Below are 71697 nucleotides of genomic sequence, written 5' to 3'. Positions count from 1 at the left end.
ATTTTTGATTGGCATTAACCCTAGATCGTTGCCCCTGAGAAATTAATCAATACTTTCTACTCGAGCTCCATCGCAAACTATTTACATTACAATTACAACCCAATAAAAAAAGAAGGGTTCTAGTAGAATAGAAAAACGACGTCGAGCCAAGAGCACCTTCATTCCTATATAAAATGGTGGATGTAAGAATAAGAATCGACAACGGATCGTGTCCTTCAAGTCGCACGTTGCTTTCTACCACATCGTTTTAAACGAAGTTTTACCATAACATTCCTCTAATTTCGAACCGGTATGGAATTGATTCAATTATGGAATCATGAATAGTCATTAGTTCAGTCGGTACAGAGACATAGTTATTTCTCTTTTTTCTTAGCTACAGCTACATAGATAATCAATATTTTTATGAATAAATATTAGCAAGACCCCGGCTTTTTTGTATGAATGGAACATTTTGATATAAATCTCTATCTCAAAAAATGTCTAACAGAAATATCCAGAAATCTAAATAGAGAAATAACATAACTAACAGAAATCACACGAATAAAGAAATTCTAAATAAATAAATTCTATTTGACTCTGCCTCTTCAAGTGACTCAATAAGATAGACTTACTAATTCCAACTTCCCAAAACTTCCCAAAGATTCAATCCATAAAGAATCATTACAAATCTTTATACTTGAAAAAGTTTCTTACTTCTATATCATGATTTGAGCCAAGTTTAACAGTAAAGACTCCATTTGATTATCATAATAAAGATCATTTTTTCTTTTCGAATGGAATTCTCAATGATGTAAAGCAAATAATCTAAATAGATAGAACAATGAAAATAAATATAATTGTTAAATATTTAAATTTTCATTTTTTAAGTAAGTATGAAAACCCTTTTTCACAAAAATAGAAAGACTTTTTGTCACTGAAATAGGATAATAATACATACCTGATAACAATACATACCTATAGGCTAAGCACTTCCTCTTTTATATGTATTTTCATATTTGAACCTGAGGTTAAGTAATCTTTCTACATCTCATCTTATCTTTATCAAAAGGGTTTAGTTACTTTTGCTTGTCATTTGAACTCGATTTAGTTCAGTTTGTGAAAAATCAGATATGATTCCGAAAAGAATCATTCAAAATAAAAAAAAGAAAGAGGAATACTATTCTATCCAATATTAGACCGTGAAACAGAACCTTGTTGAACAAAAAAGAGGTATTCGGGTACAGGGGATATGCTCTGGGACGGAAGGATTCGAACCTCCGAATAGCGGGACCAAAACCCGTTGCCTTACCGCTTGGCTACGCCCCATTTCTATTTTTATTGGACACTAATACTAATAAAGAATAATATTGGTATTAAGTGTTCGTCAATTCAGTCCAACCATCTATAGAAAACCTTTCTTCTTTATAGAATTTATTATAGATATTATAGATTCGTTGCTAGGATTTTGATATGTGTATATCTAGAATTCAACTTAATTTATTGATCATTACATATAATTCAATTAAGATATTGTATGAAAGTATGATTTCTTCTAGCCTCCTTTGAGAATTGGAGGATTTTTGATTGAGTGGAAAAAGAAGGATTTTTTTGTCTACCTTACTTTCTTCATTTTTCCTTATATCAATAACTCAATCAAAATGCAATTATCTCGACGAAAAAAATGTCTGTTATGCTTAATATCTTTAGTTTGATCTGTCTTAATTCTGCCCTTTATCCGAGTAGTCTTTTCTTCGCCAAATTGCCCGAAGCCTATGCTTTTTTGAATCCAATCGTAGATGTTATGCCAGTAATACCCCTGTTCTTTTTTCTTTTAGCCTTTGTTTGGCAAGCTGCTGTAAGTTTTCGATAAGATCTTTAATAGTATCTTATAGAATTCATGTAGAATTCATGATTTATTCGAGAAAAATGATAACATTTGATAAGATCAAATAAGTCTGACAGTATGAACCTTCAATTCAAACATTGAAATGATCGAATAGCCGTGAGAAATCCGGCTCGCTCCATTTCCCGATTTTAATCCTTTTCCCTTTCCGGCAAAATACCTTACTAGCTTAGGGTCGCTTACAACATCTAATTGGGGGTATGAAAATGATTTCTGGTAATCAAAGACTCTTTTGAAAAATTTCAACTTCACAACTTCATTTGAATTTCTGAACATTCTTTTCTATTTTAGAATTCATTTCTTGGTGTCAAAATAAGATATGTGATATAAAAATGGAGGATCTATTATCTTTTCTTTTCTCTCGTTTTTCTTTTTCAAAAAATGATCTTGGAGGTTGTGTAATGCTTACTCTCAAACTTTTCGTTTACACAGTAGTAATATTCTTTGTTTCTCTCTTCATCTTTGGATTCCTATCCAATGATCCAGGACGTAATCCTGGACGTGAAGAATAAATTGTTTTTCTTGCTTTATTTTACAATTTTCTTCATATTTTTATTTTCTTTTAGCTATTCCACACACTTAACTAGAAAAAAAATAGAAAGTCATCAACGGAAAGAGAGGGATTCAAACCCTCGGTACGAATAACTCGTACAACGGATTAGCAATCCGCCGCTTTCGTCCACTCAGCCATCTCTCCCAATTGAAAAAGATAATTACTATGTTACATTACACATCAAGTAAAGATTAAATTAAGTATTTCTTTCACATTCTTTATCGTTATTATAGAATTAGCAATTCCATTTAGATGCTCGAAAGATCAAAATAGAAAGATAAAAAAAGAAGACCTTCTTGCTTTTATTTTATTCGAAGTGCCTTTTTGGCCTGGCCCGGTCAATACCCAGCCGGGCCTTTTTTTGTTACAAAAAATTCCCTTCATTTTTTTATTTATAGGCAACATACTCTAAATAGCCAATTTAGTACCCGTGTAACAATTTCCGTTCTGGGGTTTACATATACTTATCATTTTTGTTATAATGGAAATTGAGAAGGATTTTGATTCAAAAGAATAAATCAAGAAAAGGATAAATCAAGTATGTATCAATTTGTATTTTCTTATGTCGTTTGGCAAACCAAATTTTAGATTCAAATCCAAGAATCATTGACGAATTCTCAGTCAACTAATATCCCGTTTGTCATAAATTTTGGTTTTTTTGAGTGAAAATATACATTTGATTTTTCAACAGAAAAGTGAGGGGAAGGTTTTTGGCATTGTGTGTTTTGAGATACTATACAATCAATCGAAGGGACAATCAAAAGGGGAAAAGGGTTTTTTTCTAATTTTGATAAGTTTAGTTAGAAAAAGGATTCAAAAGGGGATGCAAGTACAATAAACTAAAATTGAGTAATCCAACAAAAAAGGTAAAAATTTCTCCTATTGTGTATCGTTTTGGCGGCATGGCCGAGTGGTAAGGCGGGGGACTGCAAATCCTTTTTCCTCAGTTCAAATCCGGGTGCCGCCTCATCAGCAAACGAATCGGAATCTCTTATTCTGTCCTGCTGATATAACTCAACCTAATTTTACCCAGCCAGAACAGAATAAGGGGACTGTTAATACTTGGTTGATTCTAAACATCCGTTCTGGGGATTTTGTAAAAGATTGGAAATCGGAAATCTTTGAATCCAAAATGAAAAGAAAGATTTGATTTTAATGTTTGATTTTAATGGTCGAAGCAAGACTTCCCGATTCCTTTCTACTACTAATGTAATGTCTACTTATTGGGTCTTGATTGGAGATAATTTAACTACTGGTTGGGGGAAGTTCTTTCTATTTCTATACTGTGTAATCTACATATATAGGCTCGCGAGAATCTCTGAGTGTTCAGGCATTCAATCACTATTAGATTGAGATGGATAATTTATAGAAAAAAACATGAAAAAAATGATTCTTTTTTTTTAACCTCTCGTCAAAAGTATAATATACTATCTCCCAACTCCTTCAGAGAGACAATCGGGAAAGGGTACGGATTAGATCAAATAGGAAAAAGTTTGTAATAGATAGCAATTGATTTATTTTTACTTTGAAGGGCAAGAAAAAAAGGAATGTGCCCTCTTATTTTATTACTAGATGTTCCGTTAGTAACATTCCTTTGTAGTTTTGATTTTTTATTTTACTTGTGTTTAGTCTTTCCCGATTATAAATCATATAGAAATTTTTGAAATGGATTTTTTGATTGGTTCATCAATAGTGTTCGCCCGGAATCCCTTTTTGACTCTGGACCATTTATTCTACTATTATTAGTGAGCAATAATGGAATAATTCTATCATAGAGATAAGGGACATAATTCACATGGATATAGTAAGTCTCGCTTGGGCTGCTTTAATGGTAGTCTTTACATTTTCCCTTTCACTCGTAGTATGGGGAATAAGTGGACTTTAGAAGCACTCCTAATTTAGTTGAGGAATGAAATGGTATCAATTGTTTTATAGATCGTTCTGCAACGCATTTTTGATTTGAATTGAAATCATTTTCAAATCAAAATATCTTCGTTTCCAAATTCCATTGGATTATAGTGGATCAATGTATTCTATAACAGTAAAACAAAACAATTATTTCAGATTCATCGGAATAAATAGATGTATCAAAGAAATAGAATTGGGTCCTACGTAAATTCCATATATGGATTAATAACTACATATATTGAAGATAGAAGCTAATATAGTATACCAACTTTATTAGAAACAATTTTATACACTACTATAACACTAATAGAGAGTATGATAAGTAAGAAATCAATTTCTTACTTACCATACTCTCGGATCTCATAGAATACCGCCGATTATAGCCCGTTGATTTCATTTAAGGCGCAAAACAAAAATAGAATACTTTTCATTTGATTTCTTCAACTATTGATAAGAATTCAGAAGTCAAGTTTCATTTAAAGTAATTAATCATTTTGACTGGCTGTTTTTACGTAAATTATAAGTAGAAAAGCAGTAGGAATTAAAATGAACAGTGCAGTAGCAATAAATGCAAGAATATTTACTTCCATAATCTCATCGTTTTTTTTTTCAAAATAACTCGGGATTTAATCCCATAGAGATTTATATCTTTCACCTGTCAATTCAATGAATGCATTACCTATCGATGATCTTGAATCAGATCAATATCATGAATAACAATATCTGAGCTATTAAATTAATTCGTCGTCGAGAATTGAATAGTATAACATACGAACATCTTTTATCCATGCTGAATCCAAAATGGGATTCCCGGACCAATCAAAAACCCCTTTACTTTATTTATCCTTCTTTTCTTTATTTTCTATAACCTACCTTCCTTAGGTCTTCCTTATAGAACCATCAAACGAACTCTAACCACCCGCCCCAACTACAAAAACCCAACAAACAATACAAGCGAAGTGGAAAAAGAGAGGAATTAGGTTCTAAATTTTAATGATCTAAATTTCTTTGGAAGACAAATAAGTATGAGAAAGATGAGTCGCGGGAGAAAAGATGGAATATTCTATCAACTTCACTATTTTAGTTATTTTTTAGTTTAGGGTTTGTTCTTTCTTCGACAGAATCCTGAAAAAAAGAAGGGAAACCCCTTCGGAATTCAATTATGCTCTCTGTCCCTTCTCCCTTCTTTCACAGAAAATCGAGAGGAGAAATTGATGTACTTATTGGATCCGTCGGGACTGACGGGGCTCGAACCCGCAACGTCCGCCTTGACAGGGCGGTGCTCTTGCCTATTGAACTACAATCCCAGGGAAATAAGAAGAGATCTAGCAGAAATTTTGGATTCTTTTTTATTCTCTCGTATCAGGTATTTTTTCGTATCAGGTATTTTTTAAGAACAAGAGGGTTCTACCATCTGATAGTAGATTGACAAATTGTTGGGCCGAGCTGGATTTGAACCAGCGTAGACATATTGTCAACGAATTTACAGTCCGTCCCCATTAACCACTCGGGCATCGACCCAACGCCTAATTCATTTTAGACGTTCCATAATCAACTTCCTTTCGTCTCCCAGGCAGATTTGACAAATACATATCACTTTATATAAAATACAAAGTCCCACTGAGTAGACTATTAGAAGGACTTGACAAAGATGGATCACTTGATAGAAAATCCCACTCCTATAGTCTTGAGTATTGGTATACCCCTAGAGGGACTTGAACCCTCGTTTTCTCCGTGAAAGAGAGAGGTCGTAACCACCGGACCATAGGGGCCTTTGGCCACCTTACCTTAATATAACTCAGACCTTTTGGAGATGTGAATCAAACCGAAAAACTCGTTAACTATTCTGGAGGTTAATGGTAATCAAATCAAACTTTACCATTCAATTACAACCTTGAAACTTGATTTCATTGGTCTTTCTCGTCTTTATATCTCTCATTCACAAAGGGTTCTACGTTGGATCCAAGATCCTTTACTATCCAGTGGATTCAAGGTGCTTTACCAAAATAGTATTTGACCACTTAAATTATATTGCGCCCTAAGTCATACTGTCAATTGACGACAGGACAGGAGGGCAATAAAAGAATAGAGAAGACGGAAATATAGATTAGGTATATCCGCGCGTGTTAATGTTAAGTTAATAAATACAACATTCATACTGGTATTCAATATTATATTCAAGTAAATTAGAATTTCAATACCGTTATACATTATATTATACATTATAATATAAGAAACTGAATCAGTTTTGATATTTGATATTCTAAAAAAATCCCAAAGCAGAATATGTTCCAAGCTGATCTCTGCAAAAACCAATCACAAAAACATGGTTTTCACTCATTTACATATTGCTAAACTGTTTAACATAATAATGTTTATTGTTGTAATGACCTATGCATATGTAAGAGATGAAAGTTGATGCTAACTTTTATTAGTCTACAAAATATTTACTTATCATATAAATAATGTCAGTCAGATGCCACTATAACTTTTTACTGTATATGTATACACACAAAAGTCCTTTTATCCCTGATTCTCAATATAAACAAATCTTGTAATATGCTACATACACTTGCAATTTTCTACAATATAAAGTTGTTACATACTAACATTAGAATTTTATGTAGATATTCTTTAGAAATCCTTTGGCATAGATGTGAAAAATATGACTGCTAATCTTGACATATCAGACAAAAGATCATTTACTCAAATTAAGGCTGATGTGTTCACTCATTTTACTCAAAGATTTGTTAGCATGAGACTCCTCGTGCATCTTCTCTAAGTTTGAAATTCGGTGTTACTCTATGAAAACTGTCTAGGTTCCTTAGAATCTACTAACGTAGGTTCCTTAATATCTCCTAAAGCATGTCCTTAGAATGCCAAAGAATGTTATTGTATTTTTGGTTGCTCAGCTTCTGCCACAGGACATTGGAATATCGGTCTTGGTACAACAGATATCTCAAAAGATCAATGGCCAATGGGACCTTGTTGATAAGGGCCAGGGGCAGAGCATTCACTAAAGATGGACCTAGAAACATAGTTAACTTTTCTAATGCTGATTACCATCACACACGGTCAATATATCTTTCATGTGATGTTCGTTTACAATATGGTAATCAACATGCAAACACTTAAACCAACCTAACAGAATTCATTTACAGCAAGTTGAAGATGAATGACATCTATGCTTCTTCAACTTGCAGAATACAGATTACTGCTACTAACATGTATTATGCATTATTGTAGTACTAATCCTCTGTAATCCAACTAATGTCTGTTAAGTAAAGTTTTGTAACTTGTTTCCAATTCCTCTGTCCATCTCTTAACAAATAGAAACCTAAATAACACAAACACAGCATCAAATTCACAAGTTTCTCTTCCTCTTCCCAGTTTCACATTCAGAACAATACACTAAACTTCAATAATGTAAAAAAGACTGCAATACTATATCTGATAACCAGTAATAACAATATATAGTTAACAAACTAGAAACCCTAGACAAGCATATAGCATACCCCTAGGTTAAGTTATCTTACACAGTCTCCTAAATCTAGGAAGGGTACAAAGACACAATGGATCACAAAATATAACACAATACCGAGCAAAATATAGCACAATGCTGAGTGATATACTAATATAACACAATGTCAAGAAAAAAGACACAATGACGAAAATAAACAAAAGACACAATGATATGAACAAAAATTCTAAAATCCACAAGCTAGAAATCGGAAAAGGAAAACCTAAAATCTAATATCGTAGAGTTCAACGAGACAGTTCTAAACTTCCAATGCCGCTAGTTTGACTTTAATCGGAGTCCTTTTAATACCCTTCCTACAACTTCCTAGATTAAGAAGACTATGTATTTGAACCCAAACCCTCGGTTAATAACAAATAAATCCTGATAATAAACCCTAACTATTAATTAACAAACCATAAATCTGTATGTAATTCATAACAATAACAATTCAGGTTAAAAAATTGGATCCATGAATAGCAACATACTTGAGGACGCAGAGATCGGAAATGGATCGAGGCAGCTTAAGTTTCCCATACTCAGCAGCTGGCATTGTGTAATAAATACAAAACAGTCCGGTGGCAAAAAGAGAAAAGACACCAAAAGCCACCGCGAATTCGGATCTAGTAAGCGGAAACCTCATCCGCTCGAATTCAACGCCAACGGGCTTCTTACTAGTAGGCGATTCCTCTTCCGCCATCTCCAAATCCCTCACCGATCGTTCGTGAATCCTCATCACACAAAATTGATAAAATAAACAGAGCCAATTAAAGTCGTTCAATGTTCATTGTGAGATGATGAAGATGATGGATTAGTTGGTGCCATCAATAGGATTGGATAGGGTGTTGTGCTGTGTTATGTTACATTGATTGATTTGATGAACCCTAGATTCTGGAAATGAGTGGTGAATTGGAATTGGAATTGGAATTGGATAAGGAATGAGTCAACAACTACCTGAACCCTAGGAAGGATAGGATTGTGGATTGTAATGAAGCAGTCGTCAATGGAAGGAAGCCTACTACTCAAAATGTTCAAATCTACGATACGACCCAATATTATTATTATTAATATAATATTTTTCTCCGGATCTGAGATTTTGTACGCTGCTGCAATCGTATATTTTCATGTGTCACGTGTATGTACGTTGTTACAAAAGCACCCACAGTGCTTGTATTGCGGCTGTGATTTGTGTGATGTGGAGCGTGGGAAGACAACGGGTGGAGGGAGTGTAGTTATACGTGGAAACTAGAAGTTCAGGCCCGTCTTAACGTTTATAAAGGCGTGAAGCGAATTAATAAGTTTTGACGGAGTTATAATTGTTTTTGTTTTTTAAACTTTTTAGAATGACCCGATTCAAAATTTTGAATTATATTTGACATTATAAAAAATCTAACCACAAATAATCTAAGATTCTAACTATCAGGCGTCATTAGCTTGTGTCTCTCTAACTATCGGGTGCCATTAGCTTGTGTCCTTATTTTTTATTTATTTTTTGTACCATGTTACAATGATGAATCACTAATGATCTGGGTCTCACACTAAACTTGTGGTTTATCAACAAGTTTTTAATAAAAAAAACTCATTTTAAAAGATATAGTACATATCATATAAAATTGTAAGCCTGGAAATAATGGAGGCTCAAAACCACTATCTTATTTGGTTGGCCCATGGGCCGGACTTGTAAAAGTCCTTGGCTGCAAACTTACAAACGGACGTTATATCTTCACACCCATCTCACATCAATATATATATATATATACATATTATATATATAGTCTTAATATTTTTTAATGAATTTTGTGAAGGTTCTAGGTCGGTTGGCGGGCAGTCCTAGATCGGTTGCCAACTTTCGACGCTTTGACAAAAAGGAATATCCAGGTTCGATCGCTTCTTTGCCCAATTTGTGGCGAAACAGAAAAGTCAGTTGAACATGTGTTTGTGTCGTGCGGACTTGCACAGTGTATGTGGAGTTTGGTGTCGCAATGGTGTAAAATACCAGCCTTCTTCCTTTTTATCTTTCGAGATATTTTAGAACTTCATAAGTTTTTGAAGTTCCAAAAGGAAAAGGCAAGAGTTTTCCATGCGATGTGTTTGATTGCGACTTGGATTTTGTGGAAAAGGAGGAATGCGTTAGTTTACAAGGGAAGCCCAATTCATCTTGTAAGTTTGATGGAAGAGATAAAGGTGTTAGGATTTATTTGGATAAAAAATATGGGGAAAAGAAAGAGGTCTTACTTGGGAGGATTGGTGTCGGTTTATTGTATAACGGGTTGCGATTTCATTACTTGTGTCTTTCTTGTTCTTTTGGCGGCGTGCTTTCTGTATTTAGGTGTTTGTGGTTGTAACGGTGTTTCTAGTGTCTTGCTAGTTTGATTAATAAAATTTTTTGTTAGTCGTTAAAAAAAATATGTTTAAAAATTGAGAAACTAAAAGTTGAAGGACCAAAATGCAACCAGGCTCCATATACCCATAGGCGATAGATAAGATAGATAACAGTTGCAGCAAACGGATAGTGCGAGCAAAGCTTCAAGTTCAACAATGGCGATGAGCTTATCGTGCGCCTCATCCTCCATCACCTCCATATTCACTCACAACAAATCTGCTCTTACAACAACATCACCAATCACCTTCAATTTTACCTCTCATTCACCTGCGATTTCAACTTCGTTCCTCCGGTTCAGACCGTTATCATCCACAATTGTTCCTAAACTTTTGTTAACTGAAGCTCCAGAATCAGAAGCCGTAGCCGAAGCCGAAGCCGAACCCGAAGCTGAAGCTGAAGCCGTTGAGTTTGAGCAGGTGCAACCTGCCGAACAAACCCTAGCCACAACTGAATCCAAAGGAGAAGAAGTATTCGCCGTTGTTATGGTGAGCTGAGTTTCACCAATTTCGGTTTAATTATCCTTAATTGTTGTTATATTCTATGTGCATTTTATGTAAGTTTGATTGTGTATGTTATTGTAAATTAATTAATTTGGAATAATGAAAACCAGTAATACATATAGGTATGTACTCTGTAGGTATAGAATGGGAATAATTACGAAGCTACATAATCAAATCATGTATCCTAGTTATTGTAGGTATTTACTATCCTAATTAGGTAATATATTCTCTCTAATAATTGGCACTGATAATCCTGGTTTAAAAAAGCGTGTGATGATGTGTCATTCACAATGCAAGAGCGAATGTATGTGAGGCGTTTGTTACTAAAAACTACTAAAAGATTATATATAGATAATGTGTGAACTTTATACTTCATAATGTTTGAACTTGCTAACTTTTAAACACCAGTTACTTGAAGCTTTGGGATCAACTATCTAATTTGTTCAAATATTGGTCAACTGCATAAGATTGCAGCTTTGCATCAGACCACATCATGTGATGCGCGCATCATGGAATTGCATTGCGCGGTGCAATTTTGTTCCGCATTGTGTAATGCGTGCATTATAAACCAAGCTGGCAATTGGATCGATTTTGATAGAAAGTTTTCTTATTATCATGCAATTATCTAATTTTGATGATTCAATATTGATTGATCATTTGATTGATTGTTGTTTTGTTTTTTATTACTGTTCAGGTTGGTGGCAGACAGTATATTGTTTTTCCTGGGCGATATCTGTATACTCAGAGGCTCAAGGGGGCCAATGTTAATGATAAAGTAAGCAATTAAGCTTGTGTTTGTATGATTTGTTTGTCCTTATTTGCAGTTTTTTAGTGTGGTTTTAATTATTGGCTTGTAATTAAAAGATTGAATGTTATTATGTGCTTGACAAATTAGAGCTCCTCGGATGTGTATTCAATTGTTATTTAATTTAAAATCAAGGTAACCAGCATATGATTTGTTTATCTTTTTATGTAATTTATCACACTAAAATTGACCAACATTTGACTTTATGTCTTCTTGCCTTTTAACTTTTGACACATGTTTGGTATATGTAGATTATTCTGAACAAGGTGTTACTAGTTGGCACAAAAACCAGCACATATATTGGGAAGCCAGTGGTGCCTAATGCAGCTGTACATGCAGTAGTGGAAGAACAGGTACTTACATTTTTTTATGTTGCATTTCTCCCTATAACGGGCCAAATGGGTTAAAGAAATAAACTTGGACGGTTCAAACATGTCGCAAGTCTCTCAAGGTGTACTTTTAGCTTTTATGATGTCCTAAATTGCTTTATTGAAAGATCAAGTTAATTTTGTAATTAATATTTGGAAGTTCATGAAGTCACAAAATAGTGCTTTTGATCGACCTGTTTTAAATCATACCAGAATAACCAGTTTGGGCCTTTACCCGACCCGCCCATTATGTAACCTTTAAGAGTTATGGGCCTGATTCTGATTACTGCTTTTTATCTTGCACTGTGTAGGGGCTGGACCCCAAGGTGGTGGTCTTCAAGTACAAGAAGAAGAAGAATTACAGAAGGAATATTGGTCACAGACAGGTACTCTATGTTTGTATTTGAATTTTTGGGTATAAATAGCTCCTTTAAAATTCAGATTCATATGATTTATCTAAAATCTCGATGATTCAGTGTTATTTTTACAAATAAGAACATAATTTGTAAATCCATCCTAATGAAAATCAAAAAAGAAAATTAATGTTTCGACCCCATAACTCAAAATGAAAATGCTACTCTTTCTGCATAATGGAAGTGAAGTCTAATTTGTATTTTATTGTTTATGCTCTAAACCATGTAGCCAAACACTCGAATTCGGATCTTGGGTATCACAGGTTATCAAGATTATCCTGCTTCTACTCTCCCTTGATATGTTGTATACTTTCTATGAAGTTTCGTTTAGGAACTTGTGTTCTTTTGCGGTTTGTTTTACAAATCTTTTGTACTTGAGAAATACTTCAATTATTATTAGTCTAGCCTGTAATTTCCCCCCCTAAATGAAGATTTCCAGCATGATCAGGGTGTTTATATACATGCCGAATATTGCAGACTGTTTCTCGTTTTATGGTTCCTTTATACTCAAAAGCAGTAACAATGAATTATTCTATTCACATAGTAGTTACACCTTATATATACATTGCTTGCATGTTCAAGCCGACAACCTATGAATTGCAACGACCAAAAGCACCCAGCAGGCAGCAACAGCACATGACCCAGGCGAGTCAGATTAAAGCCTAGAAGATGAATACCAAATGCATATAGCGGATCACAAAAATGGGTAAAATCATAAAAAAAAAGTGCAAGAAATCTGGACCGTTGGTTGTAGATTTGACCTAATGGTTGAGTTTCCCGACAAATAATGTGACTTTTCCGACCAAAAGTGTTTTTCCAACGACCTACAACTAATGGTGTTGGTATTCTATTAGTCGCTCACCGTTGAAAACAAATATGATAAGAGGTGGGATCATTACCGGTAACGACCAAAATGTGATAGTTACGATTAATATAAAATGTGAAAAGCTACAAACGTATGCAAACATTTAAAAAGCTGACGTCTAAACACACTTCGACATTAAACTAACTCCTTTATTCATCGGATTGTGGAAAAATCGAGATAAAATCAATGATAAAGATAACTTCGTGTTAAACTTCTTCTCCTTTTTATACCCCCACCTCTATATTCTACCTTCTCTCTGCAACTCATCAAATCTTGTCGGAATCCAGCCCGAAGCTTGCCGAAAGCTCGCGCCTGAACACCTTGATGGTGGCTAGGCGATTTAGCTGCGTTTAGCCTCGCTGAGTGCCTTTTGCACTTTTGATAACTATGCGTCATGCATTCTTATATCTTCTTGGGATTTTGTAACAAACATTTTGCAACTTCGTTGCATGTTTAATCCTATACATGTCAACTATTCATCTAAACTGGTGGATCGCTTCCTTGAGTAGCGAAAATCAACAAAAAAACTACATCAGAAATAATGACAATTCATTCGTGATTACCATGTGGCATGAATTAGACATTTCTCTCCACATCGTGTAAGTGTCTCGTTATTTGAATTTGGAAGAACATGCTTATGTTTTGAGTAATCATAATTAAAACAAAACGTTTAATTTAACGAAATAAATCATCTTATATCATACGACACATGCCACATGGGTATATGACATCATCCAAGGGTTTGAACTTTTAATAAGTAAAGTAAAATTATAAATATTATTATCAGTTTTATTTTATCTATCACCAATTCTTCTCAGTGACTCTAGATTGTTCCTCTGATAATCAGTAATAGTAATAATTAGCACCACAGGTACTAATCATAAACCTACAGTAATCAATCAATCAATCTTCCAACAAACATGGAGAAATCACCGTCTCGAGAAGGCTCGCCGGAGCTTCAACGCGTCGGCGAACTCGAAATCGTCAAAACTAAACCTCCGGTAGGTTTCCTCTGCGGATCCATTCCCGTTACTGATAAACCGTTCACTGCCTTTGGTTCTGCTCTTCTTCCCTCAGCTTCAACGTAAGAATTATTATTATTATTATTATTATTGTTATTATTATTATTATTAACTTATAGTAAATATATTTATAACTTCTAGCCCTAATTTTCGAGCATAATTGTTGTCAATTGTTTTTAGGGAAGGAGCGCCGAGGTATCGAGTGATTCCGACTGAGACAAATTTAAAAACGCTGCCGTTTCGGCCGAATATACCGGAGAGAGTTCTGCCTATGGTTGCTGCTCATACCAGGACCGGTGGAGGTAGGGTTTATATAATGTTATTGGTTTATATGTGGTTAAACCTTTAGAGGATACTGGAAACTTTGTTTTAGGGATATTAGGTTTGTTTATATGTAGTAGCTAATTGGATCCATTAGTAGTTGTATTCGGTATTATGTTTAACATATTGTTGGACTCCTCGTGGTAGACTCACCTAGGGAAATGAATGCATCATCATCATCATCATCATCGTACTCAGTATATCCCACCAATAGCAATGCCATGGTAGGGTCTGAGGAGGGTAAGATGTAGACAGCCTTACCTCTATCCCATAGGGATAGAGAGGCTGCTTCCGGTGAGACCCCCGGCTCGATAGGTAAATGAATGCATATGTTTTAGGAATATTAGGTATATTTATATAGAGTTTCTTAAAATTCAAGAGGTTATTTGTTAGGCCGGCTGTTAGTTGAATCATAGGAGAGGGGATGGGTGCAGGGCAACCGGCTCTAAGACCAGCCTGTTCATGATTTCTTGTTTACTAATTTACAAAATTCATTGTTATGTACTTGTAATGATCATCAGTTAATAAGGAATATCTAGTTTCCACCTCTGGATGTAGGTCAGTTTAGATCAAACTACGTTAACATCTCATGTTTGTTTATTTGTTTTTCGTGTGTGTCCTTTTCGAACAGTTTTCATATCGGCTAATTGAGTTTGGGATGATATGCTTGAAAATTTGTAACGGGACCTTTCTTGGGTTGGTGAAAAGAGTATTCAGAATTGGAATGAGATCATTATGGTAACAACATTATACTTGACATTTTCAGTGACCAACATTGTCCTAAATAAATAAAATTGGTAGGGGAACCTTTCTTTGTTTTATGAAAGGAAAAGAGAGTATGCAAATTGTGGGAGATGATGAAAACCTTGTGGGAATTGCAGATATAATCCTTTCATAGATTATAGAAGTAAAGATAAGTGAATACCGGTGGAGAGAAAATAAGTTAATACTTAGTAGGAACTCACTGGATGACAACTTACATGAGAATAACTGAATAACAATACTTCAGTTTAACAAACCTTGCACAAGTGAGAGTGATGACACAATTAGGGCAAGACTCCCATTTTTACAAGTTCAAAGATGATTGGATTTCGTTAATGAATTCAAAACCTTTTGTTTCATGAATTGAACTTATAGAAGTTGTGTCATTAGTTGTATGATTTGGCAGCATAGTGATAGTTCTTCCATTTGAATGTTCATCGGGGAAGGGTTAATGTGGCCATATTTTGAATTAGGCTTATCAAAATGCATGTGATCAATGATATCTACGAAGATCTGAATTAGTATTATATAAGGATGCAGAGAAGCAATGCGTGCATGTTAAGCTTCATAAATTATTGGCATATAAGGGCATAAGGCTTTGTTTGTGCTTCTATGCATATGGTTGCTTAAAATAGCCACTATTTCAACTACTGTTTTACCTTGAGAGATCCGAAAATGTATTGGATTGTTTGTTTTGGCTGAATAATTGCTTTTATTTAACGTTTCTGGTTGCTAATAGAACCATCTGTCGATTGGGCTTAGTATTTTGGCTTCTGATCTTCTTTTGAAAACCCGATCACTCTTATTACCAGTGGTCATGGTTAAACGTATGTTATCCGGGTTGTAGTATACTGATAAACTAAGCTTCATTTGTATGCTTAAGAATCCAAACAAACCGTGCGTTCCAGTCAATTGGGCCAACCTAGGCTACATTTGTGAACTTTTCACAGACTGTACTGTTTTTTATAGATGGTCAGACAATGATAAACAATATTTTATGAATGTTTATTTTGGTAGATTTACCTTATGGAAATGGGGCAATTGCATCAAACCTTAGAAAGAAAGGAGAAGCCCTTGCTGTATCTGGTTTAACAGAGCATGAAGATGAAATCGATGTTATTGCTCCAACCGACATTCTAAAACAAATATTCAAGATTCCATATTCCAGGGCTCGCCTCTCGATTGCAGTACATCGTATTGGACAGTCTCTCATACTAAATACAGGGTATATGCCATCTGCATATATTTGACTTGGTTTTGACTTTTTGCTTCTATATCTCTGCCAAATAGAGGTGTCAGTTTCAATTTACATACTTATGAATGTAAAATTTGAGCATCTTTAACGGGTAAAATTAAGAAGTTAAAAAGGGAAATGCGTACGCCTGTAAACAAACTGAGCACGAATAGGGGTTTTTTGTTCGTTTGTTAACAAAATGAATGTGTTCCTGTTTGTTTATGTTCGTTTATGGTTCACGAACGTAAATGTACGAAAACATAACTGAGAGAAAATTAATCAAAACTAAACGTGAACATCTATTTTTTGAGCCTAAAAATATACTAAAACTAGACTAAATTGCAATGAGTGATATTTTAATTTTATAAAACTAAAAAAAAATTTAATCGACCTAAAAATTTTAAATTTCAAATAAATATATACACGAACATAAACAACGTAAACGGACGAACTTTATTGAATATAAATGAACAAAAGTTTACGACCGAGGCATGTGTTCTTGTATGTTTGTTTAAATAAATAAATGAACAAACAAGTTTGTTCGTGTGTGTTAATATAAATAAATAAATAAACTTCTTGTCGAACGGTTCACGAACAGTTAGTCGAACGCCCTGTTTGTTTACAGGCCTAGCAAACATCCCAAGGTATATAATTAATGCAGTTCTACACCATTTTATCCAAAGGTTATATTATCATCGAACTGATAAATATTTGCAATATTTCTCGGCATGCTGCTTGTTTATAAAATTAAAACTTTTATGTACACTGCAGGCCTGATGTGGAAGAGGGTGAAAAACTGGTTAGACGACATAAACAGCAGTCACAATGTGCAGATAAATCCTTATTTTGGAATTTTGCTATGCATTCTGTTAGAATGGAGGCGTGTGATCTTCCTTCGGGTCAAACCTCCAAGTCAAAAGAGCGGGTCAACACTTCTTTTCTGACCGGAAATAATGAGATTAATGAAGGGGAAAGATTTAAATACCCACAATCAAAAGCGAAACATGATAGTATCTTTTTGGGAGTGAAGAATAACCAAAGTAACAAAGACCGTGATGCTGTTAAAAAGGTCTCAAAAGTCAAAGAGACACCTAGACCCTCAATGCAAGAGTCGGATATGTACAGAAGAATGAACCGAGATGGATTCTTAAGGGTTTTGTTTTGGAAATTTAATAATTTGCACATGTTTTTGGGGAGTGATTTGCTCATATTCAGTAATGACAAACATGTCGCAGTGAGTTTGCACCTGTGGGATGTTTCAAGACAGGTTAGTTTACAACTTTGCATGACTTCATGCTTATTCTCTTACAGGTGGAAGTCCTGACCCATTTCCTTATGAACGAGCTGAATTGGATGTTTTTTTTGTTTATCTCAAATGGGTCAATAGAACTGGATTAAAAGTTTAACTAGAAGGGAACATAGTCAAATTGATTGAAGGCGATTTTTAATGTTTAGTATACATCTTTCCAAATTGATATATTCAAAGGATTTTGATTTTTTGTAATAGTTGTTAATTATATTTATTACCAGTTTATTTTTAGGGTTTAGTTGTCTTTAGTCATGGTAGGGTCTGTCCACGAGCCGAACCAGGTTGTGCTCAAGCAAGAGTTCGAACGTAAACGAGTCTGCTCAGCTCGGCTTGTCTATTTTACTTTGACGAGCTGAAAAGTGTCAGCTCGTGGCTATTTTTACACATATTGATATATAGAAGAAAATAAAAATAAATTTTTAACACACACAATACAAAATTTATATAAACTAGAGCCATACTGAAAAGTGTCAGCTCGGCTTGTCTATTGATATTGTATGTATTATTTTTTTAAATATTGAGAGCCATATTATACGTATAACTTTTGTTATTTTTTAATGTTTATATGTTAATTTGGGGTTTAATTTAAACTAGCCACACGTTTACAAATGAGCTTTTTTTTAGCGATTTGCGAGCTTTTTGAACAACCCTAAGCCATGGACTCATTGTAGAATCGTCTAGGGTTTCTAGTTTCTTTCCTATATATTGAGGTTCTTCTATTCAATCGGTATTGAATGAAGAAGATTGATCGACGGCCGACAATCTTAATAATCTGTTTTAAATTAACACAGTATTCAGTTAATTTAATTCCAGTTTTTTATTACAATAACAAAGAGCACACATTAATAATCTGCAATTGTTTTTTAGAAAAGAACAAAAGGTGTTACTTTGTCTACACAACCCAGTGTGAGCTATGTTGACGGGTCATTTACTTAAAAATGACCAAGCGCGTTACACTACCCGCCACACACCCACTTGCCTCTGTTTATTCAGTTTCTTTTTGCTTACCTGCTTACTTTATTCTATTCATTGTCTGCCAGGTTGGCCCGTTAACTTGGCTTGATGCATGGTTGGATAATGTTATGGCAAGTGTACCCGAACTAGCCATCTGTTACCATGAAAACGGTGTTGTTCAGGGATACGAGCTGCTGAAAACAGATGATATATTTGTATCTAAAGGTGTATCAGAAGATGGCACACCTGCTTTTCATCCTCATATTGTCAGGCAAAACGGGCATTCTGTTCTGCGGTTTCTTCAAGAAAATTGCAAGCAAGACCCTGGAGCTTATTGGGTACTTTGTTTTTCTAGGTTTTTTTGTTGTGGTTGTTTTGTTTAGTGATGTACTGATTGTTTTTTGGGTGTGTACAGCTTTATAAAAATGCGGGCGAGGATAATATTCAGCTGTTTGATCTTTCTGTTATTCCAAAGAGTCATGCCACTAACAGCTGCGATGATGAGACTACTTTTATACCTTCTTTGATTGATAGAGGGAGAAGTGATTCTTTGCTTTCGCTTGGAACCCTACTCTATCGTGTTGCTCACAGGCTTTCACTTTCAGTGGTGGGGTTTATATTCCTCTCTCTCTCTCACACACACACATGGACATAGTAGTTAGAGGTGTTCGAACGGGTAGGTCTGGCGTGTTGGGTAAGGGGTCGACACGAGCTCAGGTTGGATTGGGGTGTAAACCTTTTCTTGTACTTTCTCAACTATAAAAGCCACTCTCAAGTTTCACTATTTTTTTCATGTTCACTTGAATGGAACAATTATGAAACTTAATTGTTTATTGTTTTTTTAATGATTTTTTGTTCTTCACATTATCTCCTACTTTAGGTAAAACTAGAAATTAATCACTAAATAGTTACCAAGTTTCGTATTTGTTCCATTTAGGTAACTTAATAAAATTTTCTTACATTTATGAACTTTTTTTACAACAGTTGAACATTATTGAAACATGAGTGGTTTTTGTGGTTAGAAAAAAATGTGAGTGACTTCAGTGGAACACTGAAGAATCCTGGTTACTATTAGGTGAAATATTCTTTTTGATTCATATGAGTAAAATGATTCAGGAAGTTGTGTGCATTATATATACGCTTTGGGCGACTTACGAGCCATTTGAGATAAAACATAAGTCATAACCAAAATCATTGAGTTTATTTACAGAAAGGGTTAAACTCTTAATACATGTTTTATTCTGCAGTCTCATCACAACAGGGCAAGGTGTGCAAGGTTGTTAAAGAAATGTCTTGATTTCCTTGATCAGCCAGATCAACTGGTATTTATTTCTTTAATCTTTTGAGGTGGTTAAAGGTATAATTAGTGGCTAATTATATATTAATGCATTATGTATGGCCAATAGGTTGTACGCGCATTTGCTCACGAACAATTTGCAAGGCTACTTCTAGATTATGATGAAGATCTAGATTTCACATCCGAAGTGCTCCCTCTCGGCTCTGAAAATATTATGGTCGATGCTGAAGACGAGTCAGACGAATGCTTAAACGGGATCTCTAGTTTAACAATCCATGAAAGTTTCAGCCCTAACGATGACAATACAGATACACCCGCTCGCGAATCCAGAAAACTTTTGGTGTCAAATGAAGCTGAGTCAGTGGATGTTATAGTGCAGCCAACGTGTAACTCGATAGTGGAAGCTAATGCTGACCTCATCTCTTCCAAATTAGCTGCAATACACCACGTGTCCCAAGCTATCAAGTCTCTAAGGTGGAGACGACAGCTACAAGGCTCTGAAAGCTGTCTCGGTGAGTCTGACAATCATGCAACCGGGTTGCCAATCGAGCTCTCGGTTTGTGCGTGTGGTGATACTGATTGCATTGAAGTTTGTGACATTAGAAAGTGGCTTCCAACTTCAAAATTAGATGACAAGCTATGGAAACTCGTGTTATTACTTGGAGAATCTTACCTAGCCCTTGGAGAAGCCTACATAGTTGACGGTCAGTCACACCAAGCGTTAAAAGTCGTTCGTTTAGCATGTTTAGTATATGGATCCATGCCACAGCATCTAGAAGATTCTAGATTCATCTCTTCAATGAGCCGTTCAAGTTGGTCGTCGTTTCAAATAGATATCAACGATACAAAATCGATACTTTCTCATTATCTATTTTGGGCTAAAGCATGGACCCTAGTCGGAGACGTGTATGTGGAATTCCATTTAGAGAATCCGAACGCGAAACCACCTACTCGTGAGTTAAAGATGTCACGTCAGGTTGAGAAAGAGCTTCAAAGGCTCAAGAAGAAACTCGGGAAAGTCAACCCGAGCTGCTCTTCTTGCTCATTGGTCAACTGCAGCTGCCAGAGCGACCGCGTCAGTAGTGGAAGTAGTGCGAGTAGTAGCACTACCCGAAACGCACGTTTTACTCGCGGCAAAAAGGCGACTGAAAAACCCGTTTCAAAAACATCTCAAAATATTATAGATGAAAACAAAGAGGCAAATTCTTGTAAAGAAAGTGAATCTGATTCAAACGGTGGGATTTTCCGATACATTGACGGTTACGAGCATACCCACACCGATCATAACCTAGCGAGTGCTCTAATTTGTTACAAAGAAGCCATAAAATGTTTAGATGATAATAATCTAACTACTTCTTCTGAGTTACAGTCTCTTGTTAAGAAGAAAGGATGGGTGTGCAATGAGTTGGGCCGAAGGAGACTTGAAAGGAAAGAAATTAGCAAAGCCGAAGAAGCGTTTTCCGAAGCTATAATTTCATTCAAAAAGGTTTCCGATCATAATAATATTATCTTAATAAACTTAAATTTAGGCCATGGAAGACGGTCAGCAGCCGAGGAGATTGTCTCGCAAATGGAACCGTATAGAAACCATCCGGTTTTCAAAACCACGTTTAACCAAAAGCTCGATGCTGCAAAGTCTAAATATTGTGAGGCACTTAAGTTTTATAGAGCTGCGAAAAAGCAAGTGGATGCCGGTGATGTAATAAGTGATCTTAGCAATGACGTGCATACACAATTTGCTCATACGTATTTGAGGCTCGGTATGCTTCTCACTAGAGAGAATACAACTGCTAAAGTATATAAATCTAAAGTTGAATTTGGGAAATGTGAGATCTCAGCAAGTGATGCGATTAGTGAGGCATTGTGTATGTATGAATTGCTAGGGGATTTGAGGAAACAAGAGGCTGCATATGCTTACTTTCAGCTTGCTTGTTACCAGAGGGATTGTGGTGTGAGGTTATTGGAGATAAAGAAAAGTGATTCGAAAGGTGAAAATAATATGTTCATAGATATAAAGAAAAGTAATCTGAAAGGTGAAAATAATATATTTCAAAAGGTTAAACAGTTTTCATCAATGGCTGAAAGGAATTGGCTCAAGTCTCTGCAGTTTTATGGGCCTAAAACACATTCTACTATGTATTTGACCATTTTGATCGAGAGGGCGGATTTGTCTTGTCGATTGTCGAAGTCATCTGATGCGTATGCGGTATGTACACACTTCTGTTTGAAATATTATTATTATTATTATTATTATTATTATTATTATTTTGTGGTTCAATGGAAATCCTTTCATTAAGGTGGCAAGATTAGCGGGTCGGGTGATTTGGGTAAGAGTCAGAATTATATACTATGTGTCAAAACAACATAACATTGTCTGTTATTAATAAATAGTTAATGAGTTAGTTATGTTTACTAGGCAATATCTTTACAATAGTAAGTAATAATGACAAATGTTTGTTTAAACAATATAGGAGATTGTGTGCAATACCGTTGAGGCTGTGATTTTTCATGGTTGAGAGAGTTGGAGACTGATAAAAAAAAGAAGAGAAAAGGATATAATTTTTTTTAATATCATAATATATAATATGAACTTTTTTTAATTTCTGATATACTTTGTTCTTTATGTAGGATGATAAATAAAAGTAGGAAAATAATGGAAATACTTTTTCATTATTTAATTATTTGTTTTTTCTAAATTTCCTTTGTTGTAGTGTTGTACTTGGATCTTGTTTGGTTGTACATAAAAAAATTATCATTCTTTTATTTATTTATTTATTTATTAATATTATTATTATTATTATTATTATTATTATTATTCTGTTTTTGGGTGCTTAAGTATTAACAATTAGAGAATGTTATCTAGAATTGGAAAAAAGGTAGTAAAATATACTCTGTGTTACCGTGTTAGACCAGTTGCAAACCGACACGTTCATATATAAATGAGTTTAAAGTGCCAATAGTAGCTTATTGGAATGCTTTTGATGAGTTTCATGTGGCTCAATCATTCACTTCTGAGTTCTGATAGTTATTTTGTTAATTGCAGATGCTTGAATCTGCTCTGAATAGTTTGCTTGAAGGACGCCACGTGCCAGCAGATAAAATTACATTACAGAAAGACGATAGCACGGTGTACGAACGGTTTTGGAGCCGGCTGCAAACAGCATTAAAGAGTATGCTATCGGTTGCTCTTCCTGCAGCCACAAACAAATCTGTTACTCCTTCTCAGCAGACTGCAGATGTGAAGAAACTTAAAGAAATGTACATGTTATCTTTGAAGGCTACAGATTTCAGTCAGGTGCATGCCATCTATAAGTTGTGGGTATCATAGGATAACTCATTCTGTGTTACATATGTCACTTTGATTACTTTTATGCTGTTATCTAGATTTTAAATATTAACTAGATTTGCGCAAAGTTTCTAACTACTTATGAACGGTTAGTCACGATTACAATATATGTGTTATCTTGATGATGATCTATCTAGTTTTTTCTTTATATTATCAGGTACTTTAGGACATTGTGAATGAGCCGAGCCGAGCTCAACTTGGCTCGTTTGACTTAGGAGAGCTCGAGCTCGGCCCGTGAGTAGTTTTTCAAGTTCGAGCTCAACTAGTGTTTGGCTCCTTTATTATTAAGTTTATATACATTTTCAGTATTTGTATATGTATTTTAAATATAGTATTTATATTTGACATGATATATAAATATTTGTTTTCTTTAATCATTATTTTACATACAGCATGATTGATTGATTGATTGATTGAAAATTATCATATAAAAATTGTAAAAAAACAGTAAGTTTGTTTAGGTTTGCTAGCCGGCTTAAGCTCGATAAATGAAGCTCAGGCTCGTTCATCAAACACGCTTATTTTAAGGCTTGCGCTTGTTTAAGTTCAGCTCGATTCGAGTTTTTTGCGTGATGATCTTAGATAGTTCACGAGTGTCATGCGCTAAAAAATATTTTGCTGATTTACCAGGTGTTTGGCCACTTGGCATATTTCTTTAAAAGTGTTAGAAGCTCACTTGTGTCTTGTGTATAGATTTGATGGTATTTATTATTTTAACTTAGAAATTGTTGATCAGGTGTTAGTCAACTTAGTAAAAAAATAAAAAGGAGATGTAAAGCTGATTGTGAGTTGGTTAGGTTCGGCGTTTTCATTTAGGTTGGACATGGTTAGTATATTCAGCTTGTGAATTGTTAGTTTATGTAAAAGCCGACCATGGTCGAGTAGGTCGCCTTAAGAAGTTTATACCATGAAGTGATTTAAAAGGTGGATCTTATCTAGTTTTCTTTTAAAAAATTAATTGTGTGAATAATTTCGGGTTTAGAGATACCCTGCATATATTGATGACCCTTTATGATTTTGTTTTTAAATTATAAAAGTTAGGTTATGTTGGTTTATGTAACTTAAAGAATAAGTTTGTTTTCTTTTTCAGTAATCATGAAGCATCTTTAACATAACTTATTTATCATTATTGAATGTATTTTGAGTGTTTAAAGGCGTGCCTGCTTGATGACTTGATGTTGACTTGAAACATGAAACTTGATTTGCTTGTTTTGGTCTAGATTTTAGATACATGATATTATTATGTTGAGAACTATCAGAATTACATAAACACATATGCACACAACGTTTCAATAGAAAAAACATAAATTGAAATACAAAATGGTTTATTCCCGTTCCCCAGTTGATTTTATCTTCTCTTTCAAAGGATTTTTGTATTTAAAACCAATAATATATACACATATACATGTGATTTAGTCAAAAGATTACCAAAAGAACATACATATTATAGGTTGATTTTACACAACTGAAATCTTTGTTCATTTCAGTTAATTCATTTATTCAATACTAAAAATGGTTGTTAATTCATTTAGATAGTATATTAGTTATATTTATTAATTTTATATTTTGTGCATATATGGTTTCATATTTCATATATGATGAATAGTGGATTTTGAAAGTGGTTACTTGACTAATCTTCAACACCGCAAACTAAGTGATGTTTTTCATAGTGCACGTTTATTATATAACGCCTTCCAACTTAACTAAACGATTATAAATTAGGATAGTGGATAGTAGACCTAACAATTTTTAACTTAGCCATATAATTCAAAATAAGTTTTGTCCCATTTATACATTTAAACCAAATTCACATAAAATATAACGCTTCTTCACAATTTTATTTTTGTAAGTTGCCTGTATAGTGTTTTGCTAGTCGGTTAAGTTGTCCGTATAGTGTTTTGCTAGTTGGTTAGTTTAATAAGATTACCGATGTTCAAAAAGAAAAATATTAAAAAGGATGATTTAACTTACTGTACAAATTTATATACTTATAAAATTGGGAGATGCTGGCTTTTAAAGTTGTGCACCATGCTTTAATTGTTGTAACATTTTGCAAGCTTTTCTTTTTTTACTTTTTGCCCATATACTTTTCATAGTTTACAAATATATCACAAATAATTTTTTAGTTTTAGCCGTCAACATTTTTTCACTTTCAACTTTGGTCTCCTATATTTCTCATCTTTTACAAGCTTTTTTTGTTAATGTTTACGTCAAAATTTAGCGATTAACCCGATGTAACGCATGTGTGTGGTTTAATGTGTTTATGTATTTTCCCCGATTAACGGCCCGTCGCAACGCGTAGTTGTTAATTGACTTTTTTTATTTTTATTGTTATAATTTACGTTTCAGTCTAATTTTTTTTGTTAACACGACGCAACGAGCGTGTGTGGTTTAACGTTTTTACGTCTAATTTTTGTTCAGTTTCTTAATGGTTAACGTTAATTACTAATTGTGGGAGAAAGGATAGCGAATGAAGGCGATGGTGGTAGTAACTTCATGCTTTCGAGTGAAGCGGATATGTAAATACACGATTTACACCCTGACGCAGCGCGAAGGGTGTTAATACTAGTTCACATATAATTTAGAAACCAAGTATTAGTTTATGTGTAGACTAAAATTGGTTTTTAACCACATGTAACTTCATATGTGAACAATTGACCCAATTTAGTAACCAGTCACCAAATTTCAACGAAAGTATATATATGTTAGCGTCAGAAGAAAAAAAACTTATTTTTATAATTTACTCTTTTACATTTAGTTATTATAAATGATAAAGATATTTTAGTTTCAAAATGCATGTTTTTTTCTTTAAGTTTTTGAATAAAAATTATATTTTATGAGCTCATTTTCTACTCGTTCTGGATCCTCCAATTTTTTAGAATTCTTAGAGACGGCCCTATTACATGCGTGCGTGTATGCATATCTACGTATTTATTATGAGCCATTTTGCTCATGGTATGCTTTAATGGTTTTACAAACAATACAGTTACAACTTATATATACACTGGTAAATAAAATTATTTATAATACTTTTTAGATATTTGGAGTTTCTCATTTGAACCTATGGTAATGATTATGATTGGGCATAAAAAATTGGGTGTCACATGGTATATAGTATGATTCTCACTTCACTAGCGATTTTGTAATTATTAATAACAATGATACCAATATCACATGCGCAATCCTAAATTCACATCAAATTCAAGGCAAACTATAATAAAAGGGTGCAATGTGGCCACTATAATTTACAAATTTAATTATGTTGTTTACTTTATCTATTTTAAGTACTAAAATATTACTCTTTCTCTACTTGTGGAGACTAATTAATTCGGATATTAATAAGATGAAAACGACAAAATAATCCACTTTCGTTTCTTTTATTTATTTATTTAATTTGTAAATAATAAGCTAGATATATTGAAAAATACAAGTGGAAATAGAGTAGCAAAGCATGTTGATTAAATAGTGTTATGGGTCCATCTTTTAATTCAAATATTTAATTTTGAAATTCGACTTGTGGCTTATTTAGCGTCTTGTTTTTCGTTTGTATTTTATTATTATCATTAAATTTTTTATTTATTATCATTTAAAATAATCATTTTTATATAATATGGATTAAATTTATTCTTCAAGTGAAGTAATCATTGGCAAACAAAATGTTTTTATAAGAGACTTTCCTAACCTAACTTTTCAATGGAGTATAATGCAACACGCCTCTTGTTATTAGTAAATAGTTATTATAATTATTAACGTTTTTTTTTCTTTTTTTTTGTTCGTACACAATAATGTCTGCTCACGTCGTTGTGGCATCACTCAATGAAGAGATATGTCTTCATTGTCGGCTATTGTCAAGTGTTGTTAATGGGATTGTTGTTTCACTATCACAGGGGGTGAATTTATGATACCACATGACCTGATTTTAACACATAATTCACACATTTTGAGTTTAGTCTAAATGAGTTGTGGTAAGCTTTTACTTAAACCCGCGAAGTCGCGAACATGTTCATCTAAATAGGCCGTGTTAATAACATGACGTGTTTGTGAGTTGACATGTTTAACCTGATTATTTTTTTTTTTAGTTTTTTAAAATGTGTTTTACATAATAACTTAAACTATTTGAGTATTTTATATAAAAGAAAGTTAAAATAAATTGACACATTTATAAACATAATTGTTTAAAAGAATAACAATATTATGTAAAACTAGAATTTTAAAATCTCAATATGTAAAAAATATTAAATAGCTTTCTTTTCCTGTTAATCAAACAAATCATGCTCGTATCAACCCATGAATTCACATGTCGTGTTCAAGTTCATATTGATAACATGATTTTCGGATTCGACCCGGGAACCTTAGGTGGGTTGTTTCACTATTTAGACAATAAAAAAATAAAAAATGCAAGGAGTTTGACCAAACCATTCGTGCTAGCAAACCAGATTGCAAACTACTCTTCATCTTTTCCAATGCCAAATGTCAAGACATGAAAGGTTTTCTTTTATAATTTCTTTTTCTTTTTTCTTTCAACTAATTAGTTTTCACACTAATATTGTTTTTCTCTAATAACTTTTAAAATTAAGTTTTTAAAATAATCTAAAAAAATAGCATCGTTCAGTTTTTTCTTGTGAACATACAGGTATAAATTTTATTAAAAACAAAGTTTGAAAAAAATATATAATATAACATATAATTAATATTAATCACTATGATTTATATTATCCAATACTTGTCAACTTTCTATTGATTCATAAAATTTTTTAAAATATTTTTAAATTAAATATATAGTTTATTTTTAAATAAAGAAATTAATTTTTATATTTCTATCACTTTTAATAAAAAAAACAATTATAAATTATCTTTATTTAATAAAAAAATAGTTAAGATTGGGTTGCTAATGAGTGTGAAAAGTTCGGTTGGGTTGGGTTGAAGAAAAAAATATTAGTTTTATAATAAAGATTGATATTGTTGATTTGTGAATGGGGATAGTCTTAGCAGCCCAAGCTAGGGCCTAGTATGGCCATTATCGATATTTTTGTAAGCAATATTATATTATATTTTATTATATTATATTATATATAAAGTTTCAAAGTTGTCCACTATGCATATTCAAAAGTAAATTTTCGATTTTCATGACTCCAAAAACAAAATTATAACAAAGTAGTAATTTTCTTCATAGAGTAATTACCTCATGCACATAAGAAGATAGTTTCCATAAAACATAAACAACATCATCATATATGCATTCCTAACATTGTTACACAAATTCACATACACAAACACAAACACTTCATTACCTCATGTTTGAATCCAACTTCTAATTGGTTAGCAGGGCATTCATAGGTCCCATTATTATTCCCCAACACAATAACTCATCGTAAAAAGTAACCCGAACGCACTGATCTCGGAAGATTAACAACCGAGTCAGCGACATCACACGTTCTAAAGCACGACGTATACAACCCGGAAATCGACCGCATTTTCGACCCCTTGATCATTCCCATTTCCTCATCCTTTGAGCACTTAACAAAAGCTGCAAAGAAAGGGTCTTCATGGAAAGTACTCCTATCACTAGTAACATACTTCTTGACCACCGGTGCATTGTCTTTACCAAATGATTTACGAAATGAGTTTCCTGAAGGCGGTAATGGGAGATGAGAGTGTGGTGAGGCTAATTTGTAAGTGTTGTTTTTCTTTGGGATGCCTGGAAATTGTTCCCAAGAGAAGGGTATGCCGTAATATCTAAGCGGGGTTGCCGGAGTCGACGAATCGTCTAGGTAGAAGGAAATTGATGAAATGGATGAGGATGAAGATGAAGAGAATGATGGGCTCCGGCGATATGGTCTTCGGAGAGTTGTGGAAGTCATGTTGTGGTTTTGTTTTGTTTTGTGTTTGTGTGAACCGACAGAGAAGAGGAACAAACTAGCTTATGTTTAATGTTAGTACTATACTTGTGTAGTTGTGTATATATACAATTATTGTGCACACATGTGTGTTTTTTATTTGTATGTGGGTGACTTGGGTGGCTTGAATAAAAATGAGAAAAAGCTACTACATTATGAAACTAAGGGTTTTAGTAAATTAAAATTTAAAACCATAGGTATATGTGATCCTTGGGTCACAAAACATGGGATAGGTAAAGAATTTGCGGACTTGTTATTGGCGGAATTTGCTGGGATATTAGGGTATTGCTGATAAAATTTTTTCAACTTTGTTAAATTGAACTGAAGTGCTTGTACTGAGAGATTAACAACAATCTATTTATTCACGGGCGTTGGAGAAGAGGTTCTTAGTGACAGATTACCATTGGCGACTTTCATGACGAATTTTTTGGAAAGGAGGTATTTTATATAAATAAAAGAAAAACAGTCCTAGCAAGTAGCTAGAACAAAAAACATAATATTACAAATACAATAGAGGCTTCTTAGGCACTCGATTTTAGAAATATTACATTTACCGATTTATGATTTCTGCTACTAGCCTACTATACCACAAGAACGAAAAATGTAAAATGCTGATCACAATATCACTGACGGGTTACGGTTGGCTTATTTGGACGCTCACCCTCGGTATCATATTTAAATCTTAACCATGTCAACGAACGCATTGGAAATCAATCGACAGTTACCCTGCTTTCGCTAGTAAATATAACCGATAATAATTTTTTTTTCACGTTTAAGATATATAATTTGTTGGTTAATTGTTGGTAACATACGAATATTTATTTATATTTATGGCTTTTGTGCGGCAACAGTTTGTTGGTGATATTTTTGTAGCAATGGTACGTAAGAAGGTATTAAAGATGTGATACGTAATTTCATTAATTTTGAAGGAGAGGGTAGTTGTACGTGTATGTTTAATTACAAGTAGTTTTGAACTTACTATTATAGTATTATTATATAGGTTACATGCACCTTGTAATGACATAGTTCATCAATCATACATCATCTGCCTTGCACCACCACGCCACTACCAAACTAAGTCTACACCCATGTTCGTAATGTTGATAATATTTAATAAGTGTCATCAAGTTATTTGGTATAATCGTTATTTACTTATTGACCAAATGGAAAATGCGGATATAAAATGATATAATTAAGAGGTGTGTGATATGCACTTGTTAATGATTGTTCTTAATTAGTTCATTCATCAACGAATCTAGAGGTTTAAGAGCGCATTGCCTCCCCTTGACAAGGGATCTAAAAGGGGTTGTGACTCCCTTCATGCGGTTAGTGGCCAACACCCTAGGTAGGGTCTCGCTATTAAGGACACTTTATTAGAAATGACAATTAGAAAATCATGACGGGATTAATCATATAAACAAGTATACGCTATCAGGTAATTGGTTTAGGTAAACGTGTATTCACCAAATTCCATACACGTCCCATGCCCGCGAAAAATTTCAAAAGTAGTATCATACCAATTACCATGCCCTATACCTGTTTCGAATGTTTCAGATATACCCATCAAGTTCGTGTTTCATTGTCACCTCAGTAACCAACATAAGGTTTCGATTTTTCAACCCCTATGAAGATAAAGCATCTAGTCTAACTTCAAAAACAAATTTGATACTCAAGTTTTTAGATAAAAGGAAAATATCCTTTTTTTTATTTTTTATTCTATTTTATTTTATTTTGTAATACGTTTTCTGTCTTATTCCATTCAGATCGTGCGTAACCTCAAACCCCCCGGGAGTATCCATGATTCAAAATGTTGTCACACGCTGCATTGCGGTCAGACTAACCATGATCGATCAATACCAGTTTACTCAATACGCAGCTGAAGGTACAACTAGAAAATTTCCGTTATAATTACTTATAAAAGTTGTCTTAAAACATAAAAGAAATAAATTAGTCCTGAATCCACAATTTATAACAAGGATCTTAAGGTCACAACATAGATATAAAGTCTTTCATGTAAGCCCTTAATAACTTCATAACTTTATCCAAATCACTCTAGTCCATTACTTCTGACGGTTACCTGAGAACATGCTTAAAATTATATTCAATCAGCTTTCACAGGTAAATTTGGTTAATAGCAGTGTTGTTGAGACCGCACTGGCCGGTGGAACCAGTCTGGTTCACATAGTTCGCTCGGCTCCCAGTGAACCGGTCGGTCCTAACCGGTCGGACCGATTGAACCGGTTTTCTATAAAAAATTATATTTTTTTGAAAAATCATTTTTCAAGCCCGACACGTCATTTTTTTTTACCAAACTTGTTCTGCCGGTCCGACCGATTCGACCGGTAGGCCGTCCCGTTATGAAAACATATTGGTTAATAGACACTTTGTTCTTAGCATTTCTTGATTTATCATAATTAATTTATACTTGATTTTGATAAGGATAGGTCTACTGCGTTTGACCCATTTACCAAACTTTACCTACCAAATTCATTATTTTACGTATGCCTACAACTTAATTGACTGCTACATTGGTCAATGGTCACACATAAATATAATAGGTACTGTACTATATGTGTAAGTTTGGCTCAATATATATAGCATAGTCTCATACAAATTATGAATCAAGTAGCGTAATTAAAATAACATTTTTCATAGCATGTCTCATTTATGAAAATACAAACATAAATTCACATATAGATCTATAATAGACGTCAAATGAAGCGGGCCTATAAAATATATTGACAATCAAGACAGTGACGTTCTAAACTTTTCCTAACATTTTTAAATTATTACCAAAAGTCAAGTGTTTACCCAAATAATGTTATAACGATGAACATAATTGAAAACTTAACTTACCAACACCAATTGATGGATGATTGATGCTTGAAACAACTTCTATAGTCTTAAATAACTCTTAATCTCTTTCTTGAAGAACACACACGAAGAACTTTGAATATCAAGACATACATTTTCTCGTGCATGACACACCAAAAAGAGTCCATCAAACCCAATCACAACAAACCGCGCCAAAATCCACTAATAACGTCATGCCTCGTCCTAGGAGTGTTCGTGTCTCACCCTAGGCGCCGTCGAGCCTCTTTCAAAATTTTATAAATTATGTTTTCGAGGTGTTACACCAAGTCACATGAAATCCAAAATTCACATTTACGAAATATAAATATGTAATCGATTAATTTATAATTCTCAAGTACTTAACACCTTATTAATCATGGTTCTAAAATCTTGCATATGCGTCGATTAATCGTTGTTTGGTCAAAATCAATCAAAATTGAAAAACATAAAAATAAATTTCCGTATATATTTATATTTAAGAAAATACATATAAATTTCATTATGATTAATCCCTAATAATCCTGATTAATCGTTAGTTTCTACCACATCGTCCGACTAGCGCCTAATGAGTTCAACAACAATGCTATTAATAATTCCCAACGATAAAAAGAATGTATGATTTTTTTGTTGTTATTAATACTACTGAAAATGTTATATCATGGTTAGTTCGGTATTATATCTTGGTGTGACACTATGGTGGGGTTGAAGTTGGTTTACTTACCACCTTTAAGGCTTCATGGTCTCAAATTGTGCACTACAAATTGTCAAGATTCTAAACGTTTTAAAATTTGATAGACAAGTTACGTCAAGCATTACGAAACGCCAATAATATCTTGTAGCTATACATATTAATATTATATATACTCGAATCTGCTAATATTTAATAACGGTATTTAATGCAGTAGGTAAGGATATATTATATTTAATAAAATATTACATATTTGGAAAAACGTTACATAAGTATAAAGAAAAGGTTTAAAACAAATAAATAATAAGTCGAAATCCAAGTGTCTTGTGAAACAAACTGGATTATAGGGATAGGTCATTAAAATTCCTAGGATATATAATCCGTGAGTATAAACATATAAGTTTGTCTAGTTGTTCAAGGTCAAGATCATAGAGATAAATGCATTTCAGGATGTCCAATGGTCCAAGACTCCAAGGTTCTAAACATAGAGATCAAGACAGCTAGGTTTTCCATATGGTACTAAAAGAACGAGTATCACTAGTGATTTATCATTGACAAATGAGATCGTTCAATAATTATAGACAGTTTCCAATAAAAAGTAAAAATTAAAAATAAAATTACTATTGGTACTCCTAGGTCAGTAACACGATAAAATCCAAATTTGATCATTGTTGGGAATTGTTTACGGACGAATTATCCATCATTAAATGTTTGTGATTCTAAGGATAATTTATCAAATAACATTTTCGTCCAGGCTTTTTAGTTGTTAACAGACTTATCCATTGATAATCCGCCAGCAATACAAAATTTAAGATTTCATATAAGATTCTCGCCCAGATAATTCAGTCGTTTGTTGGTATTTGGTAAGCACGGATGAGATTGACATGTCCGTTCGTGAATACACATAAGCATATATGTCGGTAAATGTCTAGTAAGTTATCGAAAAACGTCTAAGTTGCTACACTCAAGTAACTGTTAATATTTCGTCGTTAGATGCATTAATTACCCACACCATGCTTACTAAGCTTCTATTTGCCCTTCAACTTTCACTTTCTTTCAAAACTAACCCGTTAACTTTTTTAATAACTTGTTTCATGATTAACTTCCAAGTTCCAATATAAAACCTTTATTTTACCGTGAACATGTAATATAACACAAAAGAAGGAGACCAACAATGTGCCTTTGTTTTTTGTTTTTAATTTTTATATTGAATGAATCTTCTATGAATCTTCTTATCAAGTATCATTTACTTCATGATCATCCGAAGACACCACATTTATGGAAGGTGACTAGAAATAATCAAGTGAAGGGTGAAAATAATAGTTTTGTTTGAAGTGGAAGGTGTCGGTGTGGCCTTCTCAAGGGACAAGATCGGTATGGACTATAATTATTATTAAAAACAATATTAATATTGATATGGTAAACGTAACTATCGAATCATGTACGTTTATTTTTCAACGACAATCTAGACGGTGCTTAATCACCTCCACAATATCTACGTAGGGCTACGATTGAATAATATTTTTATTAATTAAATCACAATTTGTGTCAAATCAACGTCTTTTAAAAAAACATCAAATGTTTGTTGAATAATGAAAGAAACTTTATTGTAGTGCACTAGTGCTATAACTTTTCTGAATTATGTATTTGTACAAGAATAATGTATGATTTAATGTTGACTTATTATGATCATATCACTTTTAAATAATGAGCTTAATATAATGTATTGCTAAGCATGTTTGTATTTATTGGTAACGACGTTTAACAATAGTACAAGGAGTAGTTATGTATTCCATTATTGACGTAGGTGTAACTAGATTTTTGTGTTTGTATTTCAGAAAAACAAACTATTCGTATTAGTTGACTTTAATTAGTAATAAGCTACCAGCATTTTATAGTAGTAGGGTTCATTGATAACGTGTTGGAGTGTTTATTTATTGACCCCGAAACGATCCATAAAATTTTGTCAAACACGATAACTTTAGACTAACATGCACTTCAAATCTTGTAGCACAAGAACAACACGTTTAATCTATTTATTTAAACGAGTCAAACAGATAGTAATTGAGTATTTGAGTTGGTGGATTGTTAAAAATGAGTTGAATGAGCTATCGAGTCGACTTATTTTATTAAATATGTAAACCCTAACACGATTCATTTAATTATACATTTAAACTTGAACAAGACTTGTTAAAACCTGTTTTTGGGGTTGGTTTTTATGACACCACATTTGTCCCGAGTAAGCACGGGATGGCTGGTTGATGGTTCGATGGGTTGATGTCGGTTTCACTACTTTTTCAAACCTTATTATTCCTAGCCCAACCTATTTAGCACGATCTGGACGTTTTAGTCGGTTTCACTCTTTTTTAGATCTACTTAGCTATTGGTAAAATAGTAGGGTTGAAAAACATCGAGTGTTTTAAGTTTTAGGTATCAAAGGGTTTATAGATAAAAAATGAAAAAAACTTATAAATGGTTAATCAAAATGAACCGAACCTCCTATATGTAATTGGTTTGAGAACTCCTTTATTAAAACAGGTTTCAAATCAAACCGATCTTTTTCCTCTTATAAACCGGTTAATGCAAAAACGATTTTAACTTTTTTTGACCAAGGCCGAACTGGTTTAGGCCCAGATCAAAACCGGTTTGTACATCTCTCCCTACTCACTAGGCTATACTTTTTTATTTAATAGAAGATCTACTGGGTGGGCTATTGTTCCCGTTGCTGGGCTGTATGTTGGGCCTGCTGATTTTAAGACAAGTTAGATTTTAGATTTTTTTTTATTTATATAAATATAATTTTACTGTTTATTTTATTAATTCCGTGTCTTGTGAACTTTGACTTTTGTCTCTTGCTGGGCTGTATGTTGGGCCTGATCCCAATTTCTAAATTTGTAAACCTTGTTATTTGTTAGCTTAGAATTTAGATATTATTAAACGAAGTTCGTGAACTTTGTTTAATTTATTTGTTAACGTCTTTATGTTAATTATTTGTCATAACCAAGTTAAATGTGCATCGTTCTTCAACTGTCACGCACAAATTTACTTTTTTGTTAACTATACGGAGGATAAATTTAGTTATTAACTTATTATCATGTAAAGTTTTCCTTTCATTTATTCGCATCCTTAATTTTCTTATTGTTATTTTGGTATTATCCTACTAGTAGATACTTTCTTTTTGTTCGATAAGGTTCTCTTTGAAGATCTAATATGAGATAGAATACTCTATCTCTCTCTCCTTGAACGGCAAATCTCACTAAGAAAATTTAGCGAGAAACTAGCAAAAACCCAAGGAAAACAACCACCAAAACCAAAAGGCAAACGAAAAAAAACTCCTAAAACCCAAAGGGAAACACCGTAAAAAACACCAAAAGACAAATTGAGAAACATAAATGCCAACAGGAAAATCTCATGTTTTCATGCCTTTGCTATTCATTTCCAAGTCACGACCTAACCTAATCGTAGCATCAACCTCCTTTGTGTTGCTACACGCCGTAGGACAACCCTTAAGAACATATTGAGAATCATCAAGCCCTTCCTCCCATAACCACCATCCCTAGAATGGAAAAAATGTCGGTTCTCGCCATAATTACCAACGTTTAGATCAAGAATAATTGGAGAAGGCTTAAAAGAAGAATCGACAACTTCCAGCCAACAAAGGGGATTGTTAGACGCCAAGCCCAATATCTCATCGAGACCAAAGGGGTTGTTAGTTCTTGGAATCATATCTATAATTCTTTTTGGAATCATATATGGATTTGTCACGGTTGTTGCCAACAGAGTTCTCATGTTTTTAAAGGTTATTAGGAAGCCTGTTATTAAATGTTTGTAAATTTTATATTAGTGTTAGCTTATTATTTAAGACTTAAACAAAATAACATACATAATCTTAGGGCGTGCAAGAAACCTACAAAAACAATCCGGAACCGAAAAATCCAAACAAAAAAAACCGAACCGAAACAAAAACCGACGGTTTGGTTTTATGTTTTTATAAAAACCGAACTAACTGTTCGGTTTTGGTTTTGCATATAATAAAAACCGAACCAAATGAATTCCTGAATTTTTGTTTTTTTATATTTTATATTAAGTAATTTATTAGAATTTAATAAACATGTAACTCAGATAATTTTGTTAAAATTTTTATTGTCTATTATTAAACAATTAACAAAATTATTTATACTAAAATTAATTATTTTTTGAAAAAAAAAGTTGACCTAAAATTTTCAAGATCAAATGACAAAAACCGAAACTAAACCGAAACCAAAATGAAAACTGAAAAAACCGAAACCGAACGGTTTCAAGTACTCAAAAAACCGAAGTTTTGGTTTTCGATTCGGTTTAAATCAAAAACTGCACCATGCACACGCACACCCATACATAATCCTCAACCAAAACCAACTCGCCAAGTAGAACTTGACTCGAGTTGAATTTTAAAACGCCGGTTTAACTTTTAACTCAAAATGAATATTATGAGTCAAAGTCAAACCAAATGATTTGTATGTGTTATAAGCTGAAACCCTACTTATTACAAGCTCGACTCAGTGATGATTCAATCATAAGAGAGTGTGGAAAAATCAAATTCTACTCACCGATGAATACGGCGTCACATGTGCTAGTTTGAAATTAAAATATTCTTTTAAATTTTTATTAGCTTATTTTAATACTTCTTATCACAGCCATAATCACCATTCATTCTATCTACCAATTGGGTTTATTTTAATTTATTCAATTCCTGATACCAATAGCAGCACAAGGTTAATCACGATTAATTATCCCAAAACTCAGTTTTTGTTTTCATTCGACTAATTGCTCGCCCAAGCAAGCGATGATGCTCACGGCATGTTGGTGTATATAGAAAACGATAAACGAAACCCTCTTTCAACAACAAAAGGCTTTTGGTTAGTAGAATAAAAAGGATTTAGTTTTCATTGGCTAACACATATGGGGTAATTAACTAGACGGGGTTGATTGGAAACTTGTGTACGTTTTCCTTTTGAGGAAACCATTACTGTATTTGGGTGCGTATGTTTTAGGCTAGTGTCTTGCGAGTCTAGTGTTAGGTTCATTTAATAAAATTGATCGTTCAAACAAAAAAGATGATGATATAGAAGTATATATACATATAAATATAGATTTGAATACAAAAAATATTTAATATGGGTCGTTTAAAAATAAAATATGATGTAACTTTTAAATATATATATAAGGGGGTTGCTGTTTAAAAGGGGGTTGCGGCGCAACTTGTTGCCCGTTTGTCTGCCACTTTATTGTAATCGTTTTATAGTAAATTATATAAAACTTTTGTAAAAAAAATATATATATATATATATAAGGATTGTCAAAATCTCGATAACGATATATAGTGGCTTTTCAAGTATTTTGGATTTTAGCAATAAATTTGGCATATTTCACGTTCTCTCGATTTCATTTTTCAAATTTATATATTTTCAAAATGGCGTTTTATTGGCCAATTAATATTTGATTAATTTTTTTAGAATGACAACTCATACATATTTATACGCCCTGCTTGAGGTGCGCGCATATTATGTATATATGTGTAAACCCTCGGGTGGGCAAAAGTGAAATTGCACTAATTTTGACGATATTTTACTAATCTCGTGAAAATAACGTTAAAAGTGGCGGAAGGTTAATCAGGCATCATGTGGTGGCGTTGATAGCCGAAAGACGATGGTACATGCACCAATCAGGCGGTATCCCGATGATTGAGTGTTATGTGCTTTATGTCCAAGGCTTGATGCAAAACTACTATCGAGCTGGGGGTCTCACCGGAAGCAGCCTCTCTATCCCTATGGGGTAGAGGTAAGGCTGTCTACATTTTACCCTCCTCAGACCCTACCATAACTTTGCTATTGGTGGGATATACTGAGTACGATGATGATGATGATGATGATGATGATGATGATGATGAGGAACTCATACATATTTATACCTTTACTTGTAAATTACATTTTTTATGTATTAACCAGGAAACTTGAACACTCACTATTTACAAATACAAAGTCTTAGTCAACACCTTACTACCTTAGCAAAATGCCCCTTGATAAGTAGTTGTTTTAATAGCCACATGGACTTCAAACATGTAATCTTTCTTGCATGTTAATAAACATATTACTAGAGTAATTTAGTGAGATGAGGCAAACAACTTACCTAACGAACTTCTTTTGTTGACCATGCATTGATCAATAGCTTGCATTTGTTGAAAAATCTCTTAGAAACATGCGTTGAACTCTACTCATTTACAATCTATACTTAGATAACACTTTACTCAACATCAAATATCAATTGAAATAAAAGTCTTTACAACCGCGAGTTGATAAGATGTGAATTTATGGATGAGTGAAATTGCAATTAACATGATTGAAAATTTTAACAAAGATATCTTTTGATTTTAAAATATGACAAGACATATAAATTCTAAATCAATGATATGGCTACACTTGATAAGAAAAGTCAAGGAATGTCTTTAAATAATAATAATAATAGTGTGGCTACCTTTAAATTAATCAAAGGGATTTCTTCTATAAATTGAAGAATTATTCATGTGTTAACATAGACGCATTGAATTATTGGAGTTTAAATGGGAAGCAAAAACTAAATACTTCTAAGGAACACTTGACCATAAACAACGTTCGTATAAAATTCTACATCTCATAACTATTTCTTACATTGATACCATAAAAAACCACATAATTTCTCACGCTTTATGAAATAAATATATTACATTAATTATAGATATATTTATTTCATGACGATTTATTATATATATACAACATTAATTATAAATATATTATAGAATATATTTACTTTTAAAAAACATCATGACGATTTATTATAGATATACAACTTTTTGTTGATTGGAATGCCATCTAGGCACTTTTAATGTACAACTTTCTATTCATTTGGTATGTGGCTTTGTATAAGCTGACCTACTTCGCAAGAAATTTCTTATTGTTTTGTGTTCACCATGTGACATCTGCCCCGATCCAACCCGACCCAGGTACCCGTTTCTCTGACCCGATCTCTTTCTTTTATGATTTAATATTTATTTATACTTATATTTTACTTTTAATAATAATAATATACTTTTCCTTCCCGCCTCTTTCTCTCTCTTTCTTTCCGCAGTCCCGTCCCTCTCCTTCTCTCTTTCCGCCTTCTTTTCCCTCTTGTCGCCGTCCCGCCCTTAAGCCTTGTTTCCCTCTTTTTCTTCTAACTCTTTGCTTGTCCTTTGTTCCTTCCCGCCTAAGGTTGTCTGCGCAGCTCCACGCGCCAGACCCCTTACAAGGAATCCTGCGTGAAGACCACCTGTTTCAGCGTTACGCGAGACGAACTCTTCTCGCAGCGCGCTAAGGATTTGTAGTTCTTCTCGCAGCGCGCTAAGAATCGTAGTTCATCCCTCGACGCGCGAAGAATTATAGTTCTTCCCGCGGCGCGCTAAGAAATGTGATTCTTCCCGCGGCGCGCTTAGAAATGTAGTTCTTTCCGCGACGCGTTAAGGTTGGTTCTGTCTGCTTTCGCGCTCGCGCTCTCTTGACCTTCTGTGTCTGCCTTCGCGCTCGAGCTTTCTCGCGCTAAACCCTTTGAGTTTTCTTCTGTTTAATCTAGCCGTTTGCTTTTGTGTTGTCTTATCTTTTGAGCCGTTGACCTAATCTGCTTTATGTCTGAAAAGTTACTTTCGGCGCAGCATGCGCACCAACCCCATTGGTTGGCAGAAAAAGTGACTGACATTATCTTTGGAGATCTGTTTTTTCCATGCCTGACCTGTACCTTTATCTGAACCGCCCATGCTTTTTTTTTACTGTTCCCTGTCAGCTTTATCTTGCCTCTGCAGCTGCCATATCTTTCCATATCTTTTGCTTTTGGATTCTTATGCTTTTTGATATCTTTTGCTTGATCCTGTTAAAGATCCTTTCCCCTTTTCTAGGGATTATGTCTCCTAGGGTTTTCCTATAAATAATAATAATATTTTCATAACACTACACACACAAAACACTTAATCTCTCATGTTCTCTTGCTCCTTGCTCTCTCTGCCGTCTTCCTCTCTGCCTCCGTCTTCCTCCCTGTTCTGCTCTGCTTTTCCGGTAATATATATATATTATATATAATAATTTACTTATTAATTATGCTAACTTATAATCAAGACTTAAAACAAATCATTAAAACAATAATCTTATTTATAGGTTAACTTGTGCTTGTTTAAAGTTGGTTCTTGCTTTATCTTACACCGCATCGTTTATCAAGTGAGTAATCTCGTACCTAATCCCTTTTTGCTTTTAATGTTTTGGGATGTTCATGTGTTCATACAAACTTAGAGTCTTAAACTGTTTATGAACTTTAGTCGCCCAGTATCCCATGTGTTGAGGACGTAGACTTGGCTGTTTATTTGTATGTGTGGATCATTAACCGTCTTGTCGGTCTATTCCGCAGTTCTCATGGTACCATTAGATGAACACGGGAGAACTATCGTTTATGATTTTCTCTTTTGTTTGCACATGCACAGTTTGTCTTGTTTGTGAGCTCAATTGTGAGCACTGGCAGTCTATGAATCTTAGAGTTGGTCCCGATCAGATTACACCATTGTTGAAAACCAGACATACACATGTTGCGCGCAGATTTATTGTTATCTATGTATTGTATTAAACTTGATTTCTCACCAACACGCAAGTGTTTGACGTTTATTTTAACACATGTTCAGGTTTGCAGTAGCTGTTTTGGAGCTTGTGGACACCTAGGAAGTTTTCTTTATTTTGGACCTAGATTAAAATGTATCAAGACAAGTTATTGCTGTTTTATTATTATGATTTATAATATATTGATTTATGATGATTTATGTTATCTTGTGTTTACCCTGCGCGTGCGCGAATGAATGTATTTATTAAATATTGACACCCAATAGTGTCACGAGTAATGAAACAAGATGTGGCGCCCCGATGTATAATCCGCCTTTGGTCGGGGTGTTACACACCAGGCCCGTCTTAACGCCTTTGAAGGCCTAAAACTAACTAAAATGTTGAGGCACTTTTATTATTTTTTCTTTATGCGCATAGTGCTAGAGAGTATACAAGAATTATAGAATATGGATGCTATGCCGTGATAATGGATGTGAAGCAATCATTCTTAGCTTGTGGCTCATTATTGAGTTGCTAATTCTAAATGAACTCTATTTTCAAAATCTTATAATACATAACTTTTATTTAAGATGGAGGAGACCCTACAAATCTGAAGGCCTAAAGTTATTGTCTCATTTAGCTTACCCACGAGACGGCCCTGGTGGTCACAAGCTTAATGATATGATATTACAAGTACAAGATGGTGCATAAATAGATAAAAGATAAGGATTTCAAGCTTAGAGAACCATAAAACATAAACATGCAATAGTAAAGCATATAGATTTGATCCAAAGACCGCTCACGTCTTTAATCTTCATTAAACTCAATAAACATATCTTCAAGTAACCAAACTCAAACATAACCCCAAACCACCACAAATCCAATAGAAACATCATTTTATCAATTTTAACCGCTTTAAGTACAAATTCATATCATCTCATATAATAAAAGGAAAATTGGATTTTAATAATCCCAACTTAATGCAGTTGGCCAATAATATTCTCAACTTTGAAAATAGCTGTCACTGGTCCCAACTTTCACACTATTTGTTTTCATTGAACTTTCGTTAAAAAAAACTTAACGGCGTTAAGTTTTTTTCAAATTTCAAACTGATATTTTAGGGCTTTTGATCGGAATGAGGATACGAGTCGATTGATGTAAAACTTACATCCAAATAGTGGTCCAAACAACTAAAGGATGCTTCAATTCTGGTGTTTAAACTATTAATTAACAAAAATCAAGCTGTTTGAAGCGCCGTTTCAAGTTAAGTTTTACATCAATCGACTCGTATCCTCATTCCGATCAAAAGCCCTAAAAAATCAGTTTGAAATTTGAAAAAAACTTAACGCCGTTAAGTTTTTTTTAACGAAGGTTCAATGAAAACAAATAGTGTGAAAGTTAGGACCAGCTACAGTTATTTTTAAAGTTGAGATTATTATTGGCCAACTGCATTAAGTTGGAATTATTAAAATCCAATTTTCCTATAATAAAATGAAGTTCAACCACATCAACATCATTTCATTAAACCTATATATGTTTAACATGTACAATAAAATTAGATTAATTTTTTATACAAATTAATTAGTAAGTATCCTTGGTTAGGTGGGTCCACTACCACTTATTGCAATAAGAAGAAAGTGGTGGTCATAGCAGTTGAACTAAAAATGTGTCCCATAACATCTTATATATAATTAAAACAAACGTTCTCACCAAACAAATAACCCCATAGAATTTTTGAACCTATAACACTCATGGCCGGAGAAGAAGAACAAGAAGACGGAGACTTCAGCTTCCCCACCACCATATCCTCACCACCTCGGTTCATCGGGTCGCCTCGGCTATGGTGTTCGTCTTCATATTCTCTATATGTTAACCAAACAAAACTCACAAAACAAGAACATGATCAAGAAGAATGTATTCTAACAAAAGAATATCGAAAGGCGATAAACTTGTTATCGTACATCAAACATAAAGATTGCGATGGAAGTCACGAAAACATGGACGTTATTTGGGAGGATTTGAATTATGAAGAAGAGATTGATGGTGTTAAGAGGAGGACCAGGAATGGTTCGGGTGAATTCGGGTATGAGATGCCTAGGAAGGAGAAGAGATACAACCGCGGTGAGGTTGCGGTGGCGGGTGGTGGTGGAAAGAGGCCGAGCATGGTGGTGCTAATTAACGTGTTGAAAAAGTTCTTGTTCATGTCCCATGTTACTCGAAATGTCAAGAAATGAGTCATCATTTATTAATTAAATGTAATTTTGATGTGACATGTTTATATATATTAATATATTAGGCTGAGGGGTGTGGGGCTTCAACGGGGGCGCTAGAGCCCCTCCGCTCGCGCCCCCAGACGCTAACACCACACCACCGGGGCGCTAACGGGGGCGCTAACGGAAAAAAAAAGAGAGGCGTGAGCTGGTTAGCGGCTGAAGAGAGAGAGAATCTTGCATTGGGTTTAGAAAAGAGCCGTTGGGCTCTTAAATATTAAAAAAAAAATATTTTCCTATATAATTATACTCCATTTCACCCATTTTTATACCAAAATTTCAAACCTTCACCCAAAATCAATTCATCTTCTCAACTTTTTTAAAAAAAAAAATGGCTGGAAATTGGTTCCCAAACCTTGATTCAGATTTATGGTCGTCACCGCACCAACCAATGTTTTATTCGGAGCCGCAAGAATCATCCGGCTTTCAACCATCCAACACACAATCGTCTCCTAGAGACTTCAGTAACCTAAATCCGGTCGATCAAATGCTAATGGAAAAGCAAAAGGAACGTATCCGAAAGAGGTTGATCGAATAAGACCAAGCCGAAGAATAAGAAGAATGTTTTTTTAGTACTTTAATTTTTATTTTATTTTTAGATATTAATGTGTTTTTTTATTAATGTGTGTTTTTTAATAATTTATGAGTTTTTTTAATAATACGTTGTTTGAATATACTTATAAAAAAAAAATTCGCTGGAGCCCCTGCTGGAGCCCCTCCACACCAGGGCCAGGGGCTCCAACGAGGGCTCTAACACCCCCCTTATCCAGTTTCTCTCTCTGTCACACGTCATAATATTATTGGTTGGAGCCCCATTAAAGCCCCCATTAAAGCCCCCCACACCCCTCAGCCTTACAGTTTTTATTTTAATTTTTGGGAAATTGTATGTTTGATCTTTACTTGAGTGTAAGTAACATATTTGATCATTAGCTAGTGGACGTTATATACATAAATGTATGTTAAACTTTTTACGAACTCACTAAAATATATTAAAAGAAAAAAGAATTAGTTGAAGTACGGTTTTATTTAAATTTTTAGTCACTCTCAAGTCAATGGGGTGTAACGAAGAATTAGATTCTCAATGGGGTGTAACGAAGAATCAGATTGTTGGGTCTAAGTTATTCTATAAATGTGAACAACAATTAGAAGGATGAGAAAATTTGTAACAAAAAAATAATAATAAAATAACCTCTCAAAAAGAATGAAAAATTAATAAAAAATAATCATAAGTAAAATAAAAAAAGAATGTAAAAACACAAAAACGTTTTTATCAAAAAAAAAGACATAGGTGTTAAGTAAAAAAGATCATTGTGTTTTTTTGTTTATCACTGTGTTTTGTGTTTTTTAATGACTATTCATGGTATTATAGTGGATAGTTACGGGTTTCATATTTGGTCGTCACATGCCTGCTTTATGTTTGTGGTATAGTCGAGATTTATTTACAAGAATTTTGTTTTTATTACTAGTTTTTTTTTAATTATAATTACGGTTTTATTTTAATTAATTCATTGTCACATCTAATATGCTCATATTATGCTTTTTGTCCTGACGTTTAAAAATAAAATTACACGTTTGATTGTCACTATTCACTGACAAGTGACACAGATAGTTTTATACACTTCTTGAGTTTTGCAATTGAAGCAGTAACCACATGTTTATCGAAATTTTTAATCGATTTTTAAAAATCATAACAATGTTTATTGAAGCTATTTTTCCTATCCAGGGGACTTATATAATGAGATAAAAAAAGACAATAACTGGAACCGAATCAACGTGCAGAGTAAAAAATTACCAAAAATGAAAACAATTGAAAGTTTCAGTTACAATTTTAATAGAAAAAGGGACTGATGGCCTTTAAAAGCAAACCTTTATTGAATTTGGGGTTTCTTCGGACATTCTTTTGAACCGGTATAGGGCCCAAGCCCAAGGATTCTTGATAGTTTAGAATAGGGCCGTCGAAACCGCTCGTTGCTCTAACTCGCTCGCCGCTCGTTCAGAAATTGCTCGGAAAATGCTCGTTCTTTTTTCGCTCGATTGAAAACGAGCCGCACTGCTCAGTTAGGTTTGTAACGAGCCAAGCAACGAGCAAATGTTTGGTCGGTTCGGTTCGGTTCGGCTCGTATATTTTTAATTTATTTTATATATTATATATGAACAAATATATAAATATATAGACAAAACACATAAATATAAGCTTACAATTATTTTTACACAATTTTTCATATTCATTCAATTTTATAGTTTTATTTGTTCGTTTAAAGTTTTTATAATATTAAAAGTTTGTTTACATGATCATTATATATCACTTCAAACTTATTTTTAATAAAAATTTACAATCAATTACACGTTTGTCTAAAAATTACTAATTTATTTATAGAATATATTATTTACAACCTTCAAATTTGTTTCTTATTTAAAATTTTAAAGTGAAGAAGAAAAATAATGCTCGAAATAGCTCGATGTTCGATGGAAAAATGTTCGATTCGATTTTGATTCATTTCGGTTTTCGCTCGGTTCGAATTTCAGCCGTTTGGTTCGGTTCGGTTGTAAATGAGCCAAGCAACGACCAAGCCTTCTGTCACGGACTAAATATTTGAAGATCGAGATGCTTGAATTGTGTTGAAACGCTTGGGTTTGTTGGCTCGTCCCGGACTTCATTGGGCACGGCCTCAGCGGGAAGGAAGGCGTACATGCCTAGTCGTGCTGGCACGACGAACACATCGTTGGTTGCGAGCTGTTGCCGCTCGCCTGATGAGTCCAAGGCAGGACGAAACCAGCAAGCCCTGATTATGAGCGGACCGATTGGCTGGCCTTCGGGCGCCACACGGAGTCAAAGGGATAGCTCCGTGACAAGTGGTATCAAAGCAGGTCGAACCTCGGATACGTTGGAACGTGCACACTCAACCAAAAAGAGCTTAGAAATGTCGAGGATGAGTTTTTCAATGGTGGTGGGAGAAGATCGAATGGTCTTTGTAAGCCGTGATTATGGGATCGTGAGCTCCGCCCTAGTCCAGTGAAGTGAAGACCACTGTGTTCGTGTTAAAAGTTTTACGGTGTGGCAGAGCCGTAATTTGGGTTGAAGTCTGCTAATTTGGCGAACGTCGGCGTCACATAATCCGACGACATAATTAACCCACACGGCAAACTCACATTTTGGCTGAACTACTGGGTGTCCCATTTATCAAAGTGAATCATTCTCAAAACGCATGGCTTCGGCTTGTGAGCTGGTATGGGACGGCGAACTTGCCCTTCAGACATGCATGGCATAGGGGAAGACCAACGTCTAAGTCTTGCACGTCAGTATGGGACGACATGTGCATGCACGAGGACGTGCATGGTTATGGTGGTGGGAGAGTGTCACAGACCAAATATTTGAAGATCGAGATGTTTGAATTGTGTTGAAACGCTTGGGTTTGTTGGCTCGTCCCGGACTTCATTGGGCACGGCCTCAGCGGGAAGGAAGGCGTACATGCCTAGTCGTGCTGGCACGACGAACGCATTGCTGGTTGCGAGCTGTTGCCGCTCGCCTGATGAGTCCAAGGCAGGACGAAACCAGCAAGCCCTGATTATGAGCGGACCGATTGGCTGGCCTTCGGGCGCCACACGGAGTCAAAGGGATAGCTCCATGACACTTCGCTCGGTTCGGCTTGACTCGTGAATAGCCCTAGTTTAGAATCAAGATATTGTTATGACACCCAGGTGTTAAACCTTAAACAAATGAATCAAGATCACTAAACACGATATTGCATAAAACGTTTATGCAACTCTTTTTATTATAAATAAACAAGAACGGAATTCATACTACTAGCTAAAAATAAAACTTTTGATGGGTTTTTATAACACCCAAAGTTTGAATACTACTCAAACTAGGAAACATAATCATACTAGACTTCTAATTTATTTAATAATAAATAAGAGATAACTTTATCACCAAGTTATTCAACTTGGTCCATGAACTTTGGATCTCCACCAAACCGCCTATTTGGATCTTCTGTACCACAATTATACTTTTCTTATTAACCATTCGGGTTATTAAAGTTAGTATTGTACCAAGTTTTACACTAGGGTCCTAGCCTCAACAACATTAATGAAATGCTTAATATTTCGGAACATAATAGGTGTTCATAATAGACCAGTATTCGTTCAGATCATGACTAATTCGAGCCAGAAGTACGAGTCAAAATCGTATAGACTGTGTCACCTAAGCCGATTGAGGTGTATTCCAAATGTTAATGCTAGCAATTAATTAGTGCATGATGCCATGATCATGATCACTTACAACGGTAACGACCAACGAGGGTAGCATAACGAAGCTGAGACAACATCAAAATGGGGACATGTGAAATTGTGAAGAGCACCACTCTTTAACATAAAAGATAAAACTACCATTGCCAATTTGGCATTCTTCTGATGCCGATAAAGTAAACCTAAGGTTGTGTTAGAGCATGCATGCATGTTACAAAATGTTTATTTTGTTGATGTTGATCCAAACATAGTCACATAGAGATTAAACATTATTCTATGTATAATACATGTATGTTGATATAGTGTGTGGTGTGCCTCCCGTTATATGAGTTCAATACATATTAATGAAACAAGCGACAAAATCAGGCGACAAACGGATCAAAAGATATGCACAATAAAATAGACAGAAGCTCCATGTGTAATCATGGAACAACGACAACCACCACCTTTCTAATCGAATCAAACAAACCAATTGAAAACTGAAGATCCATGAGCTATGGACACCTGACCGTGGAATTATCATACATCCTCTTGACCAAACTTACAAATCTTCAACGAGATCAGATCATCAGATGGAAACAAATCAACTACAAATTACCAAATTTAATCTGGGAATTTTCAATGAAATTTATTTTACATATTAGAACAGTAAAAAATAAAAATAAAAAATTACGAAGTAATTGTGGTTTTGGGTTTAGACATGAGGGATGTAAATTATAATCTCAAGTAAGAAGCATACTTTAGAGCTTGTTTAAAGTTGGCCTTTCATTCTTGTAAATTGGATATCAATTTCTTCTTTTCTCGGTCATGCATCTTTTACAGGATGGGTGACATCAACAGATATGGACGGAAATAAGACGGTCATATTTGATTGTAAAACTTTGTCTCATACCTGGTCTAAAACACATAAATTACGTACGTGACTAACTGATTACTCGTTACTCAAATGCTTTTAAAGTATATTCTCACAAATCAAGTATACCTGTTATTTAAAAATAATTTGTTGGGAATCCCGAATAATCTTTTACTATTTTAATTTTTATGTTATTTTATAATTAACCCAAGCAATCAGAAATATGTCAAACCTGATATTTGAATTCATATCATGTTCATATCATCAAACACAAAGTTACTATAATCCGAATTTCGGTTGTTTGAATGAGTCATTGCTCTAATTCCACTGCCATTTTCCACACGACATACAGATATTCCCCGGTCTCCTCAGTCACTCTCTTGACTCGACTTATGTAAACAGAAATTCCATATGAAACTCACATCGATCTCCATGATTATTTCCTCACGTACCAGAAACACTCGACTTTGAACATCAACCGCCATTAGAATGAGCATGCATGTACCCATTGCCCCCCTCTTCTTCTTCCTCATCGTCATGCTTATTCTCAGCTACCACCTTCTCAAATAGCCACCATGAACAACCTCCAAAAACTCATACCCATATGGAACTCTAACTCTTCATCAAACCCATGTTCATGGACAGGCGTTACATGTAACGATTCCTTCATCACCGGGCTTTCGCTCTCTCTAATATCCGTGAAGATTCTTCTTGGTCTTCCCTTGTTTGCCAAATCGAAACCTTGCAAATGCTTGATCTCTCAAACAACCAGCTCACCTCAATCGCACCTCCATTGTTGTTGTCAACTTGCGGTGATTTGAAGGTTTTAAACTTTAGCAACAACACAATATCCGGCCCGTTGCCTGATTTCCGGAGTTCTTTCGAGCGTCTAGACCTTTCTCGTAATTTCTTTCAGGGTACTATCCCTGAACAATATACAGAATTGAGTAATCTTACTGTTCTTGATATTAGTTACAATCAGCTCACCGGGTCAATTCCTGAGGCGATCGATCAACTGTCCAAACTGGAACAGTTAATTCTCTCTGATAATAACCTCAACGGGTCAATTCCTTCTGGGATCGGTCATCTGTCCCGTTTACAACAGTTAATTCTCTCTGCTAACAGTCTCACCGGTGAAATCCCACAGTCCATCGCGCGAATCACTACTTTGAAACGCTTTTCTGCAAACTATAACGGGTTTAATGGTTCAGCCCCACTTGGAATTACTGATTATCTTAGTAATTTAGACCTGAGTTACAATAGGTTAAGCGGGCCAGTCCCGAGTGACCTTTTGTCACACTCCAATCTGATGACTGTCGATTTATCGGTTAATTATTTAGAGGGTTCTATACCTTTAAACATGTCGAAAAGTTTAGTTAGGTTAAGGCTAGGTAACAATCGGTTAACAGGGCAGATACCGGTGTGGGCATTTGGGAACGATGTTCCATCATTAGCTTATTTAGAACTTGATGACAACGAGTTAACCGGGATGATCCCACCTGAGTTGAGATTATGCAAGAACTTATCGCTTTTGGACTTGTCACACAACAAACTATCCGGTAATGTTCCTCGCGAGTTAGGTGATCTTAACAAGTTACAAGCTCTTCATCTTGATCACAACAGTCTGACTGGAGAGATCCCGAGTGAACTCGGTGAGTTACAGATTCTTGTGATACTAAACATGAGCTCGAACTCGTTGTCTGGTTCCATCCCGCCTTCACTTTCAAACTTGAAGAAGTTGTTCAGTCTTGACTTACAAGCCAACAATCTAAGCGGTCAACTTCCTGACTCGTTTGGTGATTTGAAATCGTTGTTGGAACTTCAAATCGGGAGCAACCAACTCGGTGGTTATAAGGAATCTACCCATTAACTTGCAGCTTGCTTTGAATCTCAGTAGCAACAACTTTGGAGGCCCGATACTCTAATCTATTTCCAGAATACAATCACTTGAAATCTTGGATCTTTCAAACAACCGATTCTCGGGTAATATTCCAAGTTTCTTGACTGGAATGACAAGATTGACCCAGATACTACTTTCCAACAATCAGCTTACTGGTTCGGTTCCTCAGTTTCGTGCAAATGTAATATTCTCTTATGACGGGAATATAAATTTGTCAAATACGATATCAAACACTTATGAAGCTGATTCGAACACAGTGTCAGTGGGGATTGTTGCGGCTTCCATTGCAGCTCTGGTCACACTTATGATATGTTATTCCCCATTGATCATAATGTGTTATCAGAGCATTGAAGAAAAGATCAAATACCTAAATGACTAAGGGGCTGTTTGGCAAGTGCTGAATCATCAAGTGCTGAACCATTAAGAGGTCTGAATGATTAAGTGACTCTGAATCAGTAAGTGCTGAACCAGTAAGATGTTGTTTGGTTGGACCTCTGAATAACTCTGCAGAATGACTATTTTACCCCCTCTTAACTATTTCGTGTTGAATGAAATATATTTGTTTAGTCAGAGCGCTTAATAACTATACCGAATGACCAAAATTTCATTATAACCAACCAAAATACATTTCAAAACAAACTTTCATTATAACCATCCAAAATACATATTAAAAATAGTTCACCAATGCACGCACTAACACAAATAACTTAATAATACACTCACAAATAGACTGGATCCTTAAATACTTAAATATCAAACAACGCTTGAGCTATATCTCCTTGTTCACTTCATGGTTCGGAACCTACAAAGGTTGTTTAAGAAACGATTGTAGCAACGTCGCCCCGACTTCTTTCATGCACATGCTTGCTTGCTTGCTTGATGAGTCTTTATAAGCTTTCACATAGCTTCCTGCAAAGATTAAGTACCAAAAGAAACCATGAACACAAGCTTACAACATGTTAAAAATGTCCTATTAAGACTAAAGTTAGACAACACATTGAGATTAAAAAGAAAAAGTAAAAAAAATAAGAAACATGTCACCAGTTCTTACAAATTAGGTGAAAATCATAAATAGTCTTCGGAGTTCGCCTAAAACTTTAACTGTGGCCGGGAAAACAGATGTAACTGGTGGAGTGCATAGCTCCTTTTCAGATTCAAGTCAACCATCGTATGTTTAACTTCTCTATCATTAACCAAAAAATATAGCTAAAGCAAATGGTTTATACTAACAACCCCTAAACACCCTGCATATAATATATTTATTCCAAAAACCTCAAATCTTGTTTTAAACTTTTAATAAAACCATCATCAAATATTAAAACTTAATGATTATTATTATACCTCCAGAGAAAGGTGCAAATAATTTGACTCTTTTTGCATTGTAACATTAAGTTTTTCATTTGGAAAAAGTGGAACTTAAGGCCACTATGCACTGTCACATTAGTACATTTTACTAGTGTGATAACAATTGAAAGGAGTTTTTAACTATAATTAGAGTATGGAGTGAAAGACCCTAAACAAACAGAGCGTGAAGTTCATGAAACCAAAATACAATAAACTATAGTGCAGTAACAACTCATCATAAAGGAAACCTACATTAACAAAAATTATCATGTAATGATAAACGAAGGCAACAAACACTAAAACATAACTATAGTGTAGTGACAGATGAACACATCTACATTAACAAATACGTTATGACAACTACAAAAATAAAATAAAACAAATCAAGCAAACGACATGTCCCTTTAAAAAAACACAAACTAACTAACATGCAATTTAAAGCATAAAAACTTAAGTTAATTACCTGATAAGCAGCTTGTGATCAGTTCATTGGAGTAAAGACAGGTGCTAGTCGTTTTTTATGCCTCTTGTAGCCATGGGTTTTGATCAGTTCATTGCATGATCTTTCAAGGAGTGTTGCCATTGCTTCATTAAAGAAAACCGCAAGCACATCGGTCGTGCCTTTGGTTATGGTAGCATTAATACGGTACCTGTTCAGTAACTTTTTTGGTCCGTAACAGAAAGTTACTAATTATACACTTAAGTGTGTCTCAAACATAGCTAATATCAGAATCATAAACCTAACAAATCATAGACTTCAAGTTAAAAAATAATTAATCTTGGTATAAGTAAACAAAAGACCCATTAGGCCATTAAGCCAATATGTTTTCTAGTTTTTGTCAAGAAACATAAGCAGCCAAACCTGCAAAAGTGACTACAGTTTCCCACCTTAGGCAGTTTTTTCAATAAGTTCATTTGCAACTAATGGACTTGTGGCTTTAGCAATGTGGTGAGTAACTGAAGAAACACTAATCGACCCCGGGCAGATTACGGATAATCTGGGGGTTAAATAGATGTTTCCCACGAGGGTTAGTTCCGGCAAAGATGGTTGTTCTGATGACCTGCAAAACAGACACCGTGAGCTCGTCACTGAGAAGGGGGGGGGGGGTACCTCCTTGTGACCACCCTCCAGCGTGAGAATTAGACTAGATTGCTCTTGAATATAAGTGTATATTAAGAGAAATAGCTAGAGAGAAGATGATGATACCGTTCCAAGGTGTTGGAGTATTTATAGCCGAAGGTAGGTTTCCAAGCAGGTACAGCCGGCTGAATAGTATTCCTGTTCTACCAACTGTGGGCTACGCACGTGCCATGCTAATGGTTGGTGGGTAGGCAGCGGCTGATAGTGACCAGGCCTGCTGTGTACTATTCCTTTTCCACCAACTGCAGGCTATGGACGTGCCCCGACAGGGGTTGGTGAGTAGGCAGCGGCTGATAGTGACTTTAAGTACTAGAGCGTGCTGCCCGTCGTACTGTTGTCAGTGAGCTGTCGCAGCTTTGGTCAGTTCTTTTGTCCATACCTTGGCAGGTACAGTACAAAAGATCCTCCAGTATCGTACGGACTGGCTCATTTGGGCGGGAGTATTCCCGGCTTGCTCATTCCCTCTTCAGGTGACATTACTGAATTATTTGAGAGTTAGTGCCTTGTGCGTGTAGCCTTGCTGCGCGGGTAGCCTTCCCTGATGGCTAGTATCCGTAGCTACGGGAACAGGCGGAGTACGTCACCATTGGGAGGCTTTTCCTGCGGGAACAGCTTGCGTACTGCGTGTAAGGATGTCGCGTCTCTGAGCATGGTTGGTCCTGCGGATCCAGTTGGTCTTTGCGCAGACGTCCCTCGAGTCTTGCGAGTTCAACTGCGCAGACGTCTCTTCGAGGTGAGTCTTGCGGGTCCAACCGCGCAGACGTCCCTGTTCAAGGTGAGTCTTGCGGGTCCAACCGCGCAGACGTCCCTGTTCAAGGTGAGTCTTGCGGGTCCAACCGCGCAGACGTCCCTGTTCAAGGTGAGTCTTGCGGGTCCAACCGCGCAGACGTCCCTGTTCAAGGTGAGTCTTGCGGGTCCAACTGGGTCCAATGTTCTTCTCATGAATTGTTAATAAGTGAGGTGAACTTTTGGACTTAAGCAAGGGGTTTTGAAAAGGGTTTAGTTTTAAGGTTTTCCATGGGGATTCTTCCCACGGAAGTCCTAATGTCACGTGCAGAAATTCCCGACTTTTCTGCTTGATCTTTGGGTATGATGCGGGTAGGTCTGTAACCTCCTCGCAAGTCAAGAGCGTTGAGTTCCACTTGTGTAGATTCTCCATGAGGTTTTGGTAGTTTTAAACATAGTGATCAATTATGTTAAACAACCAATTCCATCTTGGAGCTTCATACAATCTAGTTCTCAACGTTCCCGCTATGCGGGGATGTTATTTCCGTTTCCGCAAGCATGGCCCAGAAGATCCTTCTTGGTTTCAATTCCCTGCGGAGTGCTAAGTATGTGAAGGGTTTTGCCTTGACACTGTACCCGCACTCGTCTTATAGTTACTTTACTTCCAAGGTATTCCTGGCGTCAATTCCCTGCAGGTGCTAAGTATGTGAAGGGTTTTGCCTTGACACTGTACCCGCACCCGTCTTATAGTTACTTGGTTGCCGAGGTATTCTTGGCTTCAATTCCTTGCAGGTGCTAAGTATGTGAAGGGTTTTGCCTTGACACTGTACCCGCACCTGTCTTATAGTTACTTGGTTGCCAAGGTAAGGGGTATAGTCCCGCTTACTTTTGAATCTTTATGACTTGCGTTATAAACGTTACATGACTTGCGCATGCATATTTTAGTTTATTTTAGCAATTTTCCCAGTGTTTTGAATAAGTTAACCGTTCGACGCGCGGTTGTCAATAGGTTAGTGTTCAGTTTCCTCTATCATGATTGTGCGGGTAGGACCGTCACTTTCATTTAGTGGGATGACCAATCTTCACCTATAACTGACCTGCGTGGAGGTTTGTCGTTTTTTGTGTTTATGCGGGTTTTGCTGCCGTCCACACGCAACGACTTCTTTCCATATTTATGCGGTGAATACCGGCATACCGTCCGGAAAGTTTATAAATGTAAAGCGATCAACACAATGTGAAAGGAGAATCATTTCCATTAGAAGTGGCCCCAGGCCGTTTCTTTAAGTTTGGAATTGATCTACATGTAACATTTGCGTAATTGAGCTCCATTCCATGTTCTTGGGATGGGGGTGCCATCGAGCCTTTCGAGCCGGTATGCGCCCTTTCCCAAAACTTCTTTGATAATGTATGGCCCTTCCCAGACGGGGGCCAGCTTTCCTGGGCGTTCTTGGTTCGAAGCCTCGTTGTTACGCAATATGTAGTCTCCGACATTGAAGTTGCAGAGTTTTACCCGCGTGTTGTAGTACTTTTGCATTTGTCGTTTGTAGTTCTCTTCACGCACTGCGGCTAAGTCTCTGCGTTCTTCGGTTAGCATAAGGTCTAACCGTCTTTCCGCATCATTGTCCTCTGGATGAATCAAGATCCTTGGTGAGGGTAGACCAATTTCGACCGGGACCATGGCTTCAGTGCCATAAGTGAGGCTGAACGGGGTTTCTCCCGTACTTGCCTTTTTCATCGTTCTGTGTGCCTAAAGGACGTGTGGAAGTTCGTCCACCCAGCCGGATCTGTGTTCCAATAGTCTTTTCTTTATGCCGTCGACGATGCTCCTATTTGCTCTTTCCACCTCACCATTACCCTGTGGGTGCGCCACTGAGGTAAAGGTGTGGGTGATTTGAAGTTCTTTCAGCCACTGTTGTAGCTTCTTGTCGGCAAAGTTGGTGCCGTTATCGCTCACCAAACTCTGTGGAAGCCCGAAACGACAAATAATAAATTCCCAAATAAATTTTTTGATATGTTTTGCGGTTGTTTGGGCTAAGGGTTTTGCTTCTATCCACTTGGTGAAGTAGTCGATGGCAACCATTAGAAACTGGACGTTCCCTGCTGCTGTGGGAAATGGGCCTGTCACATCGATGGCCCACTTCTGAAATGGCCATGAAGAGGTGACTGGAACAAGTTCATTCTTCGGGCGATGCGTGTTGGGTGCGTAGAGTTGGCAAGACCTACACTTTCTGATGTATGCCAGTGCATCCGTATGCATCCCCGGCCAAAAGTATCCCGCGTTGTTTAGCTTAGCTACAACTGCGCGTGGACCTGCGTGTATCCCACAGATGCCTTCGTGTACTTCCCTTAGGAGGTAGTCGGCATCTTGGTCGTCGACGCTTCTGAGGAGTGGACCAAGAAAGTTACATCTGTAAAGGATGTCATCGATGAGTTGATAGTTCAGTGCTTTACAGCGTAGTTTTCTTGCCTGTTTTTTCGACTCTGGTAGTATACCCGCCGCAAGGTAATTTATTATTGGTGTCATCCATGTTTCCGTGCCGGTTTGGATGACACAGACTTCCTTGCGTGGGACTGATGGTGCTCCAAGGAGTTCAATGCGGATGTCCTTTCCCAAGTGGGTGAAAGCCAATGACGCAAGCTTGCTTAACGCATCCGCAGATTTGTTTTCGCTACGCTTGACGTGTATGACTTTACAATCGTTAAAATCGCGCATGAGGGTTTTTGCTTGAGCGAGGTACAGGGCCATTGTGTCGTTCACGGCCGTGTACGTCCCGTTTATCTGATTGGCTACTAACATGGAATCCACGTGGGCTTCCAAGTTCTTCACTCCCATCTTACGCGCAATCCTCAGCCCGGCCAAGAATGCTTCATACTTTGCTTCGTTATTTGTACTTGAAAAATCCACTCGAATAGCGTAAGTGTATTCTTGGCCCGCTGGGTTGGTTAGTTTTAACCCTGCGCCTGAGCCCTCGTTCCTGGCTGCTCCATCAGTGTAGAGACGCCAGACATCATCGATGTCCTGTGCTGGAGAGGGTTGAGCCTCGTCCTGGCACTCTTTCTCCCGCGAGGCGGGGACTTCTGCAATAAAGTCGGCCAAGACCTGGCCTTTTATGGCTGGCCTCGGCTTATACTTTATCGCGTATTCTCCCAATTCTATTGCCCATTTGGCTAGGCGTCCCGACAGTTCGGGTTTGCCTAAAACGTTTGCAAGTTTGAAGTTGGTGAGAATGGTGATTGGGTGACCTTGGAAATATCGTCTTAGCCTGCGTGAAGCCTGTACAAGTGCTAAGACTAATTTTTCCAGGGTAGAGTACCGGGTTTCGACGTCTGTTAGGAGACGGCTAACATAGTAGATTGGCATCTGGATGCCTTTTCGCTCGACTAGCAGGACGGCCCCGGTTGCTCTATCTGTGGCGGAGAGGTATAGGATTAATTCCTCTCCCGCTTCTGGTGCTGTGAGCGTTGGGAGTTCGATCAAACGTGACCGAATTTCCTGAAAAGCTGCTTCCACTTCTGTTGTCCAGCGGAAGTGCGTTTTCTTTAAACAGTTTCTCAGCGTTGACACGAATGGGAACGACCTATCCGCATGGTTTGCCAAAAAGCGGTTAAGTGCGACTAGGCGTCCATTCAGTGTCTGAGCTTGCTTGATGGTAGTAGGTGATTCCATTTTGATAATGGCTTCGACCTTTGCTTGATGGTAGTAGCTTGCTTGATGGTAGTTATATCTACTTTTAACTAAAAATACTTATACGTGTTTATAACTATGACATCATAAGTCAACTAGTGGGATTTTGGGCTGCCGTACAAGACTGGTTGAATCAGCTGATTACTTGATCGAGTCACCAATCAAAGTCTTTGAGAATGTGGGCTACTGATATATACTAGTCAGTTGCCCGCGCGATGCAGCGGTGTATGCGTAAACGCAACAGGTGTTAGTATGTTTGTAACCTCGCAACGGTATGTGCGTAACCCGAAGGTGATATGCATTTAACGTGGCTTCGGACGTGTAACCAATGTCAGTAAGTGCGCCACATAATGCCTATACGCGAGCAACCCGATATGTATAAACAATGTCATCCACGTAACTGATGCTTGAACGCGCGTAACTAGTGGCGACAAGCAAGAAGCAAAGATAAATTGTACAGTAATTTCAAAACCGAGTCCGTTTTGACGGAACTGTTCCGACCCGAAAACGTTTTAATCCGAAGCCCGTATTGACATGGACCCTTTCGATCTAAACTCATCCCACATGAACTAAATTAACCCTTTTTTGTATTAACATGTTCCAACCCTAACCAGTTCCAACACCATTAGCCGAACATGTCCGACCCGTTGTCGGTAATAACTGATCACGTAACATGTTAGTTTTTTAAAAATTGATAAACTATAGCAATACTATAATCAAATTAAAGAGAACAAAAAACTCGTTTTTATGGTGTAGTTTTTTAGAAAAAATATTAATGTGTGAAAAAGTTGCGGCCGTTAAAATGTCGTTGGGTTGGTGGTTTATAATTAGGGGGGAAATGTGTAACTATTTAATATATTAACAAAACTTGATTGAAATTGAAGAACCATTATTGTATATTATTTTGGAATAAGTAAAGATCATTTTACCCTTAAATTCTTAAAAATATATGCATTGTTACTTGTACTACATGTAGCAAGAATGGTACCTCTTAAAATTTAAGAGGCTCCTCACTCCTATATTATATATACTAGACGAGTGCCCGCGCGATGCGGTGGGAAATACATGCCTTAATAATCACGTAAGAGATTTTTGGGTGCTCATCGTTCCATTTAAACCTTGGATTAAAAACTCTTATTTTAAACTCAATTTAGTAGCGAAGTACAAATGAAACCGAAATCTAACCATTGTTTATGGTTTGTTTTGTTGTGTTTTAATTTTCAACGGTTTGGTTTCAGTTTTCGATGACAAAAAACGGCTTGGCTCACGGCTTAGTTTAAAACCATCAAAATCGGACCACAAAAGCCTATACGTAAAATGTTATTTTTTTAACTGAAAACAAACTATGATAATATCATACTCAAATTAAAGAAAATTAAATGCTCGTTTTTATGGTGCAGTTTTTCAAAAAAAAATATTAACGCACGAAAAAGTTATGACCGTTTAAAAATTGTGGAGAGATTTGGGTTAAAAGTGAAATTATAAATAATATATAGTTAAAAGATGAGGGATCAATGTTGTAACTATTCATTAAATTTCTAAATATTGATTAAAGTTGAGGGGCATTGTTGTAAATAATTTAAAGAAATATGAAAGAAACGGTAAAAAATTATTGTTAGAATGTCTAGTATGCTCCTATGTAAGGTTGTACAACGTGTTTGAAAAATTGTAAATTACTTAAAATTAAGTGTATTAATTTGCCTATGAGTGGTGCATTATATATAGTTTCCCGGAAGATTCATCGGGTCAACGACGATGAAAGCCAACCTCCGCCTCCGCTTCAAGTGATCAAAACCCAGCTGTTGACTTTAAACGTGATACACAGAACGAATATTGACTTCAACAAGGCTTTGGAGTGCGTGGGTCAACTCTCGAGTCTTGTAGTAAAGACACGGTTCTCGACATATTACAAAGCGGTCATGCCATCGGGTATGACTTACTTTGTCAAAAGGGTTGACCCGAGTGCCAAAATATTCCAACTCGGCAGACATGATTTGCTTGAAAATGAGCTTGAGGCTATCGGGCGTCATGGTCCCGCTTGCGTATGCGTTGACTACCGATAGCGCGTATCTTTTGTATGAGTTTGCAGACAAAGGGAATCTTTTTGATGTTCTTCAGGGGAGCTTAGGAAGTTGTTTGGACTGGACCAACCGATATAGTATCGCGCTTGGAGTTGCTAACGGCCTGGCTTATCTCCATGGATTGCCCGCAGGCCCAATTCTCCTACTCGATCTTTCCAGTAAAGTGGTTATGATTAAGTCATTGAATGAGCCTCAGATTGGAGATATAGAGCTTTATAAAGTGATTGATCCTTCGAAGAGTACAGGAAACCTTTCTGATGTCGGCGGGTTCTGTTGGTTATGTTCCTCCAGGTATACTTTCTTGTTTGAGTCATAGGGACGTGGATACGCTTACCAATACGGGCAGGCCGGGTTGGGGTTAAGAGGGGTTCACGTCAAAATGTGTTCGTGTCAAAACTAGCATTTAAGAACATCAGTTTGGCCGTCGCTAAAAACGTGCCTTTTGAAAAAACAAAATGCCAATTTGGCAGGGTCAAACCAGGCCGTTTTTCTGAAAACATCAATTTTGCCGTATCAGAACGGGTCGTTTTAGAAAAAAAAAACATGAATTTCGTAGGGTCAATGTCTTTAACCAACACGAAGCTTGCAGGTTAGGGTTTAGTCTAAACAGGCCTGGGTCGATTTTAGGTGACGCTTGCACGTTTTGCTAAACAGGTCGTGTTTGGGTCAACCAGGCGATTTCACGGGTTGGCCCGTTTATTTTCTGATTGTTTTTAAATTTGTGTTTTTATGTCACGGTTAGGTATTTTATAAGCCAAAAAAACAAGTTGACATCAAGTTTAATTTAAAAATAATTGTGTTATACATGTTTGTATTTTTAATTATAAATGTATAATTTCAGAAATACAAAAATATAATAAAAATAGTAAAAATTGAATAGTCGTGTTCGTGTCAACCCACGAATATTCATGTCGAGATGACACGATTTTCGGGTTTGTGCAACCTGTGAACACGTCCCGTTTAGCATATCTACTTATGAATGGGTGGATTGAATTTGTTTTATATCAAACGGGTGAAATTCTAAGTTTATTATGTTTTTGGGTTTCAGAATATGCTTACACGATGAGGGTGACAATGGCCGGAAATGTGTATAGTTTTGGGGTGATATTGCTTGAACTGTTGACAGGGAAGACCGCGGTTAGTGAAGGGTCTGAATTAGCCAAGTGGGTTTCTACCAAATCGAAAGAGAAACGCAATGTTGACCAAATACTTGACTCCACGGTTCGTTGGACATCACCAGCCGTAAAAGACCAAATGTTAGCTGTCCTAAAGGTTGCTTTAGCCTGTGTCAATGACTCCCCTGAATCAAGACCTGACATGAGGAGTGTGATACGTATGCTCCTTAACACGAGAAACTAAGGTCGAGTATTGGTGTTTTGAAGCATTTTTCTCTATGGGAATGAACGTGGTTCTTTCTTGACGTGAAGAAATCGTGTCAGAGTGACTTATGGTTTCTCATATAGCTATCCTTCTCTATTTATCATAGGCGAAACATATGTACATATATTTATATGGTTCTTGCAGATTTATACCACAAATTGGTTTTTGTAATAAACGACCTTATATACACTATATATATAAGTGTGTGTATTGTAACACCAGAGTTTTTGTCTTATAGAAAATATATTGTGTTTCAAATATGAAAAACTTTTTTATGTGTTTATAGTTTTTCAAGATTAACAGGTAGAGGAAGTTTTGGCCAATTCAAGGTCCAATTTTAGACGGAACATCCTCCTGAATAGACTTTTCAATGAGTATGGATGTAAACGAGCCGAGCTAACTGAGCTCGACTCGGTAAAAGCTCGAATTATGTTGCGCATACAAGAGCTCAAGCGTATATTGGATCTCATAAACGAGCTCGATCTCAAACCTGAGCTGCATATATGCGAGACTCAATGGGCTTATTATTTATATATGTATATGTACATACTATTATACATAAAACTATAATATAAGATATATGTATAAGTATGTACAAAAAATATTTATAAATAAAATATTAAAGCTTTAGAACAGAATTCTAGATGAGCCGAGCTCAAGCTCTCTTAAGTTAAACGAGCCATGCTCAAGCTTAGATGAGCCCGGGCGCAGCTCGTTTAAAACCCAAACATGATGGATTCATCCAGGAGAGCTAATTTCACATGCCAAACATAATGTCTTTTCCTATAACACAAACAGAGTTGTCACATTCATCGTCTTAATGATGTACAAGAAGCAAAAATATGAAAAATTGAGCTTCATTGAAAATATAATTATAACAAAACATAATTAGTCTGCAATTTCACAAAACATAGTTTAGGATTCTTTAAAAATCTGCTCATGTTGTTTCCCAAGAAACTTGGAAAAAGAACGGACCCGAGTTTAACTAGAATGTCAGGTCTTTAGGATCCTCAATAATCTTTGCTAGTGTCTGCAAGAACTGAGCAAGATCCGCCCCATATATTACCCGATGATCAGCTGTGACATTTACCTGTATATATATACACCACTCTGTTAGTTTACAGTGCCCTGCTTGCGGTGCGCGCATATAATGTATATATGTGTGAACCCTCGGGTGGGCAAAAGTAAAATTGCACTAATTTTGACGTTATTTTACTAATCTCGTGAAAATAACGTTAAAAGTGATGGAAGGTTAATCAGGCATCATGTGGTGGCGTTGATAGCCGAAAGACAAGGGTACATGCACCAATCAGCCAGTGTCCCGATGATTGAGTGCTATGTGCCTTATGTCCAAGGCTTGATGCAAAACTAGTATAGAGCCGGGGGTCTCACCGGAAGCAGTCTCTCTATCCCCATGGGGTAGAGGTAAGGCTGTCTACATCTTACCCTCCTCATACCCTACCATAGCTTTGCTATTGGTGGGATATACTGAGTACGATGATGATGATGATGATGATGATGATGACTCTGTTAGTTTACAATTTTGACCCATTTAACCAACCCGACCTTTTAGCCACCTCTATAAATAATTATTAGAAACAGTATTATGTAACTGTGACAATACATACCTGCATCTGGGTCTTCATGCCGATTCGGCCATCCTTGGTGGCAACAACTGTGGGTTCAGATGCACCAACCGCCATGATAGCACCCTGCACAAAACAGTCACAAATGGTTAGAAATAAGTGTATTGCGATTTGCAAAGAGTTTGAAACATTGGATACGAGAACTCACAGTCCCGGGTGGCAAGATGGCATCAAAGCGATCAACACCAAACATTCCAAGGTTAGAAAGAGTAAATGTACCTACAAAATATTGAAATCGAACATCATTCACGCTTTTAAAGTGAAGTTATAAAACCATATAGACAATTCTCTTATTCTTCATCTCTAGTTACAATGCTATTGAGTATTTAACAGAAGGAATACCTGTGTTGTATTCATGCGGTTGCAACTGCTTTGCACGGGCCTTGTCCACTAGCTCTTTCCACTTTCGTGACAACGAGTAAATATCAACCTTTAACAAACAACAAAACATATAATGATATAAACACGCCTCACACCACGACGGTGAAAAAACCAAGACTTTGTTACAGAAGTCAGTTAACCTTATCTGCATTCTGAAGAACAGGCGTAATCAAACCCCCATCTATCGACACTGCAACCGCAACATTAATATTGCTGTTGTATGTAAAACTCTTCCCGTCTCTACAACTCGAGTTAACAACCGGGTGTTTAGCCAATGCAAGAGCCGTAGCCTTTGCTAACAACGCCGTCATTGTCACACCCTTCGGCTTAATCTAACAAATATATACATACATTACATTACATATATAGGGTTTGGATCAAATACAAATAAAATTAACGTGCTAAATGTGAGTATCAAGTAGAGTAATTATATATACAAGTAGAGTAATTATGTAACTAAATCATAGAGTAATTACATAATTACTCTACTTGTATATATAATTACTCTACTTGATTCTCACGTTTAGCATGTTAATTTCATTTGTACGTTAACCTTCCCCTACATATATATTCATATGTTAAAACCATAATTGTATAAAACGCATAAAAACGATACCTTTTTGTATAGAGCATCAAGGGCATCGGTAGTAATTGTATAACCGACTCTAAAAGTAGGCACTGCAAGACTCTCAACCATGTTCCTACTAACCGCACCCTGCATTGTAGTAAACGGAACAACCGAACCCAGTTCAACCCCTGACGGGGTTGGCTGGGGTTTACTCGGCTCAGCAGCGGTTGTTACTCCAACTCCAGAGGCAGTAACAACCGCTGCAGCCTCAACATCCTTGGCCACAACCCGACCCATGGGCCCACTCCCCACCACAACACTCAAATCCACATTCAACTCCTTTGCAAGCTTCTTCGCATAAGGAGAAGCCACAACCCTCTTGCCCCCATCCGAAGCCGGGTGGGTCGAAGCCACTGGGCGGGCGGCCACAGGTGTGGGGGGAACCTGTGGCACGGGTTGTTCCGGTGTCTTGGATTCCACGGGGTTCGGTTGTGGGGGCGAGGGGGAGGAGGCAGAGGACGAAGAGTCCTTAGCTTTGGAAACAGCTAAGGCGATTTCGTCCTCTGACTCGGCGAGGAGGGCGATGGCGGAGCCTACGGCGGCTACGCCGCCTTCTTCGACCATGATGGCGGCTAAATAGCCGTCGTAGAAGGTTTCGACGTCCATGTCGGCTTTATCGGACTCGACGACGACGACGGACTCGCCTTTGTTGAGCTTGTCGCCTTCGGATTTGATCCAGGAGACGATCTTGCCTTCGGTCATGGTGGAGCTTAATGCGGGCATGAATATCTCTCGGATCTTGGCGTGAATTTGGTGGGGTCTACGGGAGGTGGAGGTGAGTTGGGATTGGCGGCGGAGAGAAGTGGTGGTGGGAGTGAATGAGGAGCTCAGTAGCTGCGCCATGGCTGCTGATTGATGATTATTACAATTGGAATTGGAAATGAAATGGGGTTTATTATGAGTGAAGTGGTTCCTGGGATGTATCGAAAGAAGGCGGAGGTTACAACGACCTTACCGGTGAGATGGTGATGAAATGTATGTTTAGCATGCTGTATAAAATATATAATTAATTATAATTATGATTGCATCTACATAATATTAAAAAAAAAAAAAAAAGCAAATGAATAATAACGAGTGTGAACCAAACTCAAGTTTCAGATACAGACTTCAAAACCAGTCAAACTCAAAGACAAGATGTTTTTAAGTTATGAATATGAAATATGAAAGACTCATTTATTTGTCCATTGCACTCTTCTAAATCATTTTAAAAAGATTTGGTAAATCACAAATAGGTTGAGTATTGGTAAAGATTTGGTAAAATATAAATAGGTTATTTAGATTGAGTATTGGTAATCTCATTTAATGGTCATAGAATCGTATCTCATGCTTGACCCTATGTATGTTGGATATTTATTGGGTAATTACTCGTAAGGTATCAAGAATACACGTGAAGAAAAAACCCTTTGGGAATACGATTCAGGTAAATACGTATGTGGTTTCGGGTATCACCCAATTCCATTCCCATTGAGGCCGAACCTAAACCTGTGCTCGAGAGATAGTTGTCCATGCACTGATAAAGGATGTATGGATTTTCGAGAAGAGAGGAGCCATGGTGGTCCCCCAGGACCGCCCGAATCACACGAGTGAAACGAAAGTTAAATCGAAAATTATATACATTTTTATTTTAGGTGTATTGTTTTTATTAATCTCAACTAACAATGACCGTTGCACATCGAACAACATATTAAAATTGGGATTTATAAAAATCAATACACCACTATTTAATATATACATTTTTTAAAACTATATTTGTATGAATTAAATTACTGTTATGAACCACCGACGTTTTTGTATGACACATTTTCATTTTTATCAAACCAATTATGAAGTTTTGTCCACCAATAGTATAAAGAAATAGTTATTTTGGTATTATAAATATCATGTGTGTATGATGAAGAAATGCATCCAGTCGAATTAACAATTCTCACATTTCTTTACTCTCTTATTTTTTAAATTATTATTTCAATAATCTTGTTATAATTATGTTATAATTAGAGATAATATTACAGTTACCCTTTTTTTCTTTTTCATTTTCATTTTCATTTTCATTCTTGCTTATCCAAATAGAGAACACCAAAACGTTTATTACAGTTGCAGCTCCGGCAGTGTGAAGGTGATGATGATAGACGTTCTGAATGTCCGTACAGCCATGGGCATGTATACAGGTGCTCATAATCGGCACACTCTTCGCTCACTTCCTTCTACCCGGTGCCCGAAGCTCAGAACCAAACCCAGCACTGCCATAATTGCTTCATCATCTTCTTCTTATTCGACAAATGGTCGAACAGTTGGTGTGCAAGCTTTACAAACAAAACACGACCAAGTAAAAAGAGTAGTTGAAAATGATCATGACGGTGATAATAATAATAATAATATTATCATCACCAACAAGAAGATGAAGAAGAAAAGGGTTTTCTTTTTGGATGTGAATCCAATAAGTTATAAGGGTAACACCCCGAGTTTACATTCATTTGCTCACTGGATTTCGTTGTTCTTCTCTGAAGTTAGCCTTACAGACCCTGTTATTGCGGTATGCCCCCTGATCTTTAATTAATTGATATGGTGCTGTAAATGTTATCAATATGTATGTGTTGAGGTTAATTAGGAGTGATACATCATTAAAAATTAATAATTGATTACACCGAAGTTAAATGTGTGTTTGGGAGTGCTTATTTTCAACTTATAACTTTTTGAAAAAGAATAAGGTGTTTGGGAGTGCTTTTGATGTGAGAGGGAAAAGTTAATAAGTCACGTTTTTGTAACTTATTTAAAAGTTATAAGGAGGTAAAATAAAGAATTCCAAACACCCCCTAAGACTATAAATAAGCTTACTTTATGCTTATTAGTGATTTACGTGTTTTAGGCTAGAAAAGGAAGTTACTGAAATTTACAAAATTTGGGGAAAGATCTTGGTTGGCAAAGTTGGAACGCTAATTGGTGAAATTCGGTTTCGACGGTTGGGTCAAACCATTCGGCTCGACAAGACCTTTCCGTTCGCTGGGTATAGGTCCCGTGACTCGATTCCTAACCTAAGTTATGCTCGTTTGAAGTTTAGATCTTTTCTTGCCATGTTTGGTTGTTTGTCACATGATCCGGCTAGATGAGATCTTTCTGTCCATCGATTATGGACCCCGTAACTCGACTCCTAACCCAAGCCATGCGCGTTTGAAGTTTGGGCTTGTTTCTGCTAACTCCAACTCCTGGATAAGCTCCTTATCAATTTCTGTATTTGATGGTGTTTCATTTGCGAAGGGGTGGAGAGAGTGTTAATGAGCTTAATTCTACTAGTGATAGCAAACCGAGATGATAAAGTAGAACTGTTGGTCTATTGGATTGTAGTAACAGGGTTCAATAAAAGGTTATGAACCGCAAGATATGAATCAATATGTACTGGTTTAGATGTGTGTTATATCACAATTTAAAGACACTTGTACTAACAAATAATATTTTTTAAGTGTTTATCATATTATTCAAACCTAATTCATTTTGCAGGTTTTTGATGGAGAAGGAGCTCATGAACATAGAAGACGGATTTTGCCTTCATATAAAGCACACAGAAGAAAATTCTTACCATGGATATCTGCTTCCCGAGAAGCTGCAAAGAGTCCAGTTGGAAAATCACATCGAGTCATTTCAGATATCCTTACCAAATGTAATGTGCCGGTCAGTAATCCTTTGTAAACCAAAGCATTTGTATAGATTATGTTATACTATTGTAACTTTTTTTCCTCTGATAGATTAATGTGTGTCCACTTTACTGAGAGGGTCCCGTTTAGACAATGATGAGAAAGCATCTGTAAGACCGTAAGCTATCAATAATTGCACACTAGATAAAAACACAGTTTAAGAAAGATATAAATGTTACAACATTTATCTTGTGAATGCCACTTTTACCCTAGACTGGTTATTAATTGCCTTTCTTTGAATTGTCTGAATAGTTTTAACTAGGGGTAATATGGGAAACTTAAGCATTTATACCTCCTTTTTTTTAAAAAAAGTTGACAATGTTTGCATTATTTTCGGATGGGCGTAATATTGACTTAGAAATATAGTTATTATATACTCTCATCTAATCCATTACTTATTTCTTAATTCCTAACTAATAAACAATGGACAAAAAATGTTGATGGGTTGTTCCGGCCCATTTCCGAGATTACCCTTTTGTCCTTTGATCTTTTCGTCAATAATCTTGTTTAAATTTAGCATGAATCTATCCTACCTTTATGTTTAACATTTAATGAAATCTTTATATTTAAACAGTTGCTATAAACTATAAAGCGGTGATGTTTATATATGTAAGAAGATATGCAGGTTGTGAAGGTTCCAGCTCAAGAAGCAGACGATGTGGTGGCGACACTGGTTGACCAAGTTGTTGAAAAGGGATACCGTGCGGTTATTGCTTCACCCGACAAAGATTTTAAGCAACTTATATGTGAAGACGTGCAGCTCGTTATGCCTCTTCCAGAATTAAAAAGATGGTCTTTTTATACCTTGGATCATTACATGACTCAGTACAAGTGTGACCCGCTATCAGATTTAAGTCTGAGTAAGTATATACATAGAGTTTCAAATATATCTGCTAGATATATTTCCAGTACATGAAAATGAGATGTTAATTTTATATTATTATGATTTTATCTGCTAGCTACATTTTGAAATGAGCCAAGCTTAAACGAGTCTGAGCCCAAGCCTAAAGCGGAGCTCATCTGATAAACTAGCTCAACCCAACAGAGCTTGGGGCTCTCAAGCCTTAGCGAGCCTGGCTAAGCTCGTGTAGGGTTGTCAATTCCCGACACAACACGAAAATAATTAGACTTTGGGTTGGCATATCTGACCTGTCTAAAAATCAAGTCATGTTTGGGTTGACCTGTTTAATCAAACTGGTCGTGTCTGGGTTGACCTTTTAAACTTGCTTAATTAAATAGGTCGACCCATTAACCCGTTTGACCCATTTTTCACTACTCACCAGCCACCAATCTGATTAACGCGTTTACATCTTGATTATTACCTGTCAACAATGGGTTAAAACTTAAGCGGCTCGTGTTCGGCTTGACATGTATAATTAAAGGGGTCGTGTCCGGGTTCGTGGGTTGACCTTTTTAATGCGTTTAGCTGAACATGTCGACCCACTAGTCTATTTAACCCATTTTTTACAACCCAACAACCCGATTAACACGTGTATGACCCGCCAACCCGTTTGAGGATAAAAATAATAAAATGATATATAATTTGTTATATATATGAGTTATAATATATCAAAATAGTTACATATGCATATAAATAAAATAATAAAAAAACAATATAATAGTTAATGAGCCAAGCCGAGCTTGAGCTTGAGCTTAGGCTAGCTCGATCTCTGCTTGTTTACACTCCTAATAAGATTCATGAACTCGTTTTATGTTCCTAAACTCTAGTGATTGTTGGCATGTGCAGGATGCATTGTGGGTGATGAAGCCGATGGTGTTCCTGGAATTCAGAATTTGGTGCCCGGTTTTGGCATGAAAACCGCCTTAAAACTTTTAAAGAAGCACGGTTCATTAGAAAATCTGCTTAATGCTGCAGCCACAAGAACCGTTGGCAAACCGTACGTCCAAGACGCCCTTACAAAGCATGTACTTCAGAAGAAATTATGAGCTTCTTTCCTTGAGGAGGTAACATTTGATTTGCATTTATATAAACTTACTATACGGGTTGTTATATTTATTTTCTTTTCTTATGTGACATTTATGGCTTTTTTTCTAATATTATATTGTAGGGATGTTGACATTCGGCTACAAGAAGACTGGTTGCATAAAAGATGTATGGATAATGATTTGGAAACTTTGTCAAACTTTCTTGATTTGTTAGCTGGAACTCAACGGTGGACGAGACCTGCCAACCGTGAGTAGTATTTACCTTATTTGTAGGTGGGAATATACGCATGATTGAAACTTGGGATGCACTGAGGCCGGGTTTTATCAACCTCGATCAAGTCAAACTTTAGCGTTGACTTCGATTTATAAACACAGAGTCGAATTTTATATAGATGTCTATTCGTATTGTTGCCTTCTCGTCCGGTCCGGTTCATAACTGCTAAAAATGATGAACCCAACTGCAGAGATTATTTTTTCTTTTAAAGAACTAAAATATACATAACATTATCAAAACATCTACACACTTGTTTAAATGTATCTATAAACAAGATGTTAGCTGTTTAGATCTTCATGTGGTTAAACAAGTTCAATTAAATTACGATTTTCTGGTCATTATGAAAGATATATATATACATGCATTAGTGTTTTAACTTAACTAACAGATGGCTAAAAGATCTAGGTTAAATTGTGCCTTAATGGGTTTCTTGAAGTTGGTCTTTATCAAAATCATGTCATAGGAAACACTGTTTTAACCTGACTTGGAAAAAGTAGTGTTTTCTGTTAGATGGTATGAATGGGTGAGAAATGATCTAACTATTCTTATATGTGATAATTTTCAAGAAATAATAATTCATCATTATATACTGATTTGATAACTTATAGTAAGAACTTGACAACTGATATGATACGAATCGACTCCAAGGAGTCAACGAGTCAGTGAAAGATAAAAATAAGGGACAATTTCGAAAACAACCCTTTTATAGAAGGAGATTCTTGTGTTTTGTCCCATGTACCATGAAATTCCAATAATATCCTCATAGTTTCATAGTTGACTAAGGTTTTATAATGTGAAACAATGGTTTTTAAAAGGGTAAATTCTCAAAATAGGCTAAATGACGAGAGAAAATTAAAATAGGCTAAATTTAAAAAGGTTTTCAATAATAATCCAATCAAAACCATCTCTACATATGCATTTGGTTTCCCGCCTACAGATTTCGATCGCCACTAAAATACTGACACGTGTAAAGAGTCTGACTTCACCCGATAATTTTCTGATCAATTCCACCTCCTTCGTTATTTTTGGTGTGAAAATCGTGTCTGCGAAAACCATCTCCTCCGTGATGCATCGGCGGAGATGGTTTTGGTTGGATTAGTTTTGAAAATTTTTGAAATTTAGCATATTTTGAGTTTCTTTCTCATCATTTGGCTTATATAATTTTCTCTTTTTAAAAATGTTACTTCACCGTCTTTCACTCCTTCGTCCCATGTGACTTTGCTACCAACTTTGTTTTCTCGGATGAAATACCTATCATCAACTTTCAAAAAAGAAAAAAAAAAAAAAAAAAAGTGCCTCGGACCATTTTTCGAGCATCACAGCCGCCGTCGGTATTTGAAAACGATCTGTCGAGGGCGTCTTGCTTGGTAATAGTGGTCACATATTCATTGATTCAACAAAGCAAGTCGCACCCACCGAAAAATACGTCATTGTCAACTAGTTTCTAAATAACTCGCCACGACGAGATCAAGGTTGCAGCTCGTCATGACGACTGTTTTCAAAAGGTGGAATTGACTATGAAATTTCTCTCATAAATGATCATGGCACCGAATTTCATGCCACGCGTCAGTTTTTGATTCCTACCTCAGTCGTTATCTTCTAAAGAAACCTTGCATCACGATTATTTTGATTTAGGACATATTTGGAATTGATAAGAAGGAAAGGCATGAATGAATCTCTCTCATAAAAGTGGTTATTCTGATAATTTTCTTTAAAAATAATGGCATCATAAAAGTACATTTTTCATTATAAATTCAAATAATAAATCACAATAATTTTAGGAATATTATGAATATAGATACTATTGTGTTTTTTATTATGATTGTCATCTACTAAATATAGATTGGCTTGTTCCTTAAGTCTTCCTCTTTTTATAAATACCTATTGGTATTTCATTGTGTGATACACCAATTAATAATATAAATTTGTTCTCTCCCTAATTCTCTTCTCATCTTCTTACTAGTAGGCTTGTTATAAAACACGTTATCAGCATGAATTGCTTTTAG

At 35.8% G+C, this 71697-nt stretch overlaps 5 protein-coding genes, 3 non-coding genes and 1 pseudogene across 10 annotated transcripts; 5 read left to right on the top strand and 4 right to left on the bottom strand.

The window, feature by feature from the left end:
* Positions 1-2491: 2491 nt before the first annotated feature.
* Positions 2492-2579, bottom strand: TRNAS-GCU (transfer RNA serine (anticodon GCU)). Its single transcript has one exon. It is a non-coding gene; the product is annotated as a tRNA-Ser (tRNA).
* Positions 2580-3331: 752 nt separating this feature from the next.
* On the top strand, positions 3332-3402 carry TRNAC-GCA (transfer RNA cysteine (anticodon GCA)). The gene has a single exon. It is a non-coding gene; the product is annotated as a tRNA-Cys (tRNA).
* A 2378-nt stretch (positions 3403-5780) lies between these two features.
* On the bottom strand, positions 5781-5864 carry TRNAY-GUA (transfer RNA tyrosine (anticodon GUA)). Its single transcript has one exon. It is a non-coding gene; the product is annotated as a tRNA-Tyr (tRNA).
* Positions 5865-10348: 4484 nt separating this feature from the next.
* On the top strand, positions 10349-12859 carry LOC143552949 (large ribosomal subunit protein bL21c-like). The gene is made up of 5 exons (XM_077043046.1): positions 10349-10728; positions 11438-11518; positions 11800-11901; positions 12228-12302; positions 12559-12859. Exons 1-5 carry the CDS (start codon positions 10399-10401, stop codon positions 12625-12627), a joined length of 657 nt encoding a protein of 218 aa, XP_076899161.1. The 5' UTR covers positions 10349-10398; the 3' UTR covers positions 12628-12859.
* Positions 12860-14024: 1165 nt separating this feature from the next.
* Positions 14025-23586, top strand: LOC143554375 (uncharacterized). The gene is made up of 9 exons (XM_077044145.1): positions 14025-14278; positions 14397-14518; positions 16317-16524; positions 17305-17800; positions 18883-19134; positions 19212-19403; positions 20044-20118; positions 20203-22299; positions 23137-23586. Exons 1-9 carry the CDS (start codon positions 14115-14117, stop codon positions 23419-23421), a joined length of 3891 nt encoding a protein of 1296 aa, XP_076900260.1. The 5' UTR covers positions 14025-14114; the 3' UTR covers positions 23422-23586.
* Positions 23587-28805: 5219 nt separating this feature from the next.
* Positions 28806-29300, bottom strand: LOC143555918 (uncharacterized). Its single transcript, XM_077045385.1, has one exon. It carries the CDS (start codon positions 29298-29300, stop codon positions 28806-28808), a length of 495 nt encoding a protein of 164 aa, XP_076901500.1.
* A 30094-nt stretch (positions 29301-59394) lies between these two features.
* Positions 59395-61457, top strand: LOC143554359 (leucine-rich repeat receptor-like tyrosine-protein kinase PXC3). Of its 2 annotated transcripts, none has more exons than XM_077044131.1 (2): positions 59395-60016; positions 60775-61457. In XM_077044131.1, exons 1-2 carry the CDS (start codon positions 59658-59660, stop codon positions 61106-61108), a joined length of 693 nt encoding a protein of 230 aa, XP_076900246.1. In that variant the 5' UTR covers positions 59395-59657; the 3' UTR covers positions 61109-61457. The 2 variants fall into 2 exon arrangements, with proteins under 2 accessions (XP_076900246.1, XP_076900251.1); XM_077044136.1 differs by having other exon boundaries at positions 59395-60040; positions 60798-61457.
* Positions 61458-61925: 468 nt separating this feature from the next.
* Positions 61926-64778, bottom strand: LOC143554353 (dihydrolipoyllysine-residue acetyltransferase component 5 of pyruvate dehydrogenase complex, chloroplastic-like). Its single transcript, XM_077044125.1, has 6 exons — positions 63773-64778; positions 63297-63488; positions 63118-63205; positions 62924-62994; positions 62758-62841; positions 61926-62219 (listed from the first exon to the last, which is right to left on the bottom strand). Exons 1-6 carry the CDS (start codon positions 64625-64627, stop codon positions 62115-62117), a joined length of 1395 nt encoding a protein of 464 aa, XP_076900240.1. The 5' UTR covers positions 64628-64778; the 3' UTR covers positions 61926-62114.
* Positions 64779-65809: 1031 nt separating this feature from the next.
* LOC143552939 (uncharacterized) lies at positions 65810-69873 on the top strand (annotated as a pseudogene). The gene is made up of 5 exons (XR_013138738.1): positions 65810-66314; positions 67277-67447; positions 68096-68330; positions 69218-69435; positions 69540-69873. The product of XR_013138738.1 is annotated as an uncharacterized LOC143552939 (transcript).
* Positions 69874-71697: the final 1824 nt, after the last annotated feature.

This window comes from Bidens hawaiensis, unplaced genomic scaffold (assembly GCF_021521415.1).
Source record: "Bidens hawaiensis isolate Kalapana, Puna unplaced genomic scaffold, B.hawaiensis_p1.1 tig00001032_1, whole genome shotgun sequence".
NCBI classification, from domain to species: domain Eukaryota; kingdom Viridiplantae; phylum Streptophyta; class Magnoliopsida; order Asterales; family Asteraceae; genus Bidens; species Bidens hawaiensis.
The sequence above is the reverse complement of the archived record's forward strand: the minus strand, read 5'-3'. Positions and strand labels throughout refer to the sequence as shown.

What these genes read in the sequence shown, in the direction of transcription:
- LOC143554375 (XM_077044145.1), top strand. Translation starts at nt 14,115, where the DNA reads ATGGAGAAATCACCGTCTCGAGAAGGCTCGCCGGAGCTTCAACGCGTC. An exon ending in CTTCTTCCCTCAGCTTCAAC is followed by an intron (nt 14,279 to 14,396) that starts GTAAGAATTATT and finishes AATTGTTTTTAG; the next exon opens with GGAAGGAGCGCCGAGGTATC. An exon ending in TCTCTCATACTAAATACAGG is followed by an intron (nt 16,525 to 17,304) that starts GTATATGCCATC and finishes TGTACACTGCAG; the next exon opens with GCCTGATGTGGAAGAGGGTG.
- LOC143554359 (XM_077044131.1), top strand. Translation starts at nt 59,658, where the DNA reads ATGATTTGCTTGAAAATGAGCTTGAGGCTATCGGGCGTCATGGTCCCG. An exon ending in AACCTTTCTGATGTCGGCGG is followed by an intron (nt 60,017 to 60,774) that starts GTTCTGTTGGTT and finishes TGAAATTCTAAG; the next exon opens with TTTATTATGTTTTTGGGTTT.
- LOC143554353 (XM_077044125.1), bottom strand. Translation starts at nt 64,627, where the DNA reads ATGGCGCAGCTACTGAGCTCCTCATTCACTCCCACCACCACTTCTCTC. An exon ending in TTGATGCTCTATACAAAAAG is followed by an intron (nt 63,489 to 63,772) that starts GTATCGTTTTTA and finishes TATATTTGTTAG; the next exon opens with ATTAAGCCGAAGGGTGTGAC. An exon ending in CCATCTTGCCACCCGGGACT is followed by an intron (nt 62,842 to 62,923) that starts GTGAGTTCTCGT and finishes TGTTTTGTGCAG; the next exon opens with GGTGCTATCATGGCGGTTGG.
- LOC143552949 (XM_077043046.1), top strand. Translation starts at nt 10,399, where the DNA reads ATGGCGATGAGCTTATCGTGCGCCTCATCCTCCATCACCTCCATATTC. An exon ending in AAGTATTCGCCGTTGTTATG is followed by an intron (nt 10,729 to 11,437) that starts GTGAGCTGAGTT and finishes ATTACTGTTCAG; the next exon opens with GTTGGTGGCAGACAGTATAT. An exon ending in GGAATATTGGTCACAGACAG is followed by an intron (nt 12,303 to 12,558) that starts GTACTCTATGTT and finishes TAAACCATGTAG; the next exon opens with CCAAACACTCGAATTCGGAT.
- LOC143555918 (XM_077045385.1), bottom strand. Translation starts at nt 29,300, where the DNA reads ATGACTTCCACAACTCTCCGAAGACCATATCGCCGGAGCCCATCATTC.